A 72089-nucleotide genomic window follows, 5' to 3' on the forward strand; every position below is an offset into this window, starting at 1 on the left:
ATTGGAAGGATGTAGTAGATACCAATTGAAGGTAGATGGTAGTTCATTGATCATCCTAGCTTGACTCCAATAAGCACATGGTGAAAACACCTTCCTTGTGAGCGAGTCGAGCATCCAATGCATCTCCAAATGTTCCTAGAAGAACAACACAAACTAAACGGTACCCAAACTCATTGGGACCAAATAGTTAGAAACACCAATACATAGGACAAACTCCACATAAATATGTGCATAAAGATATGAAAATAAATATCATGCACATCTCATCCAATTTGAGACTTGGTGGCCTATATATTGGGTCAAAGAAAGAAAGCATGCCAAATAAAATACATGAAGTAAATATGCATGCTCAAAACTTTCAAGAACCAAAACCAAATGAAAGCGAAAAGCCAAGGAAAAAGGATACCAAATGGAGAAATCATCACTTGGAAGATATCATTAAAGATACATCAAGGAATGAGATATCCAATGGTACACACTAAAAGAAAGATATCAAACTCCCAAAAGAGAGAATGGTTCCAAACAAACCAAGCCCTCTACAAAGTTTCATGATGGCACAAGTACCAAAAGGAACGGCTTGCCTTCCACCAAAACACACTTGATAAGGATCACAACAAGAGTTTCCAAAAGAAAATAGGATAGCTCCCCCACGAGTTGTGCACTATAGAGAATTTGCATTTGAATACAAAATGCACAAGGTGGGATCACAACTTTCACTATATCTAGAAAACACTAGACAAGAACAAGAAATTAACAAGATCCACAAGTGGTATGGAAGACAACGGGAGTTGACACAATCCTTGGCAAGAGAAAAGAAAAATAAAAACAAAAGCCAATGTAAAGATGATCAATAAATTCTACCACACATAAGTGACTACCAATTGTCAAAAGACAAGAAGTATTTGGAAATAATTCTCGGTGGTAGATAACAAGGATATCCAGCATCATCTTCTCACCAAACACAAGCAAATTGCAACTTGTAGAGCTAACATGTCACCTAGGAACAAGATAATTAATAATATCAACTCTAAGTGACAATATCTCAAATGTACACATTTTCTAGGCTTGTAATATGCACATAGCATATTACTCCCCCATAATGTGATACCAAAGAAAACTTAACAAGAGGCAATAAGAGGAACCAACAAGAGATAATCAATGGAATTTTTAGAATTTGAACTTCTCATGAGAGGTATACCACCTAGCCACTAGATAATCTTGTAATATCAACACTAGATGGTATTCCTCATGTACACACATTTATAGGATTGTGAGGTGCCCAAACCACATCACTCCCCCAAAATGGGATGTTCCATTAATCTCTCACACGAGCCAACTAGGATACAAACAAGAAGCATAAAGGCTCAATGCACGACACACACGTACATGATGTGCAAACCAACACACACATACTTGATTGCTCAACACAAGCAAGTTGGAAGCACAACATATACAAACACATGCAAGGAACAAAACCAAAACATGCAAGTGGGCAAGTAACTTTCATGTAAACAATTTAAGTACAAGTTACCGCAAGGAGGCACATTGGATATAAGATAGAAACTTGATAATCTAATTGACTTGGCTTGAGACAATAAGAATGATGAAGTCCCCTTAATTCTTCATAATGTAGCCAAGTCTCCAATGCCCTCCAACAACACCTATTGATCAAGTTTGAGCTTGGTGGTCCCCAACCAAGTTGGGTCCTAAGAGGTTAGTCACAATAGGCTTGGCTACCCAAATGGTTCTTTTCTTGACACCACTTTGAGTACCAACAAACTTGGCAAACACATTGCCAACCTTATCCTTCCCAAGAGAATAGATATAATCAATAATAATTGGGTTGGATAAGTTACCACTAGTGCATGAAGAAGCAACGTGACCTTTCTCACGACATAAGTAGCAACGTCTACTCTTCACTTTCTTCTCACTTGATTTCTCAACAAGAGAAGCATTAACTTGAGTCTTCTTGGGAAGTGGACTTTCTTCAACTTGAGGTTGAGCATGAGATTGAACTTGTGGCCTCTTCCCTTGTTGCTTTACACTAATGGCTGCCTTCTTCAATGGGCAAGATCTAACATGATGCCCTTCAATTTTGCACTTGAAGCAAATAATCTTGGCCGAATTCTTGACTTGTTCTTGGCCCTTCTTCTTGATTCTCTTGGACTTCTTCTTCTTATTGGAGTTGAATCCAAGTCCACCTTTGTCATTGGGGGATTTTTGCACACTCAAGATATTGTTGAGTGTGTATTTCCCTTCATGACTCTTTTCCAAGTCTTTCTTCAAAGAAGTGACTTGGGCCTTGAGCTCTTTGATTTCCTATACATGGTTAGACTCAACACAAGTACTAGAGTAAGTATAAGCTTCATCGTTAGAGCAACAAGGCAAGGAAATAAAATCATCACAAGATGTACCAACATTGTGAGTATATGAATTACAAGGACTAGCACATGGCAATATACTATTTTGACTAGAAGTAGTGCTAGTATCCACATGAGGCTCACTAGATGTTACCTTAGCAATCATGGCCTCATGAGCTATATTTAGCACATTACGGGATACTAGAAGATCATCATGAGAGCTTGAGAGCTTTTCATGACTTTCTTCCAATTTCCCATAATTGCTAGATAGCACCTCAAGTTGAGCCCGTAGCTCAACATTCTCCTTCAAAATGGATTCTTCACAAGTAATAGAGTTAGTAGCACAAGCATCATCATTTACAACAATAGGAGAGGACAACTTGCCAACCTCTTTTAAATAAGAAGCTTCAAGTTGGGCATGAGACTCGGTGAGTTTGATGAGCTCACCCTTGATGACCCTTGAGCCATTTTCGAGGTGCTCAAAATCCTCAAGGAGTCTAGCATGAGAAACTTCAAGCTTAGCATTTTTAGTTTTGAAATCATTGGCCACCTCAAGAGCTCTATCATGAGATTCCCTCACTCTAGATAATTCTAGAGCAAAAGTCTCCTCAAGAGATTCGGAGGTGATTTGTTCATGTTCAAGAGCTTGATATAGCTCCATGATCTCATTTGCGTAATCACGCTCATGAGCTTCCATTTTCTCAATGGTGACCTCATGCTCCTCTAGATGAGATTCCAACTCCTCAATGTATTTCTTGCCATCAATGGCAATGGACATTATTTCCATGAAGTTGGAATGAGCAATTTTGTTTTTATGAAGAGCTTGAAAATCGTTTCCCCCTTAGTTTTTAAGGAGGCAACATTATCATTCTCTTCATCATTATCCTCATCATCATTAGCATCAACATCATCATCAAGAAACATATTGGGGTACAAAGTAGGAGATACCTTTGACGCCTTAGCCATAAGGCAAAAAGCAATATATGATGATGTAGGATCCCTTGAGGCACCATTAAACACCACATCTTGTTCCATGGAGTGTTCGGTTTCCTCTACATTGTTAGCACAACAATTCAAGGAAATATATGCGTTTTTATCATGGCAACAAGACATAGCAAGCATATCATCATGAGATTTAGTCAAGCAATTTCTACATTATATGCAAGGACTATCAACACAAGCATGTGAAACATTTGGAGTGCTCGAAGTGTTAAAGCCCAAAGAAGGAGCATTGCAATAATATAGTGATGAAGTATCATCCACAATAAGCATACTATCATCATTGCAATGACCAACACTACTCACCATAGCATTACCTTGTGGCAAACCACATGTAGGTGAAGTAGAAGAAGTTGAGAAGACTATACGGCTGGAGGTGGAGGGAGAGCAATCATCCCCACAAATCTTGGACACGCCATATTTATCTTGAAGCTTCGTCCACAACTCATGAGCATCCCGGAACGACATGAGTTGAAATATAACTACATTTCTCAAAGCATCGAAAAGCACATTAGAAGCTTGAGCATTGAGATAAGAGTTTTTCTCATCCTCTAAAGATAATCTTTGGGGATCCTTTGGAGGAGAAAACCCCATATCTACAATTCGCTCTAAATTTGGGTCCATGACCCTAAAAAGATTAAGCATGTGAATTACCCAAACATCAAAATTTGTGCCATCGAAACTAAGAGTGTCAGAGAATCATAATCCCCTAGTCGACATCTTTACTCTCTAGGCGGTAAAGCCTAATGAAGAAAACAAGGCTCTGATACCAATTGAAAGATTGTGGATTTCGCCTAGAGGGGGGGTGAATAGGCACTTTAAAATAATTAGGTTTCGACTTGAACAAATGCGGAATAAACCTAGCGGTTAATTTGTCAAGCACAAAACCTACAACAACTAGGCTCACCTATGTGCACCAACAACTTATGCTAAGCAAGATAAGTAACTATGTGATAGCAAGATATATGAAAAACAACAATATGGCTATCACAAAGTAAAGTGCATAAATAAAGGGCTCGGGTAAGAGATAACCGAGGCACGCGGAGACAACGATGTATCCCGAAGTTCACACCCTCGCGGAGGCTAATCTCCATTTGGAGCGGTGTGGAGGCACAATGCTCCCCAAGAAGCCACTAGGGCCACCGTAATCTCCTTACGCCCTCGCACAATGCAAGATGATGTGATTCCACTAAGGGACCCTTGAGGGCGATCACCGAACCAATACAAATGGCAACCCTTGGGGGCGGTCACCGAACCCGTACACTTTGGCAACCCTTGGGGCCGGTCACCGGTACCCGTCAAATTGCTCGGGGCGATCTCCATAACCTAATTGGAGACCCCGATGCTTGCCCGGAGCTTTACACCACAATGATTGAGCTCCTAACAACACCAACCGTCTAGAGAGCTAAGGCACCCAAGAGGAACAAGCTCTAGGGTGTCCAAACACCCAAGAGTAACAAGCTCAAGGGTACCAAGCACCCAAGAGTAATAAGCTTCTCAACTTGTAACTTTCACGTATCACGTGGAGAACTCAAACCGATGCACCAAATGCAATGGAAAGGGCACACGGAGTGCCCAAGTCCTTATCTCTCAAATCCCACCGAAGCAACTAATGCTAGGGAGGAAGATGAGAGGAAGAACAAGAAGGAGAACATCAAGAACTCCAAGATCTAGATCCAAGGGGTTCCCCTCACATAGAGGAGAAAGTGATTGGTGGAAATGTGGATCTGGATCTCCTCTCTCTTTTCCCTAAAAAACTAGAAAGAATCCATGGAGGGATTGAGAGATAGAAAGCTCGGAGAAGGTCAACATTGGGGGAAGAATATGAGCTCAAAGGATAAGGTTCAATGGGGAAGAAGACCCCCTTTTATAAGTGGGGAAAAATCCAACCGTTATGCTCACAGCCCGCACAGAGCGGTACTACCGCTCCAAGGAGCGGTACTACTGCTAGGGCAGTAGTACCCCTTTGAGAAACAATAGCGAGGAGGCAAAAGGCCAGTAGAACCGCTGGAGCGGTACTAGCGCTCGTCCTCACGGTACTATCGCAAATGGTAGCGGTACTACTGCTTGCGAGCGGTACTAAAAAAATACTTCCGTTCCTACCTCCGCTGAGCAAAACACGAGATTTTGGTCCGGAGCGGTACTACCACTCAGGAGCCGCGGTAGTACCACTCCGGAGCGGTAGTAAAAATTTACATCCGCTCTAGTCGCGGTAGTACCGCTGCAGCCTTTACTAAAACAGCCACAACTTTTGCAAACGGACTTCGAATTCAATGAAACCAAGTTTGTTGGAAAGCTCATGACATGGGCTAACACAATATAGATAGAAATATAAATAATAAGCAAATGAGAAAAGTCCCATAAGAAAATGGTGAGAACCCTTGCTTGGATAAGACCGGTAAAACCTCCAACACCGAAAACATCATAGAAGACGCATGCAAACTCCGTTTTCGATGAACTCAAGCTTGTCTTCAAGATGACCAGAAGCTCTAAGACTCGCAAAGAGAACCAAACAAGAACCAAGAAACATGATGCAAGGATGCAATGGTTTGAGCTCTCTACTAACGATACGATCAAGCTACCAACTTGAGAGCCCCCCTTGATAGTACGGCAAACGATCCTATAACCCGGTCTCCTAACTACCACCACGAGACCGGTAAAATAGAAAACCTATCAAGGGCAAACCTTTGCCTTGCACATGGTCCACTTGAGCTAGATGATGACGATCTTGACTCCCTCAAGTTGGACCACCTTTCTTGATTGCGTTGGCTCGATGAAGACTAGGTGATTGCTCCCCCATAGTCCACTATGGGTGAGCCACTCTTAGGCACATCTTCACAAGTCCATTGACACCACAATGGATGGCAAGATTCAAGCACTTGATCTCTTCATGATGCTCCACTTGAACTTGCATAGGACAATCTTGATGACGATCACCAGTTGATGTCATCCTTTCCATGGGTTGTATGATATCTTCCTCTTGACGCAAGCCCATGGACACGTACCTAACCCAAAATAGAACTCTCACATAGACCATGGGTTAGTACACAAAGCACAATGGACAATGCTTACCATACCATGGGATCACTTATCCCTCTTGGTACATCTTCTATGCTTTTTGAGTTGATCAACTTGATTCACTCTTGACTTAGTCTTGATCAACCTTGAATCTTTCCAATGCTCTTCATTTGGATGATGTCTTGAAGTTAAACATGAATGATCACACAATCTTCTTCTTCAAGACATGCTTGCAATAAGCTCAACACTCACATGACCAATCTTTGGATAATTCCTTAATAGCACCTTGGTCAACTCATAAACTCCTTGAAACCAACACATGGATTTCAAGAAAAGCCTATGGACAAATCCTTCAATTATAACTCAAGAAAACCATTAGTCCATAGAGATTGTCATCAATTACCAAAACCAAACATGGGGGAACCACATGTTATTTCAACCTTGATCTCCATCATTGCGTCGTGGTCGTCTCACCAACTATTGCTAACTCATAGCAATAAAGTAAAACAATCACATGGCGTTTGCATTTCATACAATAAAGAGACAACCATAAGGCTCCTGCTGGTTGCCTGATATCTTACAAAACATGATCATCTCATACAATAACGTATATCACATCATGTCTTAACCATATCACATCACAACATACCCTGCAAAAACAAGTTAGACATCCTCTACTTTGTTGTTGCAAGTTTTACGTGGCTGCTACGGGTTTCTAGCAAGAACCGTTCTTACCTACGGCAAAAACCGCAACGGTGATTCGTCAAGTTTGCTGTTTTAACCTTCTTCAAGGACCGACCATAGTCAAATTCGATTCAACTAAAGTAAGAGAAACAGACACCCGCCAGCCATGTTTATGCAAAACTAGTCACAGGTCAGTGGCTGGAACCGGTCTCATGTGCGTGGACATGTATGGTTGGTCCGGGCCGCTTCATCCCACAATACCGCTGAATTAAAATAAGACGTTGGTTGTAAGCAGTATGACTATCACTACCCATAACTCTTTGTGTTCTACTTGTGCATATCATCTACGCATAGACCTGGCCCATGATGCCACTGTTGGAAATCGATGCATGGAAAACAAAAAATTTCTACACACACGCAATGATCTATCCATGGAGATGCATAACAACGAGGGTGAGAGTATGTCTGCGTACCCTCGTAGACCGTAAGCGGAAGTGTTTCACAACACGGTTGATGTAGTCGAACTTTCTTAGCGCTCCAACCGATCTAGTACCGAACACTTTCGGTACCCTCCGAAACACTTCCGGTGTCCGAATACAACCGTCCTATATATCAATCATTACCTCTCGACCATTTAGAGACTCCTCGTCATGTCCGTGATCTCATCCGGGACTCCGAACAACATTCGGTCACCAAGTCACATAACTCATATAATACTATATCGTCAACGAACGTTAAGCGTGCGGACCCTAGTGTTCGAGAACTATGTAGACATGACCGAGACACCTCTCCGATCAATAACCAATAGCGGAACCTGGATGCCCATATTGACTCCTACATATTCTATGAAGATCTTTATCGGTCGAACCGTTATGACAACATACGTAATTCCCTTAGTCATTTTCTTGCAAGCTTATGATGTGTATTACCGAGAGGACCCAGAGATACCTCTCCAATACTCGGAGGGACAAATCCTAATCTCGATCTATGTGAACTCAACAAACACCTTCGGAGATACCTATAGAGCATCTTTATGGTCATCCAGTTACGTTGTGACATTTGATAGCACACAAGGTATTCGTCCGGTATCCGGGAGTTGCATAATCTCATAGTCGAAGGAATATGTATTTGACATGAAGAAAGCAATAGCAATAAAACCGAACGATCATTATGATAAGCTAATGGATGGGTCTTGTGCATCACATCATTCTCTTAATGATGTGATCCCGATATCAAATGACAACTCATGTCCATGGTTAGGAAACCTTAACCATCTTTGGTCAACGAGCTAGTCTAGTAGAGGCTTACTAGGGACATGGTATTTGTTTATGTATTCACACATGTATTTAAGTTACCGATCAATACAATTCTAGAATGAATAATAAACCTTTATCATGAATAAAGAAATATAAAATAACAACTTTATTATTGCCTCTAGGGCATATTTCCTTCACAAGCCGTGACCCGGCTCTGCTAGTCACCATCGTCGTTGCCACACACGTCGCAACGCCACGCCACCCCATCGCCGGTCGGGCACCCTCCAACTGCAATGTAGTGCACGCCCAGCCTGCATGAATCACAAATGGGACCAAGATCTTCAAGATGGCGCCCCCAAGAGGGAATACGATGTTGAATACGCCGCCGCCACCTGATCCAACCAGGATCATGACTTTCGCCCGAAGATCTTGACCTAAGAGCGAAGGATACCCAAATCACCTCGACGGCGCCTCCAAGGAAGAAAGCGACGCCCACGGGCGCCGCCGGCGGCGGCCGGCAAGAACCGGCCAAGCTTTTGCTCAGATCATCGACACCACCACTCCCACGCCAGCAACTCCACTGACCCGCGCACCCCTGCACAACAACAATGCCATGACCGTGCAGGGAGCACCACCATGCCTTTTTGTCGAACCAACCATGGCAAACCACCCTCCGGGCAGGAAAGGGCATACTGCCACCCCGCAACTTCTCGCCGGCCAGATTCGGCGGTCCAGAGCCCACGCAGAACGCAGACGCAACAACCCGAGCTGCCAGAGCTGTGACCCACCGAAGAACCGCTGTCGCCGAGGTGCCTAGACAGGAAGGACGAGCCTCCCACCACCAGCACACCGCGGCCACCACGTCACCCACGCAAACTCCAGCGGCCGACACGTCAACCACCTTCCCGGAGCCGCCGGCCCGGATGCCAGCCCTCGATGCCCGCCAGAGCTCAGTACTGCACCATGGAGACGCCAAGCACCACGTCATCGACGCACACCGCCCGCTGCAGTCAACTCCACCATGGAGCCGCCAAGCACCGGCCTGCCAACGCTTCACGCACCACTTGGCCGCAGCCACCGAGGGCGGAGAAGCTGTTGGGGATCGTAGCAGAAATTAAAAAATTTCTACGCATCACCAAGATCAATCTATGGAGTAACTAGCAACGAGAGAGAAGGGAGTGTATCTTCATACCCTTGAAGATTGTGAGTCGGAAGCGTTGCAAGAACGCGGTTGGAGGAGTCGTACACGTAGTGATTCAGATCGCGTCCGAATCCGCTCTAAGCACCGAACAACGGTGCCTCCGTGCTCAACATATGTGCAACCCGGTGACGTCTCCCGCGCCTTGATCCAGCAAGGAGGAGGGAGAGGTTGACGAAGAAGGCTCCAACAGCAGCACGACGGCGTGGTGGTGATGGAGTGGCAGTTCTCCGGCAGGGCTTCTCCAAGCTCTTGCGGAGGAGGAGAGGTGTTGGGGAGGGGAGGGGCTGCGCCTTGGATGTGTTGTTGCAGCCCTACCCTCACCCCTCTATTTATAGGGAGAAGGGGGAAGGGGGCCGACCCCCTCTAGATGAGATCTAGAGGGGGGGCGGCCAAGGGGAGGGGGATTGCCCCCTAAGCAAGGGGGCGCCCCCTTTAGGGTTCCCCCAACCCTAGGCGCATGGGCCCTAGGGGAGTGGCGCCCAGCCCTCTTAGGGGTTGGTTCCCTTACCTCTATAGCCCATGAGGCCCTCCGGGACAGGTGGCCCCTCCCGGTGGACCCCTGGAACCCCTACGGTGGCCCCGGTACAATACCGGTATGCCCCCGAATATTTTCGGTGACCCTATGACAACTTCCCATATATAAATCTTCACCTCCGGACCATTCCGGAACTCCTCGTGACATCCGAGATCTCATCCGGGACTCCGAACAACATTCGGTAATCATATACAAATCTTCCTTATAACCCTAGCGTCATCGAACCTTAAGTGTGTAGACCCTACGGGTTCGAGAATCACGCAGACATGACCGAGACAGCTCTCCGGCCAATAACCAACATCGGGATCTGGATACCCATGTTGGCTCCCACATGTTCCACGATGATCTCATCGGATGAACCACGATGTCGAGGATTCAAGTAATCCCGTATACAATTCCCTTTGTCAATCGGTACGTTACTTGCCCGAGATTCGATCGTCGGTATCCCAATACCTCGTTCAATCTCGTTACCGGTAAGTCACTTTACTCGTTCCGTAATGCATGATCCCGTGACTAACTACTTAGTCACATTGAGCTCATTATGATGATGCATTACCGAGTGGGCCTAGAGATACCTCTCCGTCACACGGAGTGACAAATCCCAGTCTCGATTCGTGCCAACCCAACAGTCACTTTCAGAGATACCTGTAGAGCACCTTTATAGTCACCCAGTTACGTTGTGACGTTTGGTACACCCAAAGCACTCCTACGGTATCCGGGAGTTACACAATCTCATGGTCTAAGGAAATGATACTTGACATTAGAAAAGCTCTAGCAAACAAACTACACGATCTTGTGCTATACTTAGGATTGAGTCTTGTCCATCACATCATTCCCCTAATGATGTGATCCCGTTATCAATGACATCCAATGTCCATAGTCAGGAAACCATGACCATCTGTTGATCAACGAGCTAGTCAACTAGAGGCTCACTAGGGACATGGTGTGGTCTACGTATTCACACATGTATTACGGTCTCCCATCAATACAATTATAGCATGAACAATAGACAATTATCGTGAACAAAGAAATATAATAATAACCATTTTATTATTGCCCCTAGGGCATATTTTCAACAGAAGCGAGATCTGGCCAAGCCCGGAACGGATCCAGCCAATACCCGCGCAGACGCCGCCCCGCAACCCCGCCGGCCGCCCCCGCCTCCAAGAAAACGCAGCCGCCGCGCGCGCTACGCCGCGGAAGAGGAGAAAACGCCCCACTGCCACCCTCCCTGGGGCACTCGCGGGCTTCGCCGGCGGGCCCTCCGCCGGCGGCGATACGCGGGAGTGGGGAAAGGATGGCTTTGCAGCGGCGGCACTAGGTTCCCCCGTGTCGCCTGAGCTAGGCGACTCGGGCGTCGGGAGCACGAGATATCCCGTTTAATTTTTTTTAATCTATACGCACTACGTTATGGAACATAGGAAGTATGGTAACAAAAACAAGTAGGCTTTTGTATAATCCTGATGATTACTTCAGGTTCGTACGTGGGGACGACGTAACGGAGAGCGCCCAAGTAAGATCCACTTGGTTGTAACGCGACAATCCTGGCCGTTGCCAATAATTGGACGGCATGGTAGCTGTGGCTGCCTGCCCTCGCCAGCAAAGCATCTTCTGTTCCTGTCCATTCTCTGCTAAACGGCTGCCCTGTCCAATGCTATGCTTTGGACAGTTGCGCAAGCTAGCTTCTTATATTCAACAATTGGAAGATTTAGTTGCTCAGCTGTATTAGAAGCTTTGGTTTAGTTATTACAAAACGGTCTGACAAGTTGGAACTTTTGAGTAGTTAGGTTGCTGCAGCATCCGACCCAACTCTACTTTTGTGCAAACGGTCTGACAAGTTGGAACTTTTGTGGTTTTTTCTTTGAGGAGGACGGAGTTTCTGTGGCGGCAAGATGGAAACGCCAGCCAGAACATGGGACATGCGCTAACAACAAAAATTGCGCAGGAAATGAGTGCCGAAGCTTTGGCTACGTGGTCGAGGTATATACGTACGTCATACACGTATGGTGTGGCCCACACATGTATACACACCGACAAATATACCTCGACCAGCGTCGTTATTCAGAATACAGGATACGAGGATCCAGTCCAGTGAGATCCAAGTCCAAATCTAAGCTGCTAGGGCGAGGACCAAACCGCAGATTTTACCCCGATACGTCGGCCACCGCCCAAAAACCCGTGCATTTTCCCGTGCTGAAAGTAGGAGTACCAGCACACCTGTGGAGCGCCCGCTGCATACGGCCACATGCACCCGCGCCGCGCGTGCCCAGGTTCCGCGGGAAACGGCCGTAACGGCCAGGTCTGGTCGGTCCTTGCCGTCCACGCCCAGTCGGCAGCAGGACGGGCGCGTCAAGGCAATCACAGCTGGGGACGCCACAATGAAAGCTCCACGGATCGCCCAACACCAGCCAATTGTCTAGTCGGTGAGCCAGTGCCTTTAATTCCATCGCCGATATTATATCGTTTAATTAAAGAAAAGTTGCAAGGAAAGAAAGAAACCGGCACCCATATCCCTCCTCCGTCCTCGCACTCCTCACCCATGTCACCGTCCACCATGACGCCGGCCGGTACACCACGTGCGCCGCCCGCTCCCGCCACGCGTAGTGTCTACGTGGAGCCGGCCGACTGTAAACTGTAAAGTGTTCTTGGTGGCGTCGCGGCGATGCCGTTGGTGCGCGCGGACGCGCACCGGCCGTCGTGCTCGCCGCGCTCGCTAGCTCACGGGATTCGCGAGCTCCGCCCGGGTTTGGGCCACCGCGCAAGCGCAATCGCGCTGGGATGCACTGAGCTGGCCGCGGGGTCGATCGAGCATCGAGGGTCCCTGGCCTGCTCCCCGCCATGCGCCATGTCGCCGTCACGTACCGCTCATGGGTTTCGTGCCCGGCCCAGTTTCGCAACGCTCGCTTGCGACACGCACTATGTGACCTCAGCCACTCCATCCGGATATGGACACCCGCTTTTTTCCTCACCTGCCCTCGGAAGCTTGGGTATTTCGGAAGTAGCCGCTACTTGTCAGAACCATGCTTGTCTAAAAAATGTTGTCGGAGCAATGCAAAGTGGACTAATTCGAGATGGACGAACTGCTACTAATTTGCACAGTTTTATTTTTGTGCACGCGAAACGTGCTAAAATTTTCATTTCGAAAGGAAACTTTGGCGTGAATATTAGCACGACGACGACGCTGCGAAGCTATGCATCGACCGCATATCACTTCACCCCAACCCCATACTGTCATGCCGAAGCCGGCACCGCACCACCACCCAACCTACTACGACCACATACAACAAGATCGTACTATGATGATATTGCCATCCGGGGCCTGGACCGGGGATGCAGGAACCCAGTTGCCCAATTCAGCGGAATCCGAGGCCCTCTTCCGTCAGAAACACGCCCGTCCCCCCATTGGCAGGCTGCTGCTCCTGAAAATACACTCTACCACGTCGCCCCGCGCCAGCTCCGGCTTTGTCCAGGCACCCCACGTCGACACAAATCCGATAGTCCAGCCAGCCACATTCATCCATCCGCTGCCCTTCTCTGCTCTTATTAGTACGCCCCCACCCTCTCCCTCTCCCACAGTCCCACGACACCAACAGCTGCGCCAACAGCAACAGCCCAGCTAAGCTCAGCTCGCCCACCACCAGACGTACCACGTACAGAGCTAGCAGCACCATCCATGGCCGCGGAGGAGCCCAAGAAGGTGGAGGTGGAGGCGGCGCCGGAGCCGGAGGCCGCACCGCCAGCCGTCCCTGCCGCGGAGCCCGAGGCCCCCGCCAAGGACGTCACCGAGGAGAAGGCCGTCATCCCCGCGCCCGCGCCGGCCGCCGAGGAGGAGAAGCCGCCCGCCGATGACTCCAAGGCCCTCGTCGTCGTCGAGAGTGAGTCGCCCGCCGCTTGCTTTCTGCTGTTTCTTGCTACTGTTTCAGTCAAATTTGCTCTTGTTTCGGCAAGGCCGGCCGGCTTGTGGTTGAATGATGGAAAGAGGGGTGGGCGTGCTAGGATCTAGTAGTAGGAGCGAGTAACTTTTTCTCGTGTTACTAGGAGATGAACAGTGGTGGCAGTACTAGGTTGAAGTACCCATGATCCTGGGATATTATTTTGCCTTGCCTTTTCTTTCCCTTCCTTTACTTACTTTTCCTGGCACGATTATTGCTCCCGTTGTTACACCTAGAGTATCATTAATTCGATAATTTTAGTTATATGTGCACAGGAATTGTTCGTTTTAGCTGCAATTGATATTTGGTTTGTGGTTTGGCCGGTTTGAGTCCCTTCCGCTTATGTGTTTTTTTTTTCCTGAATTGTCTGCTTGCGAGTATATTAGCACTTGGTTGGTGCCGCAAACAGCTCTGACAAATATCCCAAATGTCTGTCTGAATTTTTTTCCTGCTTTCTAAATGTTTTTGTTATGAAAAAAACAGTGGATTCAACCATGGTTGCAAATTAATTTGTTTCTAGTGCCGCAGAGTTTTGGACGAAACAAAAATAGAGATGCTGGCCATGTGTAGCTTCACTCAAAATACTCCCTCCGTCCAGAAATACTTGTCGGAAAAACGCATAAAAATGGATGTATCTAAAACTAAAATACGTCTAGATACATCCATTCCTCCGACAAGTATTTTCGAACTGAGGGAGTACTATGTATGTGTTTTGGGTTGGAGTTCAGAAAAGATAGTTACTGGAACTTTCCTGAATTCCTCACTCCCTCCCATATAGCTTTGTCCTCTTTCTGCCTCTGCTCTCCCTTCTCTCTTCCTCCCACCCTTATCCATCCTTCCTATTTTGGAGGAATCTCAGTTTCACTTTAACACCCTAGAAAGTGTCCAAAATGTTATGCTGGGGAAAAGGAACCAATCAGAAACAAAAGGCACATGAAGAACAACCTTTTCCGAGCTATGTGACTTCTGTGTCTGCATGTTCATTACATATTTCTTCAACCATGCAGATAGTGTTGTAGTACATTGGTAGTAATTAGTGTTTGGGTTTAGAACAGATAAAAACCAGTACGAGCGCACTCAGTAACAGATAAAACCAGTACACGCGCACTCACTAACTGTCATATCTTCTTTGCAAAGGAATAAAGCTATTTTGTATTTAAAATGACATATTGTAGTTTGGGACAGGCAGGCAGTTGCTTTCTGTTGCGGCTCTAAGTCATCATAGATTTTTATTTTTTTTTAGAAAAGGAGGATGACCCCCGGCCTCTGCATCTGGAAGATGCATACGGCCACTTTATTGATTATTCCTGAGGACCTTACAAAGTGTTACAACAATAAGCCTGAATCCACCAACTAGGCAACATATGCCGCTACTCCTATCCATATGATGAAGGGGTGCTAGCTGGGCCCCTACCCAGACCACTCACCTAAACCTAACATCGAAAGCCGGAATCCCTAGCCTAGCCACATACCGGGTCTGGGGCATAAACCGGTCTGACGCACTCACAGGTGTCGTCTCCACCATCTTCCACTGGTCCATCTCCAAGCAGATTGAGGTGCCATCCTTGGCAGGCCCTCCGCCATCAACGCCACCATGACGCCAAATGACGACCACCACCTACGGTAGAACATCACCAAGCAGATGGAGCGCTACCACAGGACGAAGATCAGCGGTAGAATAGATAAATCGCCGCACACATTGCCGCCGCCAAACACCTCACACGCACCACGAAGCGCCCACCGTGCTTCCGGGGACCCCAGGCGACGCCTTCAAGAAGGAGCGCGACGAAGGGACGACGCCGTCGCCCGCAAGGGGACCTAGAGCTTTCGCCCAAATGAAGAGCACAGTGAGAGACGGGATAGGACCTCGACAAGGCCTCCAAGAAGGGAACCGACGCCCACAAGGCGCCGCCATTGTCGTGGCCTCCGCCGACGGCCAAGGGTTTCCCCCGATCCCGCCCCCGTCCCAACCACCCGGCCAAAGACCTGGCCAGGGGAGCGCCCGCAGCCGGAGAAGGCATCGGACTTCATCGTAGCAGGCACGCCGGGTGACGGGGCACCCCGACCCACCGTAGTAGACGTCCACCGAGACCTCGCCGCCCGCACAGCCGAAGTCGCGGACCACCAGCTCCCACGGCCGTCGCCCGTCAAGAGGCCACGCCGTCCACGCCGTCCGAGGCCGCCGCCCCGGCATCCACCCACCGCGCACATCCCATCAAGACACGGAGAACGACCCACATCGCCGCCACCAGGGAGACCACGCCGCGAACACCCTAGCCGGGCGACGAAGCAGGGCCGCGCCGGCCAGATCCGGGCGGATCCGGCGATCCCCGGCCCACCAGCCGCCAGAGAGGAGCCAGCCCCGATCCAGGGCCGCTCCGGCCTGATCTGGCAGTTCGGCGGCCACCAGGAGTTGAGGAGGCGGGCGGCGGCGTCTGATGCGGGAAGGGGGCGTCTCCACGTCGAGGCGGGTGCGCGGGGAAGCCCCGCCGCCGCCTACTGCCGCGGGGGCGGCTGCCGGCGGCGGCGGGGGAGGAGGAGGAGAGGCGGGGGAAACCTGGGGGCGGCTAGGGTATCGCCCCCGAGTCGCCCGGAGCGGACGACGCGGGGGGTATGGAAACCTGTCATAGATGATAGATGATAGATGCACTACTATGCTATAAATGTTCAGTAGTTCAGTTGCTTGCATAGTTGGAAAAGATCGTTCAGTTTTCCTGGTGAAAGAACGTCTATAGGTTGATCCCATGGAAATTCAACATATGGTCGGACCGTATTACTGTTTTGAAATGGATAATCATGAAGCAAGTATACCTGTCTATGACAGTTCTCTGGTTTGGCACTCAATGACAGCATGCTCCCCTTCCCTCGAAAAAACCAAACACAATGCGAATAAATAGCAAAATTAGAAGAAACTGCAGGGCTAATTAGCAACGAGCTTTTAATCATAAAAATGTGCACCTGGTACTCCTCAGAATTATGACCATGCAGGAGTGTGAGTCAAGGATATTCATAAAACTGTGCATTGGATGCTGAAAGTTTAGTGTGTATGTCATTGCGTAGCCATTTCTTTATCCAGAAGGGATGTAGTGGCTTTCTATCTTGCTCTGTTTGCGTATGTGGTTGGAGAAGCTCAAAGTATAAGATACTCCCTCCGTCCGAAAAAGCTTGTCCAAAGCTTGTTCCTTAAATGGATGTATCTAGCACTAACTTAGTGCTAGATACATCAATTTGAGGGACAAACTTTTTCGGACGGAGGGAGTAAGTCTTAACACAAATCACCATTATATAAGATCTTAGTACCAAAGGACACGCTCAAAGTTAACTTCTGAAGTCCACGGATTATGTAATGCTCGTGACACAAATGGGTGCTAAAAATTGTTTAACATTATACAGACAGATCTTACTGCTTGATTACTCTCATATCAAATAGTGACGTTACAACTCTTGTTCATAAAGTACTTCTACGTTTTCTGCTTACCAGAGGTTGCAGATGAACCTGTTGCTGAGAAACCCACAGATGAGAAGGCTGCACACGGCGGCTCAAATGACAGAGGTAATTATTGAATAATTTGAATTCTCTTCTTATCATAGAGTACAACTAAGCTGACAAACTACCTGAAAACCCGCTATGCAGACCTCGCTCTTGCAAGGGTGGAAAGTGAGAAGAGGAACTCTTTAATTAAAGCATGGGAGGAGAATGAGAAGACGAAGGCTGAGAACAAGTATATTACTACTCCCTCCGTCCGAAAATACTTGTCATCAAAATGGATAAAAAGGGATGTATCTAGAACTAATATACATCTAGATACATCCCCTTTTATTCATTTTGATGACAAGTATTTCCGGACGGAGGGAGTATTTATACTTATCCATTCATAAACTAGTATATGCTTTTTTTAATGGTATGGTAGATTTATCACTAATCTGTTATATTGGATGTGCATGTACATATCTCAAAGCGGCCCTTCAGCCACTAGGAAACAGAGCCTGTATATGAAGCTTCATGTTAGTAATATGTGTAGTCTTACTCCCAAGACACTGGGACATGTCAACCCCGTCTAATTCAGACAATAATAAGAACACCTACAGCGCAACTGCCAACAGATATCATGAAAGAAGCTACTATGTCATTTTGAAGAAAATGAAGAACTTGTATACTTATAGCTAAATTATGTTGTTGAACACGTTCATTAAGTAGATGATGTAAAATTTCCTAATCTTGATTCACATCAATATCACAGGGCTACTAAAAAGGTGTCCGCTATTCTCTCATGGGAGAACACCAAGAAAGCAAACATAGAAGCTCAACTGAAGAAGATTGAGGTACTTTCATCATTACCATTCTTTGCATATTATTACATCAAAGGATGAAGCCCGTTACTGTACAGTTGTGAATATCCATCTGCAATTCTGAACATTGCGCTCTCTCTTCATGTGCCATCCCGCAAACTAAATCTTGTAACTGTGCACACATTCAGGAGCAATTGGAAAAGAAGAAGGCGGAATACGCCGAGAAGATGAAGAACAAGGCTGCAATGATCCACAAGGAGGCCGAAGAGAAGAGAGCGATGGTCGAGGCAAAGAAAGGGGAGGAGCTCCTCAAGGCCGAGGAGATGGCCGCCAAGTACCGCGCCACCGGCCACTCTCCCAAGAAAGTCATGGGATGCTTCGGGGCCTGAAGTAAAAACGTTCCTAGTTCACAAATGGAGCAAGAGTGAATGAAGTGTTCATCCGTGGTTGCTTGCTTGCTTCCTTCTTTCTTTCATCCCTCCCAAGTGTGTAGTGTGCCTTGTGTGTAAAGTCTGCCGTCTCTGTATATACACATTGCTCCCAGGACAGGTGCTCGGTTGTGTACATCTTTGATGCTTGACAAGCAACATTCTTATGTGTAGTTAAGAAAGTCACATTTGTTATTACTGTTGACGTTAAAGCAGTCGTTTTTTGGTCTCATTCTGGTGCTGATGTTGTTTTCTCTCACTGCTCTGATTGAATTGATTCCGTTTGCACCTAGGGCTCTATGGCTATCGTGTTGATTTCATCAGGAGGGAAAAATAGTTGTAGATTACATCAATTTGGGATAACTAAAAAGCGGTTTATTAAATGGGCAGTATTGTACATGAACAAGTACCGTCAACACAATCGATCGCATAACTGGGTAGATGATGCATTCCAATTTATACATTCTTTGAGATTTTTTTTTTAGAGAAAAGTCATCGGCCCGACTTTATAAATAAAGCCAACAAGCATAGTCACGACACAACCATTCAGACATCACAACAGAAAGGAGCATTTAAGAAGTACGATACATGACAACCAAGCCAGCCGAGGCACGTAGGTCAACCTAGAACCCAAAAGAGCAATAAACTAAGCCATCGCCCTAGATCGCCGCAGCAGGGAGGAAGCCGTAGATCTCATCATAGATAGCATGTCGTCGAACGCCTCAAGGTCCACTTCTTTAGTTAATAATCTCCACTGCTACAAAAAGACGTTGGCTTTAAATAGGCAGCTTACAGGGTTAGCCGGGAAGATATGTTCAATAGTAAAGTTGTTCCTAGTAGTCTACAGCGACCAACAAATCGCTGCCCAACCAACCCAGACTACCCTCTTAGACCGAACCGATAAAGAATTAAGGCACCGCCGCAAATCCTCGAAGGAAGATGGATTCCAGTTAACATGAAGCCAATGTCTAATACAGCTCCAAAGAAATTTGGCCAGCGAGCAATGAACGAAAATGTGCTCAGTGTTTTCAACAGCCCCACATAAAGCGCATCTATCATAACCCGGTCCGTTCCTCTTCCTAATCTGATTAGCCGCAGGTAATTTACGACGTAAAGCTTGCCACATGAAAATCTTGATCTTAGGAGGAATGCGGGTCAACCAGATATCCTTGAATTTCACTGTATGGGCGCCAGAGATAAGTTTGGCGTACGCATACTTGACTGAAAAACGACCAGAGGAGGAGTGAGGCCAAACTACCGAATCATCTTCCTCCTAGAGCAAGGGAAAGCAGGCAGTAAGACGTTGCCAGTCATCCAACTCCGCAGGAGAAAGGGATCGCCGGAAGTTAAGGTCCCAATTGTTAACCGAGAGCTCAAAGATAGATATCTCTGGAGCACCGCGAGGGTGGTGTCACCTACCCACCAATCTAACCAAAAGCGAGTGGACTTGCCATTCCTAACTACAAACTTAACGAGGGACTGAAAAATCAGGCGGACTTTAACAAGCTGGCGCCAAAACTGAGAACCACCCGAGGATGAGGCAAGCATGGGGCTCGAGGTAGGGAAATATTTAGCTTTGAGAAAAGATAGCCAGAGGGGGCGCTCCTCAAGAGACATAATTTTCCACCACCACTTTATCATGAGGCACTTGTTCATGACCACCGTATTAATGATACCTAAGCCCCCCATGTTCTTAGGCCTACAAATGAGATCCCATTTAACCATCCTGTATTTGCGTTTGTTGTCAGAAGCGTTCCAGTAAAAGGCCCCCCCGTGCTTATCGAAACCAGCATGAATCCCTCCAGACAGGAGATAAAAGCCCATTAGAAACATTGGGAGGGAGGATAGACATGCATTAGTAAGGGCAACCTTGCCCGCCTGAGAATTATAGCGACCTCTCCACGGCAGAACCATGTTCCCTACTTTGGTCACAATTGGAGCAAAATCCTTAGCCAATAGCTTAAGAGGGGATATGGGGAGGCCCAAGTATTTTTAAAGGGAACGAGCCAAGGGAACAATTCATAAGATGTGCCACTCTCTGGGCTTCAGAATCAGAGACCCCAGTCACAATAACTTTGCTCTTTGAAAAGTTGATTTTAAGGCTAGATAACGCTTCGAAGCACAGGAGGAGGAATTTCAGGTGTGTGAGGCTAGCCTCATCAAGTTCAACCATAATAATAGTGTCGTCCGCATATTGAAGATGAGTGATGCCGTTGGGAATCAGGTGAGAGCTAACAGGCAAGATGTGACCAGCCAGTGCTGCCCGAGTAAGGATGTGAGAGAGAGCATCCGCAACGAAGTTAAAGAACAGAGGGGAAGCCGGATCGCCTTGTCTAAGGCCTCTGCCGTTGGCAAAGAAATTGCTAATATGCCCATTGACCGATACAGTCGTATGGCCTCCCGATACCATCTACATCAAACGATGAACCACCGCACCCTCAAAGCCTTTAGCTAGAAGAACTTGGCGAAGGAAATCCCAGCTCACAGAGTCGTAAGCCTTCTCGAAGTCCAGTTTAAGAACCACTGCCTTGGTCCCCTTGGAACGCAAGTCATGGACGATCTCATGTAAGCAAATGATACCATCAAGAATGAATCTACTTTTTATAAAAGTAGATTGGAAAGGACTGATGACACGATGGGCGATCGAAGAAAGCCTGGTAGCCAACCCCTTGGCCGGAAGCTTCGCAAAATTGTTGATAAGGGCGATGCGCCTGAATTGGGTAATCAGATCGGCCCCTTTGATTTTAGGAATGAGAGTGAGCACCGCGTAGTTCAGTCTGGAAATGTCAACCGTGTCCAACCAGAAGCCTTGGATAATCGCCAAAATGAGGCCTTTTAACTACGGCCAGAATTGCCGGAAGAAAGGAATGGAGAAGCCATCAGGCCCAGAGGCCGCGTTAGAGTTGGCAGAGCGAATCGCTTCAAAAACCTCCTCTTCAGAAGGAGGGATCATCAATCCCTTGTTCTCATCGTTCGAAATCTGATCGAGGGGGGACCAGAAGGAGGAAGCCAGCCTAAACCCCACCTCATGTCTGGCGGAGAGGAGAGTGGAGAAGAAGTGGACCACGTGTTGCATAATCGCAGGTTGATCAAAGACTCTAACACCATCAATAAGGAGACTATCAATCCAGCAGCGTCGACGCCTACCATTCGCGATAGCAAAGTAGGACGTGGGAGAGTCGCCCTTTAAAGTCCAGTTAATAGTGCCTCTTTGCTTCCAATAAATCTCCTCCTGACGATGGATATCCAACAGGGCCTCTTCAAGGCCGTACCAGATATGCCACTCGGCGGGGGAGAGGCCAGTGCCGTCTGCACGAGTATCAAGCGCGCCGATTTGAGCAACCAGCCTAGCTTTGTCATGCCTTGACTCAGCAGAGTAATTTTTAGACCACCCACGGAGAAATTTACGGAGAAAATAGGAACACTGATGCCAGTCGTCCATCGGGCCAAAGGAGCAACGGTGAGAAGACAGGAAAGTCGAATTTTTTTGTGCCATCAAATTAGCAAAAACCCTCCACTAGGAGCCAGGAGGCATCAAACTGAAACCTTGGAAATGACAACACACGATTACCATCATCAAGAATAAGAGGTGAGTGGTCCGAACCCACTATGGCTAGGGATCTAAGGATGGCACGAGGAAACATCGAGTCCTATCTAGAACAAAAGAAAACTCGATCGAGGACATATCGGATGGGAGAGGTTTGGTGATTCGTCCATGTGAAACGGGCCCCAACCCTAGGGATTTCGCGGATCGCCGTGTCTCTGATAAAAGCATTAAAAGCGTTGGCCAACGGCCACGAGAAGTTAGAGGAGCTCTTGTCCGAAGGGTAGCGCATCAGGTTAAAGTCTCCCCCAATAAGTAAAGGCAGTTGACAGGCATCTAATTTATTCCGAAGTTCGTCCATGAAGATATAAGACAAAGAGTGGTCAGCCGGACCATAAACCACCATGATCTCTAGTAAAGAGTTGAGGGAACGGTGAGACACCACCATGCTAGCCCAATAAATCCCATGGTCAAAAGCTACAAAATCGAACATGTCTTTCTTGGTGCCAAGGAGAATGCCCCCCGAATGCCCAACAGAGGCCACAAAATTCCAATCAAATCTATCGATCCCAGAAACAGCAGAGAGCTCATTTGGGGAGAAGGAAGGTTTGAGAGTCTCAACTAGACCAATAATATCAATATTTTCAGTATGAACCATATCTTTTAGCTGGTCTCTGCGCCCCCTGGTGCTGAAACCCCTAATATTCCAGAATAGAGCCTTCATCTGAAAGAGAGGTTTTTAATGCGAAGGCTCGACCTGCTAGGAGCCATGCAAGATTTGGCACGTTTACCCGCCCCACACTTAGATACAGCCGCGGGAGCCTGACCCCTATCAGCTCCCACCCCATCCCCACCGGCCACAACCAGTGGGGAAGAAGAGTCCAACCTAGCCTCCTTGTCTTTAGCAATGTCAGCCTGGGCTAATTCGTTTGACCTAATTATACCAAGCAAGGAAGAAGGAGAACCCAAACTAGCATCAAAAGAAATACCAACATCTTCTAATATGCAAAGCAAATGATCATCGGATTGAGACTGAAGCACTACCCGAACCAGAGAAAGAACGGAGGGGATCGGAGGGGAGGGGCATGGACATGCACTTGAAGGAGGCAGATCCCGAGCCGCCGCACGCCGAGCGGCCCGATCAGCGACCCGCTCGCCACTGTTGGATACACGACCACTCTTGCGAGCCGTGGACGTCGGCGAGCGCAACGGCGCAGGGCGGGCACGGCAGGGAGACACCACAGCGGAGGAAGGACCCGAGGCCATGCCTAGATCAGCATCCAGCCTTCGGCATAGACCAGCCGCAGACTGTCTTGAATCACCATACACCCTGCTTTTGGCAGAGTACTTCTTCATAGATGACTTCTTCTTATTTTTGGAGGCCAGGGGACCGACCGGGGGCAAATCCTCGATGCCCGAAAGGGAAGGAGAGGCAGGGCATGCCGGGAGGTTAGATCACACCACCGAAAAAGGTGTTCCCTTCGCCCCACCAGAAGCCGCGGCCCCTCCCACAGAGTCCGGCAGCGAGTCTTTGGCCCCCCACCAGCCGGAGCATTCTCCTTCAGCATATCCTGATCCTCTGGGGAGATCCCATCCCACTCTGACTGGGTAAAGCGATGGTCATTGTTGTGCAAAGAGTCTTCAGGTAAGCCATCATCATCCTTGCTCTTGTCATCGTTGACAGAAGTGAGGGGCGGAGGGGGAGGCGGAGGTGACGCCTGGCCCGAGTCACCCTCCACCCGGACCCTGAGCCGGAAACCTCCAACTGAGGGGAAGACGTCGATAGCACCATGAATGCACAGAGGATCGACACACCACACCCGCAGGCGAACCGGCCCGAGGATAACCAACGATCCTTGATCAACCTCAATAGGCTTACCAATAAGCACCCCGAAAGCCATCAGAGAAGTCATGGAGCGCAGAGCAGGAGGGCCATCATCAACAAGGACCCATACATCAGACAAAGATGAGATCGCCTTAGAGCCATTGGACACAGCCTTGACCGACACAACCAATTGGTTAAGAGGGAGAGTGAAGCTAGTGCAGGAGGAAATCATCCGGAGGCTCTCCTTGGATGGGAAGGTCACAGCGAAATCAAAGTCCGAAAGCTGCCGGATTTTCCAGTCCCCCCCCTCATCCCACAACCGAAGCTCATCAAGAAGGATCTGAGGGGTAATGCGTTTGGACTGGACAAAGACAATGCTAGAGTTGGAGAGCGCAGGGATAGGAGCAACAGCAGGAACCGCCCGATCTAGGGCAAATAAAGCGCACCCAGGTAGGCCAAGACCATAATGAACAAAGGCAGGAGGCTTGGATCTGTTCTGATAGTCCACGGTTAGGTGCTTGTCTTCTCTACAGATGAGGCAAAAGGGAGGGTTTTGGCAACGAGATTGGAAATGGCCAAGGCGGTGACACGCGAAGCAAGTGAGAGTTGGGTTTGCGACCTGGGACTAAGGAGGAGCACGCCCAGATCCAAGAGGGGGAGGGGGAAGGATGCTATCACCAGCCGCGCCGAGCCCAGATCCGACGCCCAGCCCAGCAGCAGCCCCTACGGGACGACGCACCGGTGCCCCCGACGCACCCCGAGGGACGAAGCGCGAAGGACCACCACCAGCAACCGCCGAAGCATGCTGCGGGCCACCACCCAGGGGAGCAGCACCACGCGGAGGGGGCGGCGGCGTCGGGCCAGAGGAGCCAGCACGGCTACCCGCAGCCGCCACCTCCCAAGGATCGGCTGGAGCCGAAGCAGATCCAGGCAACACCGAGGGATCTGCCTGCCCGGACCCAGAGACAGGCAAGGGAGAGCCGACCGCCGCCACCGCCGAACCTGCCACCGGAGCGCGCGGCGCCTGGAGCTTGGAATGCAGCGCAACCTCATATTCCAGATCTGCCGCCGCCTCGCCCGAGCCGTCACGCCCCTGCTTCTGGCCAGAGACGGCCTCGCTAGAGGACCCATGCAAGCGATCCATCAGGACCGCCGCTGCAAATGAACGGGAGAGGGGAGGAGGAGGAGCAGATCTATGGAAGAAGCGGATGGGGGAGCAGAGATAGCACAGGTCAGAGGAGGAGGTAGGGAACTCTAGAAATGGGGGGGGGGGGCGATCCCTTCCAAATCCATATATACCCGGACCGCGCCAAACTCGGGCCGACAGATTGGGCTGATGGGGAGGGAAGGGGGGGCTGGGACTGGGCCTTCCGCGGCCCAGAAACCAGGGAAGGGAGGGAAGGGAAAATGGACACACAACTCAGAGAGGGCACATACCAAGGCCCACCAGGCAGAACACGGGCCCGCAGCCCAGAGACGGCCTCACCCGCAGCCCCCAACGCCAGATCTAGGGCAGACGGCAACACCGCCGCCGCCGACGGCACCGGGGCCAACCCACCGGAGGAGGCATAGGTGGAGGAGGGCACCGGAGGGGGGAAGGAGAGGGAGGCACATCCACCGAACCCTCGTCCCCACCAGAGCCCAAGAACTTCGGATCAGGAGACCAGGACGGAGCACGGCGACGCCTACGGGAAACATGGTGCCAGCCATCCGCCGTCACCACAACGCCGGGGAGCCGCCCGCGGCCACCAAGCGCGAACTTCCGACGGTGATCCGGGGCAGAAACGATAGGGGGACCGCCCACCGGCACCGGAGGAGGAGGGGAGAGGCAAGCCTCGGAGTCTGACCCCAAGTCCTCCGAACCGAGCGCCCAGAACCTATTGGCCCGGGAGGGAGCGAGGAGGGCGGCGCAGGGCGAGGGAGCCGGAGCGAAAGCCGGAGAGGGGAGCGATGTTGGGGAACGTAGTAATTTCAAAAAAAATTCCTACGCACATGCAAGATCATGGTGATGCATAGCAACGAGAGGGGAGAGTGTTGTCCACGTACCCTCGTAGACCGATAGCGGAAGCATTATAACAACACGGTTGATGTAGTCGTACGTCTTCACGGCCCGACCGATCAAGCACCGAAACTACGACACCTCCGAGTTCTAGCACACGTTCAGCTCGATGACGATCCCCGGACTCCGATCCAGCAAAGTGTCGGGGAAGAGTTCTGTCAGCACGACGGCGTGGTGACGATCTTGATGTTCTACCGTCGCAGGGCTTCGCCTAAGCACTGCTACAGTATTATCGAGGTGGACTATGGTGGAGGGGGGCACCGCACACGGCTAAGAGATCCAAGGATCAATTGTTGTGTATATGGGGTTCCCCCCTCCTCCGTATATAAAGGAGTGGAGGAGGGGGCCGGCCAAGGGGGGTGGCGCGCCCAAGGGGGGGAGTCCAATTCCCACCGGGAGTAGGACTCCCCCTTTTCCTATTAGGAGTAGGAGAGGGAAGGAAGAGGAAGGAGGGAGGAAGGAAAGGGGGGGGCCCTCTCAATTCGGATTGGGCTTGGGGGGGGGGGGCGCCCCCTCCCTTTGCTCCTTTCCCCTCCTTTCCACTAAGGCCCAATAAGGCCCATATACCTCCCGGGGGGTTCCGATAACCTCCCGGTGATCCGGTATTATCCCAATCTCACCCGGAACCTTTTCGGTGTCCAAATATAGTCGTCCAATATATCGATCTTTATGTCTCGACCATTTCGAGACTCCTCGTCAAGTCCGTGATCATATCCGGGACTCCGAACAACCTTTGGTACATCAAAATGTATAAACTCATAATGAAATTGTCATCGTAACGTTAAGCGTGCGGACCCTACGGGTTCGAGAACAATGTAGACATGACCGAGACACGTCTTCGGTCAATAACCAATAGCGGAACCTGGATGCTCATATTGGCTCCCACATATTCTACGAAGATCTTTATCGGTCAGACCGCATAACAACATACGTTGTTCCCTTTGTCATCGGTATGTTACTTGCCCGAGATTCGATCGTCGGTATCTCAATACCTAGTTCAATCTCGTTATCGGCAAGTCTCTTTACTCGTTCCGTAATACATCATCTCACAACTAACTCATTAGTTGCAATGCTTGCATGGCTTAAGTGATGTGCATTACCGAGAGGGCCCAGAGATACCTCTCCGACAATCGGAGTGACAAATCCTAATCTCGAAATACGCCAACCCAACATATACCTTTGGAGACACCTGTAGAGCTCCTTTATAGTCACCCAGTTATGTTGTGACGTTTGGTAGCACACAAAGTGTTCCTCCGGTAAACGGGAGTTGCATAATGTCATAGTCATAGGAACATGTATAAGTCATGAAGAAAGCAATAGCAATATACTAAACGATCGTGTGCTAAGCTAACGGAATGGGTCATGTCAATCACATCATTCTCCTAATGATGTGATCCCGTTAATCAAATGACAACACATGTCTATGGTTAGGAAACATAACCATCTTTGATCAACAAGCTAGTCAAGTAGAGGCATACTAGTGACACTCTGTGTGTCTATGTATTCACACATGTATTATGTTTCCGGTTAATACAATTCTAGCATGAATAATAAACATTTATCATGATATAAGGAAATAAATAATAACTTTATTATTGCCTCTAGGGCATATTTCCTTCAAGCGACACCAAGGCAGAGCGAGAAGGAGTCGACTGGGAGGAGGGGGGAGGGCGCGCATGGCGACGGAGCCGCCAGGGAGGGAGAGGAGGAGGAGGAGGGGAGCGCCGCCAGGGGAGGGGAGGGAGAGAGGAGAGCCATCTACTCGTCCTGACTTGACGAAATATTGCCCTCCTCTCCAAATGGCTTTGGCCACATTATTTGAGATTAGTATCTGATTCACAATCAGTTGAGCTTCTTCGTCCCCCCTTTGTGCTTCATGACTCCTGGGCGAACCCTCCTTAGTGCGGGACATGGAACTCTAGATGGAGGAGTTCTGTCTTCGTCATCAGTGACCCAGTAGTCAGCATAACATTTGTTTTGGTACTCCTCACGAATTCTCTTCTGCATCTCAAGGAAATTTTTTTCTACGCCATCGATTACAGCATCTATCTTGTCGAAGTAGTCCAGCAGTTGTTCCGGAGGCACCGAGTAACAATCGAGGATCCTCTTGTCGTGCAAGAGGAACTCAGGCGGGAACTTGGGGATGGGCATGGTCTTGATCGAGAGGATCTGATCGACGCCCTCCTTTGCGAGCCTCACCCTCCTAAACTTCTTCTTCTCCTCTTTCTTCAGCCACTGCTCTAGAGACATTGCGTCCTTCTCCTTCTGCTTTTTCAACTGCTGCTCTCGGGCCACCGCGTCGGCTTTGGTGGCCGACGTGGGAGTGGCGGCGGTCTTGGCCATTGTAGCAGAGGAATCCTTATTGTACGCGGCGGATCTTTCTATGGCCGCCGTCGGTTCCGTCCGGGCGGCGGATCTTTCTATGGCCGCCGTCGGTTTCGTCCGGGCGGCGGATCTTTCTATGACCGCCTTCGGTCCGTCCGGGCGGCGTTTTTCTCGCCGCTTAGAGGGCGGAAATTGCCGCTGCCAGGGCCGCCTCCGCCGCCGGGGAGCACTTGTCACTCATGACAACCGCCAGCGCAGCGTTTACTCGTCTTGCGGCTGCTGCTTTATCAAGCGGCACCTCGCCTTTGCTGGACGACCTCGCCATAGTCCTTGGATTCCCTGTTGGTTTAGGCAGCTCCGCAGTTTATAACAGAGCGGCCAGCCTACGTCGAAGAGGTTCCGAGCCCGAGCTGGATTTGAGCCGGACTCCTGACCAAGCCCACCAATGGTCCGATCTGAGACTGCAGAGTAATAATCTCCATCTTCAATACTATTAAACAATCAAACAAAAACTTTCTTACATGCACCCCATACAATGTACACGGAATCATTATCACCGCATGATTAGACTCCTAAACTCAATCTAATGGCTAGCCTTAATTTAATCAATTCTCTATCTGCACTTAACAATTTATATTGACTGACCGTGTTCCACCATAGAGGATAAATCCACGCTCGATCAATTAGAAAACTATAATCACCATCGCGTATTATTAGGAAACTAATCATAATCGTGTCTTATTAGGAAACTAATCGGATATTGGAAGAGATTGACACGTCCATCACCTCAACCTCTTGGACCCGGTCCTTATCTCCGAACAAAACTCAGCACCACCGACCTCCACTTGGCATGGCGACGAGGAGCCGAGGACTCTGCCTCTCGCTTTCTCCCTCGCCGCCCACCACACGCTTCCCCGCCCAGCGCGATCTACCCTGCGTTCCTGCTTCGTTCCTGTCGTCGACTGAGCCACAGGAGGGCCGCCAGCTCCCAAACCTTCAGGGGACGCCGCTGGAGTGCCGGTGATTCGTGAACCGCCGAGGGTGGCACACCGATCGCCGCTTCCGACGATACATGAGCCATCCCATCTGGCAAGAACGCAGGGCGCAGCCGCCGCCGCCGCTTCTCAGGGTGACACTGCTGTCGAGGCTCATCGCCCATTTGTGCTCCTGTGCGCCGACGCCCAAAATTGGCTCCCAGTGGCATCCCCGTTCGAGGTCATCTACATCTCATCTGCTGCAGTGTAAGAATTCATCAACCCTCTCATCTCCCCAAGCCCTACTGTCAGTGTCAAAACCGGCGGATCTCGGGTAGGGGGTCCCGAACTGTGCGTCTAAGGCTAATGGTAACAGGAGGCTGGGGACATAATGTTTACCCAGGTTTGGGCCCTCTCGATGGAGGTAATACCCTACTTCCTGCTTGATTGATCTTGATGATATGAGTATTACAAGAGTTGATCTACCACGAGATCGTAGAGGCTAACCCTAAAATCTAGCCTATGATTATGATTGTTCTTGTCCTACGGACTAAACCCTCCGGTTTTTATAGACACCGGAGGGGGCTAGGGTTACACAGAGTCGGTTGCAGAGAAGGGAATCTACACATCCGAATCGCCAAGCTTGCCTTCCATGCAAAGGAGAGTCCCACCCGAACACGGGACGAAGTCTTCTATCTTGTATCTTCATAGCCCAACAGTCCGACCCATGTATATAGTCTGGCTATCCGAGGACCCCTTAATCCAGGACTCCCTCAGTAGCCCCTGAACCCGACTTTAATGATGACGAGTCCGACGCGCAGATTGTCTTCAGCATTGCAAGGTGGGTTCCTTCTCCGTATACTTCAAAGTAGATCTTGAACACAAGAATCGTGTCCGGCTCTGCAAAACAAATTCCACATACCACCGTAGAGAGTATAATATTCCATGAGTCTAATTTGCTGACAACTTTTTAATAGCGTGACATCACGCTGCGGCCCGGTCATTATTCGAACCGTTTTCCCAACCTGCTACTACAGGTTGCGCAAGGCGGTTTTATTGGCATGTCTTGTCGAAGCAGAGATCGTGTGCCCTTATCACGGGATTCTCGTCAATACAGGCATGGGTAACCCAACCGTGCCATTTAGCATGGTGCTTGGGGAATAAGCGAGTTTTTAGGTCAAGTGGGGAGGCGCATGATTTTGCCACCTTTATAAAGAGATAAGGATTCCCCTTTTTCACCCATGCCTTCTTCTTCCTCTGCCTACTCTCTCTCTCTCTCTCTCTCTCTCTCTCTTGATCTCCAGCGCCCAAGCATTTGCCTTCTTCGCCCACAAAAGCATTCCAAAAATGTCCGGATCCGGAGCCGGAGGCAAGTGGATGGCCTCCACTGTCCAGGAGAAGGATATAAAGAAACTTCGGGGGGCCAGGTACCTGGCCAAGAAGATCGACCACCGTCTTCAGACGGCGGGGCAGATCATCCCTACTCCGAAACCCCACGAGAGGGTTGTATTCCTCCCTCACTTCGTCCGCGGGCTGGGGTTTCCCCTCCACCCATTTGTTCGCGGCCTCATGTATTACTACGGGATCGATTTCCATGATCTTTCCCCCAATTCCTTCCTCAACATCTCGACATTCATCGTCGTGTGCGAGGCCTTCCTCCGCATCTCTCCACAGTTTGGATTGTGGCTGATGATTTTCCATGTGAAGCCCAAGGTGGTGAGCGACGAGCACGCCGAGTGTGGAGATGCCATGGTGAGCAAGATGCCCAATGTCACATGGCCATCAGGTACCTTCAATGATTCCGCCAAAGGGTGGCAACCATAGTGGTTCTATGTCACTGAGCCACGCGACGCAAAATGGGCCGCGGCTCCCAAATTCCGATCCGGAGCCCCATTGCGGCTTACGTCCTGGCCCGAGAAGGGCCTGGACTGGTCTTCGTCAGACGAGCTGGCGGTGCTCCAGGCGCATATCAAGGGCATGGAAGACAAGAACATCAAACTTGTCGACGTAGTCGAGGTGATGTTAGTTTGTCGGATTCTCCCATGCCAACGCAGGGCTTGCAATTTATGGGAATTTGACCCGGCCAAGCACCAGACCCTACTGGAGTTCTTCGGCTCAACGCACGAAGACATCTGGAAGGTGTTCTTTAAGTCTGGCAAATCGTGGCCGTACTCAGCCGAGGACCGAGGGTACAAATTGTCCCGTCCCGCAAGTTCGGTAAGTTTTCGTATGTTGGCAAGATGTATCATTACAAAAAATACACTTCCGTGAAGATACGTGTTTGTCACAGTAGGTCGCACTTTTTGTCATGCATGCACATACATGATGATTTTATGACAGAATCAAGATAGTCATACCTGTGATGTCGTAGAAGTGTTCCATGACATTACCAAAATTATCATCACGGAAGTGTCCACTTCCATGATGATAAATCGCGCGTCACAGAAGTGCTTTCGTCAAGGGTGACCGACACGCGGCATCCACCGTAACGGAACGCTGTTAAGCTATCGGGTCGGGTTTTGGATCCGATAACCCGTTAACAACCTGGACCAATGGGGATTTTCCACGTGTAAAATCATCATTGGCTGGAGGAGACATGTGTCAGGTCCGCGTTGGCACAGGTGTCACTCATCCAATGGGCGAGACACGCCTATGATATGTTGACACGTGGACCGACCCATCAAGTTTAAATGGTCCAGCCCACAAGATTTTGTGGAACATAATGGGCAGGCCCAGCTAAAGGCCCACAAGATTTTGTGGAACATAATGGGCAGGCCTAGCTAAAGGCCCACGAGATTTTGCGGACCATAATGGGCTGGCCCAGCTAAAGGCCCACAAGATTTTGCAGGCCATAATGGGCCGACCCAGGTAAAGGCCCACAAGATTTTTGTGTGCCATTATGGACCGGCCCAGGTAAAGCCCCACAAGATTCTTGCGGATAATAATGGGACGGCCCAGCTAAAGGCCCACGAGATTTCGTGAACATTAATGGGCCGTCCCAGCTATAGGCCCACAAGATTTTGAGGACCCTAGTAGGCTGACCCATTAACTGGCTGCCATGTTTTGGGCCAAATGACGGCCCATATTTGATCCGGTCCATTAATGGCCTGCCACGTTCCGGGCCTAATAATGGCCCATATGAGATCCGGCCCGTTAAAAGCCTACCATGTTATGGGCCAAATTACGGCCCAGATCAGGTCCGACCCTTTAAGAGGCTTTGGGCTCAATTATGGCCCATATCAGATTTGGCCCGTCAACTGGACGCTATACTTTTGGGCCCACTTGCTAAAGGCCCATTTAGTAATTCAGACTGATATTAGTTTCGTCTTGTTAAGGGCCTGTTTAACATTTCGGCCCTATATTAATTTTGGCCTGTTAAAAGCTCGTCATATAGTTGGGCCTAACTATGGTCCGGTTTGCATCCGGCCTGCTCGCAGCCGATATCTGATTGGGCCAAACAAGGACCGGGACAATTTTGTCCTGTTAAAAGCCCGTGATTTGATTCGCATAATCATGGGTCGGGGTCCATCTCGGGCTGCTGCCGGCTCGTGAGCTGTTCGGCATGTTTCAGGCCCAACCTACTTCTCAGCCTCCTAAAAGCCCATTGAGTTTTCTTGCGAAAAGAGGGTCGAGGGTTACTCGGCCTATTAAAGGCCCGAATCTACTAGTGGGCCAGTTTACTTTTGACCGTTTAACGGACCAAGATGACGGGGCCCATGATGCGGATCATACATCGTTATTACATGATGGCCCGATTATGTATTGTAATTTTATGGTATGGCCGGTTTACTGCGAAGACAGGATATATATACAGTAAAATAACTGCAACATCGTGAATAAGGAAAAACCTAGACTATACAATAAAGAAATTAGGGCATATTACATCCATTGGGCATCAAAGTTCGCCACTATGATAATAAATCCCAAGCAGACAGCAGATTGCATACACTGGGCATCAAAGATCGCCACCAGTGCAAATAAACACGCCGACAAAATAATATACAAAACCGATAGCACTTCAATAGAGTTCAAGAAAGGTTAGCCCTGCTGGGGAGTTGCAGCGCAAGCAGCTGAGCAAGATGATGAGACTGCGCTTGTTCAACACTTATATCTTCCTCACTCTGAAAGATAAAGAAGTAGACAGATGACAAGTTTTGCACATAAAAGTATCAGAGCTGACAATTCATCACATTTCTTATTGACAAATAAAGTGACAGAGTTTAAAATTGCATTAACACAATATGGTATTGTTCAGGTCAAGACATGGCGGGAAATGACATTGTGAAAGAGTTGGCAGCTTCACGACACCACTGGATTACAGATCAAGAACTCATAAGTATCAATGGTTAGTGTGCTGTCAATTTATCCCATTTCAGATTGGCAAATAAAGAGACAGTTTAAATAATAGTAGAATGATATGACATTGTTCATAGTTAAGACATTGCAGAATATGACATTGTGCTGTAGTGGGTAGGTTCACCACACCACTGGATTACGAATGAAGAATAGAAGCATACATGGTATGAAGAAGGAACTTGGTTGTACAACTGAAAACTTAAATTGAGAAGGACAAACTTTTGTTTATGAACTACATAATAAACTTTAAACATGCAATTTGATGAAAACACCAAAAATAAACAGCTGTTGCAGTCATGGCTAACCAAATATATACAACAAAGTTTGAAGGCTTGAGAAGGACAAACTTACATTATTGGTGAAGACATGCTCTATAAAGGCCTTGTCCATGCTGATGGGGGGGGGGGGCAATTCAAGAAGTTTGCCACAGAATCTTCTTCATAAGCATTGCCTTTATTCTGCATTTTGTTAAGAGTAAATATAGATGTGATAATGTACGAAAAAATGGAGAATATTGAAGATAAGATGAAGAGTGATGCTACATGACCAAGTAGCTATAAATGTAAGTGCAGCGATACAGGCAAAAGGTACAACCAAGAGCAATGCATAGCTAAACTTCTTCAGTATCAACCTTATGGTAAGAGTAAATATGATCTGATGTGTAGAAAATGGAGGGCAAAGGAAAATAAGCTGCAGAGTGATGGTACATGAACAACTACCTGTCATTATAAGTACACTGATAAAGGACAACATGTACTTACAAGAACAATGCAGAGCTAAAAAATAATTGGCATTGGATATATTCTACACTAATGTAACCATTCATACAGATCAGATAATTTGGAGCGAGCAATTGATAAGCAAGCTATCATGCATACTACTGTCACATAATGAACCAGGTATGTATGCAAGTACAGTGATACAGGACAACAGGTACTAACAAGAGCAAAGCAGCGGGCAACATATTTGCGATATCCTATCGCTCTTTTCAAACCGGAATTCTTCTTCGAGCAGATTTCCTGCAAAAAAGATCCATAAGGCACATGCGGAAAAGTAGAAGTTCAAATTGTCATGTGATTTCATAGACAGTACCTCATCCTAGGAACGAGACCAGTGCATAACAAGGTTTTTCCATTCAATGTATTCTAAATTTAGCATAGGAGACTTCACCGGAAATTCATTTATGGACTTGCCATCAAAGTGTGATTTCCTCAGGTAACACCAATACTGCTGCAATGCTTCCTTGAAAAGCGCAAGCAAGCTTTGCTCGTCATGACTATCCAGATTGATCCTCGCCTACTTACAACAATGTAATGTAAATCATTGATGTGTTCAATCAGCAAAAAACAGGAAAATAATAACCATGAATAATAGCACTTACACGTAAGTTGGACAGGAAGATGTGAAAATGGTGTTTGTCTTCACTATAATCTTCCCATGATGGGAATATATGCACGTTGTCCCTAACAACATTGAAAGAATTGTCTTTTAAACTGGGAATAAATGGAATGGGGTTCCAATCTGCAAGAATTGGCCGTCTCTGCAGTTGGGATAGGTCTTCGGCTGGTGGACTTGCTGTACTTTTTGCTGGAGTGGGATTTTTCTGTGGTACGGCTGGTGCTATGGCAAATGAAATCGGTATAACTTTTGCTGGAGTGCATGTCCTGTGTGGTGGGGCTAGTGGTGTGGCCAGTGAAGTATGGGTACAGTCTGCTGGAGTCGGTCCTACGTTTTGTGTCACTGGTTGTACAACCAATATAAGTGGGGTGCTGTCTGATTTCTCCGGCACCACCATGTTTTTCAAGGACTTTGCTGGTGCTCCTTCAGGTTCGGCAATCACCCTCTTCCTTTTTGATGTCTGATGCACAAGAACAACATTTGAGTGGAAAAACGTGGTATGATGACAGATGGAATATGTATTGATAATGGATGGGCATGGCATCTCGACATATATGATGAGTAAACTAAGGAGATGGCGGTGCAACAAAGTAGAAGAAATGCAAGACAACATATGCAAGATACCCGCAATCAATAAAACCTTGCCAAATTAGAACATGCGCCTTGATGGGTGAATAGGACAGGCCATCTGCCTTTGACTCCTCGAGGTTAGAATAGTCATTAGGATCATATTCTGAATAAGAATCAACTGGTGGGGAGCGTATGAGTTTCATTGCATCCAGAATGGCACTCAATGCCTTGGTGCCAATTTTGTAAGTCATTGCGGTGTTTAGCTTCAAGAGTGGACTACTGCTAGTGTGACACAAAGCAGCTACACAGATCATAGTGTAGATATAATGGGGAAAACCGTAAGCATCAGAGTAAAATCAGCAAAGTGGAACTTGCTGGAATATATGTGCTAGTACTGCTGGTACGGCTAGAAAGGCTTCGGATACCAGTTCTCTTCAACTGAAGGTGCGGTACTGTTAATATCAGTGTAACTCTCAAAGGCGACACAGCTCCCCGCATTTCCTTGCTATTCTTATAGGATTCAAGTGGGCAGGTCACTACAAATCCTATTCCTATGTTTACAAAATCCTACGAATCAAAGAGGCTCAACGTGTCCATCACAACCGACCGTATAGACCTCTACACTGCAAATGTCCCTGCTCATCTTCAGTACAAGGAACATACTGTACTACTATCATACTCCCTCCGTTCCAAAATATAAGTCTTGGTAGAGATTTCCACTATGGATCACATACAGATGTATCCAGATGCAATTTAGAGTGTATAGAGTGTAGATTCACTCATTTTGCTCCATATATAGTCCATGGTGGAATCTATACAAAGACTTGTATTTAGGATCGGAGAGAGTACATATTAAAGAAGAACGGAAGAGGAACATGGTAAAGAAGAGCAAGCAGATTTTGGATAATAAAATGTTGGTTGCGTAGTGCCCACACATGATGAACTAGAGCACATTAAGAATGCAATCTCTCGACCATTTCAGGTGGTTGGATGAAGATCCTACGTCTCCTAACCCTTCTTCTTCCTCGTCTCTGATTCTTCCCATACAGAACACCGCACGGGCCGCCGGCCGGACCACCCCCCCACCGCCCGTGTTCCTCCGCCCCCACCCCCACCCCCGCCCCAACCCCACCCGTGTCGAGTTTTCTTTGTTCGGCGAGGCCCCACAACCACCCGAGCCCCTTCATTCGCACCGGCGAACTCCGGCGAGCTCTGAAAAATCGACTGACCCAATTTTGAAATTTAGTCTACTGTGATTTAACTAGTGGAATATAAAAGGGGAAAACCATAAGCATTGGGAGTATAGTGTTGAGCATGCCATGGCGGATCTGAAGGTGCAAACCGGACAAAGACAACTTCGCAACCAAGACAAGAAATCAGAGCAAAGCAGTGGCGATCTACTTTCTTGCTGCGATAAATAAGTTGAGCAGATACGAAAGAGTACCGCCTCTGGTGCAACGCCGTGTATGCATCTGCTGATAATTTGACGGTACTGCGGTTGCGATGGCTGTCGGCAGCGTGGAAGCAGATCTAGGAGGGTAGACGGTGGCGGCGGGGCACGATGGACGAGACGGTCGTAGGAGCGGCGTCGGCAAGGTGGACGACGGCGGGTATGAAGCGAGAGGGCGGAATGCAAGGATCCCGGTCCAAAGCCGTGGATGAGAGAGGTCGATCTCTTGTAATGGACGGCGTTGTCGGCATATCAGCTCCGGCATGGTGGAGGAGGATGGCGGTGGATGGGGTGGCGGACGGCGGTGGACGGAGGAGGGTAGGGTGGAGAGGGTATTTTGGCACCCACGGAGTACGAATGGGGAAAAGGGAGGTAGAGAGGAAGGGGGGAACCATGTATTCAGGGCGCTTGTCTCAAATGCAAGGAAATTTACAAACTTAGCCCCCGTTTCAAATTTCTACTACATCACAACAATATTAGTCGGTTGGGGATAGGACGGTAATCTCGCATACACCGAATATTTGCCGACGAGAGTTTGTTTTTGGCGCCCACCGTGTATGAATATGAATCGAGAAGGGAGTCGATTTCGGCTGAGGACACACTGTGTTTTGGCGCCCACCGTGTATGAATCCGGGTGAGAGGTGGTTACGTCACGTTTGGGTGAAATTACAAAGCTACCCCTATCGAAACCTATAGAAATCCAGCAGATAGGCTTTGCGTTGCAGGGATAGGCAGTAGTAATTTCCATCTCGCAGATTTTGGTTTCGGGCGGTTACTGTGACTTTCCCCGCTTCGTTCAAATTTTGCAGAGTGCACGTTTACCGTGGCAACTCAATTCGAATCCCGTTTGTAATCTATTTTTTTCGGGCGGGATCCATTTTTAATTGTAATTACATTCTATATACATCATTTTTTTATATATACTTTCAAAAGCACAACAAAGAATTCTGCTCCTTTATATGTATAATATGATTTACAAATACAATGATCTCAAAATCTTAAGGTTGAATTTGAAAAAAATTAACCAAATTATGTTCTACTAAAATGTATGGATAAGTAATATCTACATATTAAATAACATAGATGTGCGTGAATTCATATGAGTATGCATGTTTGATAGATCAATCTTGGTTCGAGTATGGATTACATGTATCATCATCTCGAATTCAAATATTTGAATCCCTTTTTTGTTCACTCCTTTCACGCCCATCTCTCTCGCATGCATGCTCCTTCAGGTAGCTATCACTCTCTTTTCTCTAGCTCACTCGCACGCTCACTTCATGTTTCTCCTATTCTCGCAAACATGGTCTCTCGACGTCTCCCTTGAGAAGTCTCACACTCTCCCTATCAATATACATTACACGGTTTTCATTATCTCTCACGTCTCTACTATTCTCTGGTATCACTCGGTACCTAAGCTTTCTTTTTCACCGCCACACACACAGTCTCCACTCGTCTTTCACTTTGTCTCTCTCTCTCTATGGGATTCTCTCTCACACCCTATATGTCTCTACATATGACTCATACTACTAAAATTACTCTCTCTCTCTCTCTCTCTCTCTCTCCTGTAGACACAACATTTGTTGCGGTCTCCTTTTTGTCTCCATCCCAGACTGAGATTATTCATTTGTTTACCAATCAGACAACCCTCCCCCCTCTCTCTCACAGACACGCACACACAACTCCTGCTTCCACTCCCCTTCCCGACTACCGTCTCTCTCTCTCACACACAAAACTCTTGCTTTCGCACCCCGACTCGTATTTCCCTCACAAACATTTATCGACTAGCTAGCCTCTAGATAGTTTTATACACCCGCACACTCATGCTTCCACTATCGCATACATGTCTCTCTCCCGCTCCTTGTATCTATGTAGATTTTTCTTCCCTTCTTGAGACACGCCCTCTCGATCATGCACACACACACTATCACCTCATTTTAAGCTGATACCTATCGCACACACACTCCTTGTGTCTTTATCACACATGCACTCCGTCCTCCTCCACACTCTCCCTCTCCCTCTCTCACACACATGGGCTTTTTGCAACAACTAGCAAGATGCCCATGCGTTGCACGGAACATCAAGATGCATTTGTATGAGTAGTTTATTTTGTGGGGGAAAGGATGAATGAGGGAAGGTCTTATTTGCAAATGTGGAGAGGGGTGTGGGTATCTTTTTGCAAAATTGCCATAGTTTCCTTCCTATCCGTCAGATATAGATCGGACGGCCTATATTGCAGGATGGCAGGCACACGATCATCACCGACAATGCTTTTTATAAGAGTAGGGATAAAAATAGAGTTGATGATGATGGTGGGCCTGCCATCCTGCAATGTAGGTTGTCCGATTTATATCTGACAGATTGGAAGGAAAATATGGCAATTTACCCGCACTCTTCACCACATTTGCAGATAAGGCCTTCCCTCATTCATCCTTTTCTCCCACAAGATCTTGATGTTCCGTGCAACGCACGGGCATCTTGCTAGTAAGAATAGAAATTAGACATATACCACTTCTCGAATCTTGAAACCAACAACATTCCTCCCTTATCTCATCAAAACCGCCAAAGTAATATATTTTGAGTGAAACATAACATATTTTTAGTGATATACGTATTTCAAAACTAGACTTTTTTTCTATCAAATCGGTGAATATGTATTAATCTACTTTGATCATGTGGCAACGCATTGGCACATTGCTAGTAGTTATTATAATTTTTTGGACCCCAGACAAACGGTGGAGTACATATACGAAGAGAAGAGGCGAATGCACGCAGTCAGCCTCTCGCTGTCTCGCACACATGAGTGTTACGTACCCTAAAACCCTAGGTGCATGATTGCTGCATTCGCGGGTACCGGGTACGTGGTGGAGCACCTTTGTAGGAATAGTCAGCTCGCGTGATTATTTGATCCGTAGGAGTTGATGGTGGGGACCACAGGTGAATGACTTGGAGCGCGGTGGCTTGCTAGTTGCCATAGATCGAGTAGCCACGTTTAAAATATCGTTTTTTAGCGGGGTTAAGAGTTCCGATTTTCAATGGCGCGTTATAAGTAGTAAGTAGTTTTTAGAACGATTGGTATGGAGCGAAAATGGAATTCATAGTACTACGTACTCCTTGGCGTATGGTTGTATGGGTTTATGTTGCGAGATGTTGAACCTGGTAGTTCTAGGGAAAATACTATGGTTTAGATTTAGATGCTGGTTTTCAGTAATGAAAATCGGAAGGGGAAACCCTTCTTTGATTAAAAAAAACTACTACCTCCATTCTGGTTTACTAGTCCCCATCATACTTTGGGTCAAAGTTTGTCCACGAATTTTACTTGTAAAATGTGAATGGAAAACGAGATTTTGTTATACCCAAACAAAAAAGGACTGGAGGGAGTGATTGCTCTGACACGAACGCGACCTCTCATAGCGCAGGCATTGAACCGACGCGCCGGCCAAGAGGAGCGCACTCGCCGCAGGCCCGACTGAGCATGCCTCCTCGCCACGTGCAACCAGCTTAGACTGCCCCGCCTGCCTTCATTGAATCCGCACGTGTGCTGGCAACACGTCCTTCCGTGAGCCAGCAGACATTTTAGAACACAAAAAATGACTAAAATATAATTAATTTACGCATGGTCTTGACTTGTTGTGCTAGCACTGCTAGCAGGAACAAGTAGAGGTTTTTCTTTATTTATAACTCTCCTCACAATTTTTTTGGCTTTGAAGTGAATCATGGTTGTGGACATTATGTATGAATGTGCAGATATCTATGAACATGAGTTTGATGTGGAAGTTGAACTTGGAATGCCGGGCTTGCGCGTGAACTATACCATGTCCAATGCTTCGTCTGTTATTGTTTGGAAAGTAATTGCTGTTATTACATGACCCGAAAAATATATTTTGTGCCACATCAGTAGATGCACGGACATCACAACAAGCATGCTGACTGGATAAACATTTGAACCTAGCTATTATGAAGGAAATTTTGTATTGACGACAGTTTTAGATAGCAGGAGACGCCTAGCCTGCTCTGCCTCTGCTAGCTTATTTCTGGCTTCTTCCATCTCTTCTTTGGCTTGGGTGAAAAGAGCATCTGATTGCTCTTTTTGCTTCTTCAGGAACTCAGCTACATTCTCAAGGGCTGCTGCACGCTTTCTTTTAGCCTTTACTAATGCCACGAGGACACGAACAGCTGACGACTCCACCTGGCTTGTGTGTAATGCAGCATCATCCGGGAATTTGCACCTTGTGTTTAATCCAGCATCATTAGGGAACTGGCACCTTGTGTGTAATCCAGCCTCATTTTGGAAACATGATCTCAAGGTTGACCATACTTCCCTCCTCGCAGGAACTGCATCCTGACATGAAGTTACTTCTTTTTTAGATCAATACTCAGAGTAACCAAGATCCATTTAGTAGAAGCCAGATAAACAGAACTCGGAGAAGTGAATTCAAAAGAAAAATAATATAAAAATAGACTACAAGGTGAGAACACCCACTTCCTACATCAAGCTAAAAACGAAAGCATTAGGACGATTAAGACTCTTCTTATTACACATCAAAGAACAGCAGGCTTAAGAGAAACAGAAACTACAACATATACGCATCGAAGAACACAAGGCTAAACGAAAGTAATTGAAAGGGTGTTACTTACAAAATCTCGTTTTACAGGTTCGGTGCAGCTCCTCTTTAACTTGCCACGCTCCTTGAAGATTTCCCCAATATCCCGTGTTTGGTCTTCATTGCTCCTCTGCATGTTCGCACTCGTGGTTTTAAAATCTCAACATGGCAAGAAAAATATACTACTAGTAATACTCGCGCATCTTGTGGGCAACATTAAAGACTCGTCTGCCATGTTAGAGCATCTCCAATAGCTTGTCTATATGGATGTCTATACTCGTTTTTCATGACGTGAGCCCAAAACAGGCGTCCAACAGCTTGTCTATATGGTCGTCCAAATATACACATCCTCTATATCGACCTCGACAATGTCCACACCAGGACAATGTGAAGGTGTTGTCTAAACTCAGTTGCAGTCATGATTTCTTCCTCTCCCCAGCGACGGCCCACCTGTCATGGTCCCTGTATCTAGACATTCTAATGCAAAACTGAACGTGTATATGAGGGAATCTTTTTAGACCATTGTCTATATGAATATATAGACATCCAAATATACACATGCTATTGGAGATGCTCTTAGAGCATCTCCAATAGAATCGCAACACGCGGCGCTTTAAAAAAGTGTTTACAGTGCTGAGATCAAGAAGTAGAGACTAGAGAGTAGAGGATAGTTCTCAGCATAGGTAGATAAAAAAAGATAATTCAACTACTCCTCGTTGCCCGACTCCTCCTCGGTGATGTCCTCCCCCGACGTCTGACAGTAGGCGTGAAGATACCGATCATCATTGGATTCCCAGGGCGACGCTGCTCCTAGCCTCATGTTGAATTGAGCATACGCTTTTCGCCTACGCTTGTCCTCGCGATAGGCGGCTCGCTCCGCCCTCCTCTTATCCCTCTCTGCCCTCCTTTGCATGTAGAACTCGCGCTCGTTGATGATGTCCTGCGGGAAGTGTTGGCGCCACAGCGCCATGGCTTCCTCGTCCATCTCGGCGATGTCGAGATGGTGCTCCCGCCTCCGGTTGTCGCGACGATCCTCGTCGGTGCTAAGCCGCGGCAGAGGCGCGAGCTCCTGCGCCCGCTCCCGCATCGGCACGTTGGGGAAGTTCAATGTTCTATGAGGCCACCGGAGGCGCCGTGCCGCCGTGTCATACACGCGGGCGGCCTTGTTGGCGGTGTCGAAATTGCCGAGGCCGAGGCGCATCCTGCAGAACCGGATCTTGGCGGAGAAGCTGCCGGAGGGGCGCGTGCGGACACCGCGGTATCCCCAAGTTTCCCGGTGATGCAGCGGCATCGTCGCGCGGCGGTGGCGGCGAGGCGAGAAAGAGCGGGGAGAGAGCGGTGGCAAGGCACAGAGCGGTGGGAGGGCGTTGGATTTTATAAAGCGCGCCGGACGCCGCGCGCCAAAACTAGCGCACCCCTGGCCACTTTTCTCGCGCGCGCGCGATCCTTTCCTGACGTCTCTGCTATCTCTACTCTCTTCTCTACTGTTATATTTTTTTAATATTTTATATTTTGTATTTAATATTTATCTCTACTTCTCTACTGTCTACTTTTTTTCTCTATACTTTTTTTCTTATAAAAAAACAAAGTTGGTGATGATGGTGTGCCTGCCATCCTGCAATATAGGCCGTCCGATTTATATCTGACAGATAGGAAGGAAACAAATGGGAATTTTGCATAAAGATACCCATACCCCTCTCTAGATTTGCAAATAAGGCCTTCCCTCGTTCATCCTTTTCTCCCACAAGATAAATTACTCATACAAATGCATCTTGATGCATGCAACGCATGGGCATCTTGCTAGTTCTAAAAAACTTTCCATCATTTGCCACACTACTGGTTGCAGATGAAAAACCTACCCAAGCACAACGTGATACAGGAGCGATGCACAATTACAAGCTGATATTCTGTTGGACAATGGAGGCTATAACCAATTACTTTTACGGGAACAATAGCACCCAGGAAATTTGAAGGGTAGGTATGAACAAAATTGGAACTGCACATGTACTGCTAAGTGATTCAGTACACACATTACCAATCGAGGAGGAGAACAATGACCGTGGCGGCCTCTATGAGTCATGGTCAGCAACGGGAGTCAGTTCATTGTCCACAACGGTGGTACTTCTGCGCTTGGCGTCGGCTTCCGGGAAGAAGATCCGACACTGTGGAAGATGATGCCGGGGAAGAGGCTCCATGTACGACGACGACGGTGGACCGGCTCCAGTGCGGCGAGGTCGTCGATGAGGCAGATGCGCTGCGGTGGACGAGTGCGCCAATCTAAAGGGGAGGAGCATGAAGGCTGCGTTGCCGTGGAGAAGTCTATTTTGCCGCGGGGATAGAAAATGGGGAGTATTCAGGTGTACTACTCTGGGTGCCGGGGTGGGGTTGGCTAGGTAGGGTGAACCTGAAGTTATGAAAACAGTCCCCTACCAAGCGTCATATGTAGGCCTGTTCCGAAGGCTATGATGGTAACTTCCCACTGCTCGAATCAGGGTCGCGTGAGATTTTCCCGCCGACCTCAAAATTTTGTGACACTGAACTCCCCGTGTGGCGTGTTGAGTGATTCGGCTAAGCAACTAGCGAGTAGTAGTAGTAAACTCTGCATATTAGGTTTGACCGAAGTCATACTTCCTAAAGTTTGACCAAGTTTATAGAAAAATATAAACATTTACCATAACAAATATGTATGATGTGAAAGTACATTCAATAATGAATCTAATGGTATTTATTTGTTATTGTATATGTTAATATTTTTGGTTATAAGCTTTCTGAGAGTTTACAAAACTTGACTTTGACCAATGCTAATACGCGGACTTAAATAAAAACGGAGGGAGTACACATTTGTTTTCTTAGTTTGTAGTAAACTAATCATTTGTTGAAATTCTGAAATAAATATATTAGGCTATTGACTTCGAATGTAATGGTCTATACAATTCAATAGTTACAATCATTGTCGAATCCCAAGATGTATACAAGGTCTATAGTACTTCGCAACATGCTCAAACTCACATAATCCCATTCAAATGAGAATCTAAATGCATTTCATAGTTATTACTTTGTAGGATGCAACAAAACCAACCATAACTCTACATGAGCCATTATAGAAGCAACATTTTGACATATCCCAATGTGTGAATGAAACATGCAGAGAGAGCTTTTGAAGATGGAGCAAATAGGGCGGGAAAGATTGTATGTATGTGGACGAGAGAGTAGGAGACAAACCTAACGAGACAGAGTGATAGAGAGAGAAAGAGAGAGGAAGAAGTTAGGTTTGTGAGAAAGATGGAGACATGTAATATACGTGAGATGCGTGTGCATCCGAATTCTGTATACGTGGAAGGAGAAGAGACAACATGTTTGATGAGAGAGCTGGAAAAACATGGATGAGAGGGGAAGGATCTCGTGGGTTGAGGGATTGATAGTTTTGTGCGGGGGAGAGAGGGATTGGTAATTTTGTGCGAGAGAGAGAGAGAGAGGGTGGGGCGAGGAGTCAGTCAGCCATCGTCACATCACCCTGCTTCCAAATGGCCCCGCATTCTCTAGCACGGTGTGGTCGCCGTCTTCGATCTGATCGATGCCCTCTTTGAAGATTGAGGTGTTGTGCATGTTGGGGTGCAAATAAGCACAAGCGAGAGTGGTCGCCATATAACCTTGGATGGGGATGAATTGTGTGCTCAGGGGAGGGTGTGTGTGTGTGTTGTGCTGTGTGTGTGTCTCTCTCTCTATGTGTGTGTGTCAGATATTGAGAGAAAACAAACCTAAGGAGAGAAATGGGTATTCATGAAGAGATTGTGCGGGCCTTGAGGTGGGCAGGGGCCGGGTGAGGGTGTCAAAATGTGCGCGTTGATGCATGTGTTGCATGCGATCGTGCGAGGGACGAACGAATCGAGAGAGATGGTTGTTGTGTTACGAATGCTCCTCTCTCTCTCTCTGTCACACACACACACAAGTAAACTAGAAGACCGTTCTCTCATGTATACACAACGTATCGGCATCTGCCTATGTCTCATTCATGCATGATCATTTGCACATTCACACCTCTCTATGTCTGTATCACACGCACACCGTCTCCACATTGCCATTCCGCCACAACACACATATGGACATATACACACGTTCTCTCTCAGTCACACACACAAAATCAGTATTAAAAAAACTAGGGCGCACCTAAAACGTCCAAATCCAAATAAACACGAACTGGAGCTAAATTCAAATATATGGAAATATTGCAGTGTCAAGAACTTTTCCAGGAAAAAAAGTTGAGTAATATTCGGGGATTGTTGTCACACACACAAAAAGGTTCGGTGGATGTCCTTCGAGTGCGGCACGGTGACGCACCGTTCGATCAACCGCGCGGCCGCGGTTCACACGCTTGCACAGGATTCCGTATCGTGGCTGTGGTACTAACTAATAAAAGCGCTGCCTAAGTCTAATGTTTACGTGTACTAGTACGGGTTTCTTTGAAGTTTGACCAACCTTATATAAAACTAAAGTAAGCTCCCACACGCGCACTCATCAATATGCCGCCACTGCCGCTGCGCATGCTGGCGCCCGCCTGCTCCGGTCTACAATTTCTCGCCCATCACCGCCATGCCGCAACCATCCCTGTGCCATGAAGCCAAAGGCTCGCCCACTCACGTCATCTGCAGTCCCTCCTCGCGATGCCGCCGCGCTGCCAAGCACGCGAGCAGCTGGTGGAGCCGCGTCTATGCACGCGGCGTACGTAGAGGAGGACGAGCATGTGCTCCAGCACGCCGGCGAGGAGGAACTAGTGTGTCATTGTCGTCTCCACCCACGCAGAGGGGGCGCACATGGTGTTTGTCGTGGCGGAAGCCGGTCGCGCGCGTGTCGAGCCCGCAAACTATGTGCGGACGCGGAATCTACCTTCGAGACCTTAAATGCCACGTGGATCCTGCAATCTGAAGGAGCAATTTGGGCCAGTCGACTCTTGTGAGCCGTTTGATGCAACATGGATGGCTGGAAGGGCTTCTTCCACCTCTTCTGTTGCCTTCTTCCTTCGCTCCGTCGAACTTCTTTCACAAATCGACTGACCCAAATTATACTACTAGTACGAACTTATTAAGTACATTAGGAACATGAAGATACGAGCAGTAGTACCAACTGCAAGAAGAACAGTAGTAAGATATAGTACTAGTACTAGTGTACGTACTAAAGAGTTCAAATAATGAGAAAGAACATAAACATAGTTCTGCTGGGGCCTCAGCACAACACACCCTTGAAAATAAACTAAGCAACTAGTCCACTTGACACTTTAGTAGAACCAGCATGAGCGACGGCACTGCCACCTACTCGGAGTCTGAGTCCACGTCCTCGACTTCGTCCTCGTCCCTCTTCCTCTTCCTCTTCGCTGATACTTCTTTGCTTCAACCGGACACTGGGCTCTGCTTCTTCATCCAACCCTTGTAGATATTTAAACAAAGGTATGCATCCATTGCTGCGTACAGGATGTGATCTTCATCTAATGTCTTCGACTCCCATGCATGATGAAACTTGTGATGAGGTTTCTTCAGTTTAGCGTACGAAGGATCAATCATGGCTGCTGCCAGAGTCAGCATTGAAGGTTGAAAGGAGGACACCAGGCTTGCCTTCTGGATATTGAAGGGGTGGCCTACAACGATACCTATCCGATGCAGGGCAGCCCTGTCGTTCTTAAAGTCTACAGTAACGAATTTCACTCTTTTGTCCTTGAGGAAGTTCTTAAAATCCTGGCACTCAAGGTCGGCATGGCATATGTGGTAGACCAAGCAAACGTTATCTACGCAAACCTGGATCACGGCGGGCTTCTTCCTCTCTTCGTCCTTTAGATCCTTCTCTCATCCCAGGACTGTGGTGTAGTCAACATCTAACCCAGCGACCCACTCATCCGTTGAACTGTTGAACATGCATAGGAAGCGAGCAAGCCATGCTTTCACCGTCGCGGATCCATGTGTGTATATGACGATAAACTCATCGCCGGTGATGGCTCTAACCTGGTACTCAGCGGCGACCATGGAGATTTGGGAGGCCATGGATTTTGGAGGAGGGTTAGGAGAAGTTGAATTGTTGTAAGGTAGAAGACCGGGACGAGTAAGGCGTGTGAACGGCGTGGGGTTGCTGGCTTGCCCGGTGGATAAATGGCTGCAAGCCCCCAAAGAGTTCTCGAGAACTATGCGGGACCCACTAGATGTCATGTCTACTAGACCCATATCGTAGGCCTGACGGTATAGCTTCTGCCTGTTCGCACGCCATGCAGGCGCGTGGATGTAACTTCACTTAATTCCGTCAACCGTCGTGCCTCCCACGACCTTTGCCTCCCACGCGTGGTTGCGCCCTTTGAGACTTCGACCGGCTATAAATGAGCAATTTGTTTTGCCTACTCCACATGCATGATACTCCCTCTGGTCCTTTTTACTCCCGTCAAACATTTGCGAAGTGTTTGACCAAATTTATACTATAAATATCAATATCTACAATACTGATGATAATGAGTATTGATTGATTGAAAGTATAGTGGGGGTTTTTACGCCCAAACTAGGGATGTCGTGTTCTCCACAGGGACTAGGCAACGACAGTCGTGCTCAGCTAAAGCTAGATCAGACGAAAAGGTTTTTTTGGTAATGCAATACAAAAGAAAATGAAACAAGTTTTCCCACTCAAAGTAGGACAAGATCACCTACCTCTTAACAACACAAGCAAATAACAAGACAGGACGAAGAATAACTTGCAAGTCAATGTTTTTAGGATTTTCATTACTACACACAGTGGATAGAACGACTAACAAATGAGAAAACAAATACAGTAGCAAACATTTAAGATTAGGGACATAAGCATATTTGAGATACAAGGAAAGAGCACATCACGAGCACTACATATATAGACTAGAAACTGAGACAACATAAAAAACACATGTACTGGAGCTATCAACCATCCTTCAAGTTCAACACATAATTACCAAGAGGTGATCTGAAGTTTTACAAACTAATAACTGATGAATAGGGCACAAATATTGCACTAGTACAAAATATAGTTGATCAAGTCACAACACTAACAGTTCACAAAATTACACACACACACACACACACATGAATGGTCACACACACTGGACTCACTAACACACACACACACACACACACACACACACACACACTCACACACAGAGAGCAGCGGGTGAAAGGAAAGAGGTTCAACAGGGGTGCAAGGAGAGAAGGTGCAACATAGGGATTCAGAGAAGAGCAGCAGCAAGACGTTGAGAAGAGGAGCAGCAGGGGTGAAGCAGGAGGGAGGAGCAGTTCAGAGCGAGGGAAGAAGATGAGCAGCAGCAGGTACAGGAGAAGAAGGATCAGTGGCAGATCGACACAAGAAGAAGAAGCAGCAAGCAGCGGAAGGAGGGAGAAGGGGTAGCAAGGGAGATGAGGTGCTGGTCGCGCGGGGGACCAGACGCCCGTCTAGCGGGTCGCGCGAGTGGCAGCGCTGGTGTGTGGCGCTGGAGATGGTGGTGGTGGACGGTGCAGCGGCGGGTGATGGAGATGGCGAGGATGGGTGGCTGGGTGGCGCAGGTTGGCGCACCGCTGCGCCGGCCTGGCCGCGGCGGCGGCCGGTGGTGGAGAAGGTGGGGTGAGGGGAATCGAGATGCCAGGCCTCGTGGGGGTCGAAGGAGATGGCTAGGGATTTGACCCCTCTCGATCAGATCTGCCACTTTGCAATTTTTGCCCTCCTACTTCCCTTCTTTCTTCCCAAGTTGGTCCTCCCATCTTGAGCTTGGCCCCTTGAAGCTTTAATCTGCTATCAACTCAGGTCCCTCCTTTCTTTTCGGTTTATAGTGCCTTTGCGCACTTTTCTGCAAAAGAAACAAGTAACAAGTAAATGATCCTTTTACATGATTTTCGTTCAAATATGCAACAGTTCATACCAAAAATTGATGGTCAGATCACAGTAAATGCTAAATTTGTGTGCCAAATTATGAATAGAAAATGCTATTATTAAGTTCCCCCACACTTAAATCTTTACTTGTCCTCAAGTAAAGGCATATGACAAGAGCTAGACAGTGAACAGTGAGCTGACTAGAGAATGCCAAGTGAAGTAGATCTCTAAACAATGCATGCTTTGGACTTAGCTAGTGCAAATCAATGGTCAAGAGTGCTACAAAGCATTAGGATACTAGTAGACTCAATCATTTTAAACTTTTACAATGATAAAAGTGGATCAACAAGTTCAAATGATGATTATGCCAAAGGTTCCTAAAGAGAGCATGATCCCGAGCACAAAAAAAGAACACAAACTTGTGATCAAATCACTTATTTACAGAAATAAAGCAATGATAATATTTTATCGATCTCACCAAAGGAACATACCACCGATCCCGAGAACATGGTATACACCTGGATCGACCAATTATTAGTTTAGTTTTTTTTGTTTGTCTCCCCAAAGGAACATACCACCGATCCCGAGAACATGGTATACACCTGGTTCGACAATTACATTTTTTTATTATTAATTACTGCCCAAGCTAACCCGATTTCACATGCCACCGATCCCAGGAACATGACATGCTACTGTAGGTAGTCAGACTTATTTATTCATTATTACTTATCTTAAATGAACAACGCATAAGCACAAAAATAGGAATCATCACTTCTCCACGTCTGGTTCACATGCTACCGATCCAGGGAACATAGCATACTAATCCATAGTGGTTAGGTGATTGCTCCCAATGGGAACACATTAGGCAAAAACTCAACATCTGGCACTTAATGATCTAGGTGTATCGAGGTAAAAGCAGAAAATGATTAAGTTTTCTAGTGTACTAGGGATTTGAGCACTCAAAACTAGTAGTTCTCACTAATTTCAGCAAAGCATGCATGGTGTAGATCACTAGTTTACAAGGCATTCAAAAATCAAGTTCACAAATTCACATCAAGCACAATGCCAAAGGTGAAATTCAGCTTGACAACAAGTAATAACTGGCTCAAGCAACCCAACTAGCAATTGAATTCAGCATGTATTTATGATATTCAGAATGGGTCATGAAACAGCTCACCGGGCTTAATGAAGTAGCACTCGCTCGATCACCTCACCAACTGCAGCTCCTCTCCTTTTGCTTCTCTATCCTCATGCCTGCTCCAGCTTCTCCCTTCCTCGTGTGTGCCCCCTTGATTCTCCTCATCCCCATGCTCTGAGTCCACCAGGGTCCCAAGGAATGTCACCTCGAACTTGGTCAGCATGTAATGGATCATGCACAAGCAAAAACCTGAAAGCACTCTCAACAAAAGAGACAATGCAAGTGGTAGGGATAACACCCTCCAAGTCATCAATCGAATATCCAATTACATAAGCATAGCTATAAAGCACATGTTTAGGATGGTAGAAATCAGCAAGGTCAACACTAACATGAGGATGATATTTATCATTAAGCTCAAGACTAGCATGGGAATGATATGTTTCATAAAGCATAGGTCTAGCACGAGGAAAGTAACTATGTTCATCACTAATGTGAGTAATGCCACTAACAGGGTATATATGACCATATCCAAGCAAATACTTTTTCAAATCTACTTTAACAAATGGCATCATGCAATGCAAGGTAGTAGCAAACAATTCATATGGGGACATGCCATTGAGAGGATTAGATAAACCTGCAATGTCACACTCTTGTATGATGATAGGCAATTGAATATCTGGTTCTTCATCTTCAACTACAACAGCTTCTTCTACTTCTTCAGGAGTAGTAGATGATGAATCTTCAACTTGATCACTTGGTTGTTCGAGGTCTGGATCATCTTGTTCCTCGTCTTCGAGTATTTCTTCTTCAAGTTGAGATCTCTCATCCTTTGGATCTTCTATGGTGCTACTACCAGCAACACCTAATTGAGTCTGAAGTGTCCCCATCTGTGAATATGCACTAACATGATCTGGTAGGGGTGCTGAGATCACTACCTCGCTGTCTTTCTGAGCAATATTCTCCTCATCACCATCACTGCTAAGTTTCAACAATGACACTGATGACTTCCACCAGTCATGCAGCTCAGCAACACGTGGGATCTTCTCAGGATATTGAAGTATCAACTCTTCTAAATTTGACTCAACCTCTTGTATCTCTCTCCTTGGAATGTCTCCGACTTGCTTAGATGTATGTGCAAGAGTTGGAATGTCATCTTCACTATTCTTCTCTGAGATACTCTCTTTAACTGAGATAGAGGCAACCACCGGTGGAGCTAATGATTTCTTCTTGACAAATATCCCAGATATAGTTGTAACACAAGTGTGGGCAATTGGTGCCACAACTAAATTCCACCAGTCACATAGTTGACTAACACAAGTGAATTTCTCCATATCTTGTTGTCTCAACTTAGCATCAATCAGAGTAGGTTCCTCATAAACATCTTCTTGAAACTTTGACTCAGTCTAGATAGTTTCATTGCCATGAGGTATTGGATCTGCTACTGTGGTTTCCATCTGATCTACAATGGTTGCATCATCTTGAAAAATATCATAATCATCAAGGGTACTTGAAGTAAGATCAATCTTTCTACATGGAGGATCTAATTCAGCTCTGAAATGTTGTTGTCCCCGGAATGGAACATGCTGGTTTCAAATATTAGGCACCATGGATGATTTCTGTTCACTTATGGAACACACAGCTTCTGATTGCAGATGGCTTGCAACCTTCGGATTTGAACTAGGCCTTTCATAACCCCATTGCATTTGGTGGAAGGCAATGCTCTCAATGAGAATAATTGCACCCTCAACGGTCTTGTTCATGATTGTTCCACCAGCTGTCATATCAATAAGATCTCTTGAAGCATGTGTCAGCCCTCTATAGAATATCTGGAGCACTAACCAATCCTTTTGCCCATGATTAGGACATTTTCTAAGCAAATACTTATATCTCTCCCAAGCTGCATACAAGCTCTCACTTCCATCTTGCGCAAAACTGAGGATCTGGTCACGAATTGCAGCTTGCTTGTAAAGTGGAAAATATCTGTGCAGGAAAGCTTGCGAAATATCACCCCAAGTGTATGATCTTGATGGCAAAGAATAGTACCAGTCCTTAGCAGCATCTCTGAGAGAGAATGTGAACAGCATACACTTGATAGCATCTTGGGAAACGCCATGGTACTGGACAGTATTGGCATACTCCAGGACATTACAAATGTGCTCATGAGGGTCTTCATTGGGTAATCCTCTAAACTGATTCTGCAAGACAAGAGCAATAAGTCCAGGCCTCAACTCAAAATTTTCGGCCTCAATAGATGGCCAAATTGGCCCTGTCATCGTGCCCAAACTACTTGGCAACCAAAGATCACGTACTAAAGCCATATGTTCAAGTGCAACTGTCAATCAGCCTACAAATAGTAAGATATCCTACACACGCTAACAAACATCAAGCTCTGGTGAGAGGGTTAGTATCCTAATAAGCCGAAGCAACAAAAAGTAAAAAGGTAAAATAAACACAAAAATAAATTTGACTAGAAATTTAAACAAGAACTATACTAAGCCTAGTCTATAGCTTCACACAATCGCTCGATGCTAGTCCCCGGCAATGGTGCCAAAATGATCGATTGAAAGTATAGTGGGGTTTTTACGCCCAAACTCGGGATGTCGTGTTCTCCACAGGGACTAGGCAACAACAGTCGTGCTTAGCTAAAGCTAGATCAGACTAATGGTTTTTTTGGTAATGCAATACAAAAGAAAATGAAACAAGTTTTCCCACTCAAAGTAGGACAAGATCACCTACCTCTTAACAACACAAGCAAATAACAAGACAGGACGAAGAATAACTTGCAAGTCAATGTTTTTAGGATTTTCATTACTACACACAGTGGATAGAATGACTAACAAATGAGAAAACAAATACACTAGCAAACATTTAAGATTAGGGACAGAAGCATATTTGAGATACAAGGAAAGAGCACATCACGAGCACTACATATATATACTAGAAACTGAGACAACATAAAAAACACATGTACTGGAGCTATCAACCATCCTTCAAGTTCAACACATAATTACCAAGAGGTGATCTGAAGTTTTACAAACCAATAACTGACGAACAAGGCACAAATATTGCACTAGTACAAAATATAGTTGATCAAGTCACAACACTAACAGTTCACAAAATTACACACACACACACGAATGGTCACACACACTGTACTCACTAACACACACACACACACACTCACACACAGAGAGCAGCGGGTGAAGGGAAAGAGGTTCAACAGGGGTGCAAGGAGAGAAGGTGCAGCAGAGGGATTCAGAGAAGAGCAGCAGCAAGATGTTGAGAAGAGGAGCAGCAGGGGTGAAGCAGGAGGGAGGAGCAGTTCAGAGCGAGGGAAGAAGATGAGCAACAGCAGGTACAGGAGAAGAAGGAGCAGTGGCAGATCGACGCAAGAAGAAGAAGCAGCAAGCAGCGGAAGGAGGGAGAAGGGGTAGCAAGGGAGATGAGGTGTTGGTCCCGCGGGGGACCAGACGCCCGTCTGGCGGGTCGCGCGAGTGGTGGCGCTGGTGTGTGGCGCTGGAGATGGTGGTGGTGGACGGTGCAGCGGCGGGTGATGGATATGGCGAGGATGGGTGGCTGGGGGGCGCTGGTTGGCGCACCGCTGCGCCGGCCTGGCCGCGGTGGCGGCCGGTGGTGGAGAAGGTGGGTGAGGGGAATCGAGATGCCAGGCCTCGTGGGGGTCGAAGGAGATGGCTAGGGATTTGACCCCTCTCGATCAGATCTGCCACTTTGCAATTTTTGCCCTCCTACTTCCCTTCTTTCTTCCCAAGTTGGTCCTCCCATCTTGAGCTTGGCCCCTTGAAGCTTTAATCTGCTATCAACTCAGGTCCCTCCTTTCTTTTAGGTTTATAGTGCCTTTGCGCACTTTTCTACAAAAGAAACAAGTAACAAGTAAATGATCCTTTTACATGATTTTCGTTCAAATATGCAACAGTTCATACCAAAAATTGATGGTTAGATCACAGTAAATGCTAAATTTGTGTGCCAAATTATGAATAGGAAATGCTCTTATCAAGTATAAGAACTACGTTTTATAATGAGTGTAAAAATATTGATTTGACATTGTGAATGTTGATACGTTTTTCTATAAGTCTGGTGAAAGTAGAGGTACATTGACTTCAGACAAAACTTAAATGCACAATGCAGACTAGTTCCTCCGTCCAGGTGCGTGCCATGTCCTATCTTGTCATCACAACAAGGTTAGCTATTAGAGTACTACTACCTCCCTTCTACTTTAAAGGTCTCGATTCAAAAATTTCACCTACTCTTAGCAAGATAGTAGAGGCGGTGGAATAGTTTTTGAAGTCTACAAAAGTACTCAACTAATGCTGTCGTTCTTCATAAAAAAATGTGTTTACCAATGCATGCATGAACACTAGTTACTCTAACCCCCCTCTCTTCTTTAATTCTTTGCCACACCAGCATGTTTGCTATTCCCGTGTGCATGATACCAGCTAAGATACCACCATTATGTCCAGCCTTAATCATCGCGTGCAATAATTTAGTGCACCTTGAAATATGAACATGTGTGGGGCGTGTATGTTTTTAATGACTTGAGACTATACCTAGCCCGACATGCAAGATGACTTATTATGCACCGTTCCACATACCTGCAAGAAGCCCGTTCGTCTCCAAATCTTTTCCTCTCCATGTGTGGAAACAATATGCCTACCAAACTCTCCTTCTCCCTCTGGCGGTCCCACCACTCCACCCCGTGTGAAAAATCTGCATGCATGACTCTCCTCCCCCCACGCTCGTCCAATCCGTTGTGACCAGCAATATTTCCACCCCTTCCATCCCCCGTAATTTACTCCAACAAATATGCCCACATATCTATTACGTTAATCACGCAACATATCTTCCGGGACGCTGCTTCAGTTACTTAACTGCAGGTGCATTGGGTCACTGACATATGGGCCCAACAAGGGTCTGCCCACATGTGAGTGATGCAGCTGGACCTGTAGTTAAGTCAGTGCAGCTCAGTCCATATCTTACGTAGGTGTGCCATTGCTCGCTATAAATACTGCGCCTCCCACGACATTCAGAAAAACGCTCACATTCATCGTTATCTCCTCCCCTCCCTCTCACGTTGACCACCATGGCATCGCCCCTCCCAAGCCCTAAGCACCCTCGCTGCACCGCCCGGACGGTCACGTGTCGCCGTTCCGTTCCTTGCCACCACTAGTCGAGGAGGACGTGTCGGCGTTCCACTCCTCACCGCGAGGCGTCGAGGTGGACGCGTCGGTGTTACCAATCTCGCCAGCACGTGCGTCGGCTCCCCGCTACGAGGATAATGCCGCGCCGCCCACCGAGCCCCCCAGCCTTGAGGAGCTTTGGAAAGAAATGGATGTCGCCATGTGGGAGGCTTTGCTGCCGGCAGAGCACGCCATAATAGAGGTGGAGAAGAAGGTTGAGGAAGAGAAGCGCGCCGTGGGGCAAGCTGCCTGGCAGCTCTATGTCGTGTCCGAGAGAGTCAGGCAATTGGCTCTTTGGCAGAAGGCTTGTGCAAGGGCCATGAGGGTGGCGGAGGACGCCCGTGCCAAAGCCTTGAGTGCAGTCAGGCCCAAGCGCCTCATCTACGCTTGGCGGTACGTGTACCGGGTGCATGCTTCCAGCGAGGAGGACTACCTGCTGGCGCTGGATCACCACACCGGTGAGATCGTGCTCGCCCGCCAGCAAGCCGCCAACCAGCACCTCGCGAGTTGTGAGGCCGAGGAAGAGGCGTTGTGTCGGCGCGCTGGGAAACGGCCGCGCACCAGGGCACTCGTGGCTTGCTGCCAGTGCTCCTGCGAGCACCGTGGCTTTTAGTAGGGAGTATAATTTAGTTTTGTAAGGTGATCTCATTAGTTTTGGGATGCAAATGATAAATCCCGAACGTTCGGGAATTATTAGCGTCCTTAATTAAGTATGTAAGAGGGAAAGTTTGGAAACCTTGTGTATCCGTATGGATTTTGTAAGTAGGTGCATACAACACAAACTTTAGTACTATATACTATCGCACTACACGTCTCTCTCTATATATGCTTGCAGACTGTGCTACTCCCTCCGTCCAGGTGAATACGTCATCTTTGGTTGTGCACCGTGACCAAGTAGGAGCGAAGACTTTATACACATAGACGTAGGGAGTACTACTATTACTTATGTACATGCAAATGCACGTTTTAACATTACGATACGGTTTTTGTAAAAGTAGAAAAACAACACTAGTCAAGCTTGTCAAATGATTCAATGCAAAACAAATGGAAAAAATGCTCGTTTGGTTGTTTACTTTTAGCTTCCTTCTCTGTGGTTATTTCTCTGTTGTACTTTGTACGGAGTATCTCACTGGTCGGAAAGGCATGCAAATTCCCAAACCGCTTCCTACACCCTGTATCGAATTTTTTGCCTAGCAAGTTGTGCCGTGCAATTGGAATTCCAACTGGAGTAGTACTACTAGTAGGAGTACCAGGGGCCAGTTTGTTTAGGCTTCTAGATTAGTAGTGTAATCCCTTTACTACTAGCTCCGTCTTGGTTTATTGGTCCCCATCGTAATCCATGTCAAATTTTGATCATAAATTTAACTAATGAAATGTTTGTGATGTCACATACTAACATTTAATCAGTTAAATCTTTGGTCAAAATTTACCACAAATTACAATGGTGACGAATAAACCAGGACAGTGATACTCCCTCCATTTTTGTATACAAGGCCACTATAAAAATACATTTTGCATCTATACAAGGCTACCAACAGTAATCGAGACAAATATTAATGATGTTTCCTCGTACTAGTAACCCATGACTTAATTACTAGCATGCATGTAGTGGATGATAATGACAAACTCATCTACTTCCTCTCTCACGGCCACTCAATTTCTTCTAAACGAGAAAATAAATTGACTTGTAAAGCACACATTGTTTTTTGTCTTGGTACCTGTAATTTGAGTTTGTGACCTTGTATATAAAAATGAAGGGAGTACTAGTAGTACTAGTAGTTTAGAAGCCCAAATAAATGAGTGAGGCGCCTTAATGTTACTCTCCACTGTGACTAGTCTTATGGGAAAAGCTGGGGAAGAGATGGCTTATTTTTTAAGCCGCAAAAAGAACGGGCCCTAGGAGTAGTAGCTAGGAATACTAGGATTAGTAGCAAGGGATCGAGTGTGCGATATGAACTGGAGAAAGTAAATGCAGAGAGATGAAATGCAAAAAATACGGAGGGATGTGATGGTTGCTTGTCCGTTTATTTTACCAGGCCACTTATTACTGGTAGTGGTTGGGTTTTGTATATGACGACTTAACTGACGCGCCACAAGCGGGGAGAGACTCCCGTGCAACGCCGCCCTCTACACGTGTACTACATTGGTCGTGGTTTATTAGTCCCCCATTGAATTTGACTGAACATTTAACTGACAAAATGTTAGTGCATGTCAACAAAAACTATATCATTGGATCCGTATTTGAACATAGTTTTGAATGATATAATTTTAGGTGACATGCATCAGCATTTATCGTACTATATATAATGTTAGTTCAATTTTTGGTCGTACTAATCTATAGTAGTAAGGTGCCCGTGCGTTGCACCCAAGAGTGAAATGCATTGATCGGGGGTATCGATAGGTTTCTTCGGATATTATTTCATCTCTAGAGCTCACAAACATCCGGGTGAAATAGATAAAAAGGTATCTTTTGCAAACAAAAGCGTTCAAGTGTTCAACCTGCATCCAAAACTTGTGAAGAAATAACACTTATTGTGCTTTGCAAGAAATGATCTTTAAGAATTAGTTTTTGAGTATCCAATGTTATACATGTTGGCTACAGATGACATGGCACTTTCTTATAGTCAATAGTTGTCTATACTATTAAGTAATATTAATCATGCCCTTATACACCTAGACGGAGGGATTAAATCAGGATGACTTGCAAGGGGGCAGAGGAGATGTAAGAAATGGTTCATCGTAAGTCTTTCACCAGTACTGTAGTAAAAATTCATACATGGAAGATTCTAGACTAAACCATAAATGGATACACTTTTATTCATGTGCAATACTCCAATAGAGCAAGATCATGCATGGAAGTCTCCACATGCTTAGACAACGGATTTCATTGAGCAAAGACTAATGATCAACATTTAACTTGGTAATGCATATGTCCAGGTGAACCTGCTTGGAGTCCCCGTGCACCGCGTTGCGGGGTAAATCATACCATGCGCCTTCCATGTCCACATCGGCGGGAAGGTCCCAGCTCTGCACAGTCCTAGTCAGCATGATGGAGCCCCACATACCTCTGAGGGGTAGTAACAGTGAGCACGCACCCGTACATCAGCCTCATGTCAGTGTCAGTGTCAGCGGCATTGCCCCTGACGCACACTACAGAGACGGGGCGGCAGCCTGCATGGGCCTCGCCGCTGCCCACGATCAAGAGGAAGACGCCGTCGTCCTCCTCCGAGACTAGCAGGCGGCTGTGATCCTCTAGCGACTCCGGCATGGTGAACGGGTAGCACGTCTCGAACTTGATGTTCTCCGCCAAGGGCCAGTAGTGACCGCTGCACGCATCCGTGAGGTGATGCACCATGTATGCCGGTGAGCCCCAAAATGGCATCGGGCACTCATAGTAGTAGACGAAGGGCTCCTTGGAGGCATCGACCAGGCCGCCCATGAAACGGGAGTGGCTGTAGGGGACGTTGCGCCAGTTGAATATATGAGCAAGTTACTACGAGATTTAATCCGAATAAGCAAAAAATAAATCATGACAGCTATAACAGAGATGAAACTAACCTTGTGGACTAGCATAGTAGTAGGATATAGAGTAGAAACATGAATTCTACCATGATTTCGAACAGGAAGGACAGAAACACATACGGTGAAACGGGAGCAGCACCGTTGGTGTTGAGGTTGTCGCCCATGTCATTGAGGAAGAGGTTCCCGAGGTCGGGGAAGAAGTCGTCGTCGGTGAAGTCGTGGCTGCACGCCTGGCTAAACACGCCTCCTCGCCTCCATCATCACCAACTGAGTCTTTTATAGGAGTAGGAGTAGAGAAAAAACCGAGTTGGTGATGATGGTGTGCCGTGCAATGCACGGGCACCTTGCTATTTTTTGCATATAATTCCAAACGCCACGTAGACACGGTCTTTGAGCATGGTTCGTAGTCGTTCCACGCTCGGGCATTAAAGTTTGTAACTATTTTAGATTTGAATATACTACTCCTCCGGTGCTAGTAGTAGAGCAGAGTCCTACTCTACTACTCTACTCAAGCAAGTTAGGGCATAGTACTATAGTAGGTACTGTAGGGAGTACCAGTACTGTGATCACTCAAGCAAGTTGTCTGGCATCGATATGACCCTACGCTGCTGGTATGTGTCTCGTAAGTCAAGCGGCGTGCTGTAGTCATCATCACCTGTCCACTTCCCGCAGCACATATTCGCTTCTCCATCTTTGTCCGCACATAATCTCGTCCAATCTTCCATCCCCGCTAAGGCGCCTCCCCCCTCGTCCGAAACCCAAGCACTAACAATGGCAGAACCGAGCAGCGTCTGCCGAAAGAGTGGCTGGAATTCGCTCCCCACATAGGTAATCAAGCTCATTGTTTCGCGTGTGGACAATCTCAGTACCATGCCGCTCGCCGCGTGCTCGTTGGGGCTGTACCATTTACTCAAAGCCCTCAGGCCGGAGCTTTTTAAGCCAGCTCCTTGCTTGCTGATGTCGCCTGATCTTCAGAAACGGCATGTCACGTGGCATAACGATCGTAGGGTGGCGAGCATCAACCCCCTTGACTGCGATCCGATCCCGGTCACCCTCAACTACATTAACGGTATGTACTGGGTCGGCATGAACACATCTTGGATGGTGCTCGTCGACGGTCACGGCAGCTGGATGCCGGTGGAGGTCTACACCCGGCGATTGACCCCCTTCCTTCAATTAACACTGCACTGCTTTGGCACCGCGGCCTTGAATACTCGAAACCTTACAGTAGCCAACATGATACCAAGTTTGATTTGCTCAAGGTTGAATCTGCCAAGTGCCCACAAGATCTACGAATTATAAAGACTTCAGGCTAATTGCATTCTTCAACCGCGGTCTCGCCTATCTGACAGGTCACTGCGGTAAGTGGATAAATTTGCACGTCCATCGCAGGATCATACATCCTCCATGGTTCTCTGATTCCATTGAACACAAGGGCTTCATTTACGCTGTCGACTCCTTCTATGGCTGGACGTACTGCTGGCCTACTCCAGTCATCGCTACAATCGGCTGTTATAGCACTATGTTACTTTCCTATGATATCATGATGGCTTGCTTATATTACTGTCAACATTTACTGAAAAAATATTCATGCACATACCATGCTGTTCTTAAGATTGACTAAATCAAGAGCCCTTTTTTTTATTTTACTCCAACTTGATATGATGTTGTAGGCCGCCTGGTGTCCCTACCCTTCCTAATCCCAGAACCTTTCAAAGAAAAGCGGCATGGCAGTTGCAGGTGGTTCCTGGCTCGATCAGACAATGGCGAACGATTGATGATCGTTCGCATGTACCGGACGTGTTGTTTCGCAGAATACAATCACAGTCACTTCAAGGTCTTTGAGCAGGATCCCAGCTTCTCTGGGCCTTCAGGAATTTTTGACTGGAGGCTGGTAAGTAACCTTGGTACACGCTCTCTGTTTGTCAGACTGAATTATTCGATTAACCAGGAGATAACCGACGACAAGGATCATGATGGCAGTGCAGTTTCGTTCATCAGGCAAAACTGTGTGTACACAGCGTACCATGCGTCTCTGCATGTACCATACCCTGATATGTGCCGCCACGCTCTGCAGCCCAAAGTAGGAGAGAGGGTCGCAAGTATCAGACTTCGACCTGCTGGCTGGAGTTTCCCCCGTCAGGCACCCATCTGGTTCAAGCCGTCAGCCAATCTCCATAGCTTAATAAATAGTAACATCTAACTGAGCCAGTTAATTAGATGCGTACACTTGGTGTAGTAGGATCTTTATTTAGTTTGATGCATACACTTGTTCTTTTTTGGTAGCCCTTTTTTAATAATGGCTGAGGTTTGGTTTGGAAGAGAGAGCCGCGTCTTCACTCTTCTGACCTCCTTACTGCTTCTGTTGCACCCCCAGCCCTGGTTGCTGCTGCTGCTGTTTTCAATGTACAATCAATAGTATATTTCGTCTGTTGGTTGAATAAATGTGTTGTTAGAATGACAAACACAATGTTTTGGAAGTTGTTGCACGGTTCGATCCTTAGTGCCCCGTACCGTACATAACGCATACTATTTTTCATACGGACACATTTTCCACTTGTTGATAACATGCAGCCCACTGATGAAGGCCCAATAGAGGAGCCCATAATTAACTAGAAAGGAGGCTCTCACATGAATCCAGCCCAGGTACATGCTCATGGTCCCCTAAACATAAATAAGTAAATAAATAAATAAAGTTAAATGCTCATGCACCAGTCCTTTAAATTCATGATTTAATAGGAGGATATTATTTCCTATGATAGTGTCGTTACATTCAGTTGATATTATTCTTAGGCAAAGATAGCGACCAGTCTTCTTTCTCCCAACATTTTCTTCCTGCAGCCAGCGGACCCATGCAAATCGTAGTCAACATCGTAAATAGTTCTGGTCCATTTTTATTTTTCAATAAGAATGTCCAACCCAGCCCAACACATTGGCGACAACACTTTATCCTCCGCCTTGGTGCGCTCGCCGTGGTGCCGCCGTCCGGCCCTGTCAACATAGTTTTGTTTGAAATGGTCCATGTCAACATAGTGAATCGGGAGAGAACTGTAGTTGTGAGTATGATAGTACGGACCCACCAGGTCCACTCCCGAACACAAGCAAGCGTCTCTTTTACTACTCAGATGCACCCCTCGTTTTTCACTCTAATCCACCCTGCTGATCACCGGGACCCACATTATTTTTAAGGTATAGTCAATTAATGACAGAATTGCACAACCTTTTTTTGGAGTAGTAATTCAGAGGAGCAGGCTATAAACTAGGTTGTGCACTCTCTGTGGCCCGTCTAACAACATGACCAGCCCAGCAGGTTTTCTTTGGGAAAATAGGTAGCCCAATATTTCTTTTTGAAGAATACCCAAGCTAGGCCTATTTGTTTTCTTCGACTTACTGGGCTGCAAATCTTTCAAGACGAGGAGGGATGCATTCTGGCCTTGCCAAAGAGTATAGTCAGTGTCTGTAAAAAGTAATATCAAAGGGGTTGAAAATTCCAAAAAAATTTATAGCAAATGGGATATTAGTGTCTTTTTTTTGTTTTTGTTCTTCACTGATATTTTATAGTATTTCATTGGATTTAACATGACATAGTACTAATTTGTTTTTAATTTTGTTTTAGTATGGCTACTAATTTTTGGATTAAGAATTGTTCCCCAGCCAAAATTTGCAAATTTTCAAAATTTCGCACATATTTAGTTAATTTTTTTAAACCCTGGTACTGACCAAAAAATGGGCAGCAATTCTAAAAATGGAAAACGGGCTGCAATAATTTCCATATGAATTAGAAAAAGAGTAAAAAATATAAAAGTAATAGCAAATGGGCTATACACGACACAGATTTCGAGGCTGACTTGTTTACACAAGGCTTTGTCAGTCAACACATGATTCTAGCAGCAGTGACAGTTGGATGTCCATCCAACGGCCGACGTACTTCTTCAATCTCTGGTCTTCCTTCTCCAGCGGCCTAAACTAGCACCGGCGGGACTGCCTGCTCCCTCCTCTTGTGGACCGCTGTGATGCCGCACAGGTTTCCCCGGTCCACCCTACTCCCTTCGCTGGCCTGGCCGCACACAATCAACTGCCTCCTTATTACGCGAAAAAATGATTCCTCCCACTGACATCTGGGGCGCACTGGTTGGGAGGCTGACCTGTGGGCCTACTAAGTTGACGCGTACGCAGGGCTTCTCAACTTAGTGAACAAACGATTGTAGTAGTAGTAACCGTTGGATTTGAATCGAACGGTCATCTTGCTTCTTCAAGTGCTGCTCTTCTTGCACGAGCCGCCCAAACCAGCGCCGACGAGACCGCCTGCTCCTGCCTCCACTGGCCGGTTATGCTGCCGTTGAGGCCTCACCGCCCCCTACTACTCCCACCGCTAGCCTGGCCCTGCGGCGATGGCAGCCTCACACCATAGCCGAACCAGTGAACCCTCCTACTCCTCTACGCGTGGGCATCCACTGCCGCGTCTTCCTCGGCTCCGCGTCGTCCCCTTCCTTCCTAGGCCTCGCCGTCTTCCACCGCCCTGGTTCTCTCGGAGCGGCGTGGTCAACATGGTCAAGGAACGACTTCCATCGGAAGAGTACTGTATGTGGAGAGGCTGGCAGCTGGGTCCACGACAGCCGCAAGGAAGTGCCTCCTTATTACGCGCAAAATAATTATTCCTCCACCTAACAGCAGGGACCCACCGGACGGGCCACTAGTATTTTGCGAAAAAAACATTTCCCCCTGACTGCTAGGACACATCGGATGGGCCACCATTTTTTGTGAAAAAAACGTTCCCCCCGCTGTCAGCTCGGACCCACCGGAAGTGCCTCCTTATTACGCACAAAAAAAATGAATACTCCCCCGGCTAGCTGGGACCCACCTTGGTGGGAGGCTAACTTCTGGGCCTACTAAGTTGACGGGGACGGAGGGCTTTGTCAACTTAGTCAATATGAATGATTCTAGCTCCAGTGACCGTACGATGTCCATCCAACGGCCGTAGTGCTTCTTCAACCTCTGGTCTTCGTGCTCCAGCCGCCCAAAGCAGCATCGGTCGTGCCGCATGCTCCTGCCTCCCATGGCCGGCTGTGATGCCGCAGAGGCCTCACCGCCCCTACTACTCCCACCACTGGCCAGGCCATCCCTCTACTCACCCACACCCCCTGTTATTCTGCGGCGATGGCAGCCTCACACCGCAGCCGAACCAGTGAACCCTCGTACTCCTCTTCGTGTGGGCATCCACTGCTGCGTCTTCCCTGGCTCCGCGTCGTCCTCTTCCTAGGCCTCGCCATCATCCACCACCGTGGTGCTCTCGGTGCGGCGTGGTCAATGTGGTCAATGACCGACTTCCATCGGAAAAGTACTATACGTGGAGAGGCTGACAGCTCGGTCCATGACAGCCGCAAGGAAGTGCCTCCTTATTACGCACAAAATAATTATTCCTCCACCTGACAGCCAGGACCCACCGGACGGGCCACCGTATTTCATGAAAAAAATGTTTCCCCCTGACTGCTGGGACCCACCAGCTACATCTTCGCACGCAAGGAAGTGCGTCCGGGCAAAAAAACGATTTGCCCCCCTGACTGTTGGGACCGACCAGCTACATCTTCGCACACAAGGAAGTGCGTCCGAAAAAAACGATTCGCCCTCTTGACTGCTGGGACCCACCAGCTACATCTTCGCATGCAAGGAAGTGCCTGACAGTTGGGACCCACCTGGTCGAAGCGTACATAGCGTTGTCATTCTGGTCGCGAACGTGTATGTAGATACTGGTGGATGTAGAGGCGCGCACGTGTCATAGTAGAGGCGTGCACGTGTCGTAGTAGAGGCGCGCACGTGTCGTAGTAGAGGCACGCACGTAGCATGTAAACGTACATAGAGCGGCCAGTGTGCAAGAAAGAAAATATGGCCACGTATGTGTACATACGGGCAGGGTCTCGAACGCCTACTCGTGCATACGTATGGCCAGGGCTAGTGTACATGGCTGGGTCAGAATGGAGAAACAGCGTCGTTGTCATGTTTATGGGGAGCCAACCGGCTGGGTCGAAACGGAATGCATCGTCGTGTTCATCGGGAGGGCTTGGACGGAATAGGCGATGGAAACGAGGCCCAGCGTAACGCAGAAGGGAGGAAACGGCCTTGTGTTCGACCGACCACGTTCGAAACGGGATCATGTTCGTCGGGAGGGGTCTGGCGTACCACAAAACGGAGTAAACGAACCTCCTACGGTCGAAACGGGGGTCCTGTTGATTGGGAGGGGTGTGGCGTACCGCAAAACGGACGAAACGGACTTGTGTTGGAGTGCTACGGTCGAAATGAGGGTCCTGTTCATTGGGAGGCGTGTGGCGTACCGCAAAACGGGACTCCACGGGATACTGTTCATCTCCACCGTCGACCTCCTCCAGCCTCCACGGGCTACCGCCGACTTCCTCTAGCCTCCACGAGCTCCTGTTCATCCAGCCTCCACCGCGTGCTACTCCACCGACTACTGTTCAACCACCCCTCCATCGTCTACTATTCATTTAGCCCTCCATGGGGTCGTCCTATTCATCCAGCCCTCGACACCACGGGGTCCTGTTCATCCAGCCCCAACCGGCTCGATCGAGGCAACGCCATGGGGTCCTGTTCATCCACCCCCACCGCTCACTGTTCATCTAACCCCCCCCCCCCGCAACGCTCACTGTTCATCCAGAGAGGCAGCATCGATCGGCTTCGGTTAGCAGCAGTAGCAAAGGAATCGCTCGATCGGGTTTAGTTAACAGCCATCGATCGATCGCTCGGGTTCAGTAACGCGTAGCCTGCAGTGCCATCGCTCGGGTTCTGTTAGAGACCAACGCCTCGCTCGGGTTCAGTTAGAGCTAACGCCTCGCACACACGCGCGTATGTGTACGAGAGAAACACGCATCGCTCGGCCCCCGACCACCCACCGTAACCGGGAACTCCCCAAAATTTTCCTCGCCCTCGCTTCTACCATGGTTTTTTCTGTCATGGACGGCCCAAAGAATGTCATGCAGCTGCATCTCCGGCCCGCCCAGGATGAAAAGCCCATTTTCTACCATGATTTTTTGTCATAGAAGTAGGAGCCCACCACATCTATGATGATACCGGGTTTTGTCACAATTATCGTCATAGAAGTGTCATATGTATGACAGAAAAAAAATTCGTTCGGCCCAAAATGTCACGGATGTGTCTTTTTTTGTAGTGTATGCTTTATGTGCGTACTCTGTGGGAAATGCCTAATATATTTTCCAACAATTCTCCTAGGGCTGGACGAAGAAGGCAGAGCGGATCTACTGCCCGGCCCCGCTACCAGAAGAACAAGCCGGCCCACTTCTGATGAAGATGCTTGTCTCGGCGCCTTACAAGTCGCCGAAGAATAAGGCCAAGAAGGAGGCCAAAGAGACCAGGGGCGGCCTTCGTCGCAAGGGTACTTCAGACATAGTCTCCGAAGACTCTGAGGCTCGCTCCTCCTTCGAAGAGGATGAGGAAGAGGAGGAGGAAAACTAATTCCCCCCGGCGAGGGGGAGAAGGAAGAGGACGGCCTCCACACACTTGGAGGATGAATCATCTAAAAAGGGGAAAGCCTCCTTTCCGGACAAATTCACCACCGCCATCGACAGCAGCCCGGAGTGGGATCCCAGGGTCCAGCCCCTTGTTAAATCGTGAGTACATAAAACCCAGAAACATTCGTATTTCCAGACTCACTATGGCATAGTGTTAACGTATTGAGTCACTCATTTTGTAGTCTGGCCAGGTCCCACGTCGAGCAATCCTTATCGGAGGATTCACTGGGCTCAGACGCGATGGACAGCAGGACTCCCCCGACGGCCTCCTCCCCCAAACACGTGGACGACACCGAGGTGTCATCCCAAAGGGGGCCAGGCCAAGGAGGAGCTGGGGAGACCGTCAAGGCGGCGCCAGAGGGTCAAACCTCGGCAACCAGACACATGGGGAAGGAGACCCCCATGGACACTCACGGCAGGGGCTATCTCGAATTCGGCCCCCAGCCGGACACAGTTCCGGAGGCCAACACGACTCCAGAATCAGGCAGGCAATCTTCTTCAACAGAAGGGGGTGCGCCTGTTCCACCAGCGACCTCTGCCCAGCCAGAGGTGCCGGATACCTTATCGGCAGCGCTGAAGAAGACTTCCATCGTTGAAGAACACCATGCCCTTATGGGTGCGGTGATTGAGAAGATTCAGTCTGCCAAAAGCGGGCTGACTGAAGCCTGCACCAGCCTTATAATGGGATTTGAGGTAAGTGGTGAGGTTTAAAGAGTGTAATAGTATAGATAGTAGCACCTGATACACTGTTCAGTGTTCGGAAAGAAAAGCCAGACAGAGGATCAAATATATGCTCGTAGGAGACTTACCATGCAATACTTTTTTTGTCTAAGCAGGCGTCTTTATTGACTACCACGTCTCATACTGCGGAAGTCTCCGGACTGAAGCAGAGTCTGGAGTGGGCCAAAAAAGAGCTCGGCCAAGTGAAGAAGTAGTTGGAGAATAGCCAAGGTATGCAAAAAAACCTTGTTTGCATTCAGTACGAATGAATGATTGAATGTGACGAAAAAAATGTCGTGATGTGTATTAGGAGCGACGACGAAAGTCGAGGCTCTTAAGAAGGCAGTGGCCAAGGCCGAGAAGAAGGCGGCCAAGGAGCAAGCCATTCGTGAAAAGCACGAGGCCAGGGTCGTTGAAGTTCAACAAGAGCTCCAAGAGGCCGTGAGGAGGTGCGAGACCTTGGAGCATAGTTTGACGGAGAAAGAATGCGAACTCATCAAGGCTCGTCAAGTTGCACACGATGCCCGGGGTGAATCTCAAGGCGCCCTCTAGGAAATCCAGGAGGCCAGAAAGATCGCGGCGGGTAAGGCTTTTTTTATGCAAAGCAAGTATTTGAAGGAAAGATTCCTTTTACTAACCCGAATTCGGAGTTCTCCAGGGGCGTTTGCGGATCTGCCGCACAGCGTATCTGATGCCGCACAATTCTACCGAGCCAAAGAAGGGAGCTCTATGGAGAAGCTGTTCTGGTCGCAATATCTAGCGCCAGAACATCCAGTGCCCTTTATCGATCAACTGAAACAGCTGGTCAAGCTGCATAGGGCAGCCGAACTAGCCATGAAGGATTTGATTATCCGGCTATGACCCGCCAAGGCAATTCCCAGCAGCTACTTCGGGCTCGTGAAGCGGCTCATTAGTGCCTGCCCTTGGCTTGACGCCATCAAGCGGTCGGTCTGTATTGAAGGTGCACAAATGGCTTTTGCCTGCGCCATGGGCGAAGATGGATGCTGCAAAGCTGATGACCGAAGGACCGCCTGCGGGGAAGGAGCACCGCAAGCCCGAGTTGTATTATGACAGTGTCCTGGAGGGACCCCGCCTTGTGGCGGAGCAATGTGCCAAGGATATTATATTCCCGTGAATACATTCATGTTATCATGTGTTGTAATGTGGAACAAGGTCGTTTATGTAATATAATGCTTGTTATTTTTTAAAAATTTACCTCCTATGCGGCCGTTATTTATATTAATTCTGAGAGTCGGCCAGTCGTCGACTTCTGCCCCCACGTAGGAAGTATGGGGGTGTTCGGGATAAATCTAAACACTCTTTACCCCAATTTTGGGTCCTTGAAGGAGGTGTTCAGCGCAACGAACCAGGCAATCAGACTATAAGGCTTTATCACCCTCACTTAGCCACAGGAGATTGACAAAAGAAAAGTAGGCCCAACCCCTAGTGTTCGGAAGACCGGACTAGGGGCTCTGTAAGCACCTGATCGGGAAACAAAAACCGGTCTATCGCACGCTGCATTAGTTATCGCATAATGCGGAAGAAATCTTTAAAGATTTTGTAACCTCTCGAACAGCTGACCAGCTCTCACCGCATCATGACAGTCAGTTTTCGGCTTTCTCTACTAAGGTGCTCGTCCGGAAGAACTGGGACACAATCACAGTAGTTCTCCCTTTACTACCCTAGCCGATATAGCGGAATGTAGGGTAGCAAGCACAGGAGCCGGGCAACCCAACTATTGACCCAAGACATGATTCGGAGCCGATGCATATAATGCTATAAATTCGGGGTGTTGAACAACCATGAAGGTGTTCGGACTTTCTTGTCGTATTATGGGTACAACGAAGCCCCCTGACATATTAAGACGTGCCAGAGTGTACGGTTGCTACTTGACAAAAAATATCAAGAAGGAAGAACAACAAGTGAACAACATATAAAGTCACAGATTGTAATTGAATAATACGTGAAAGCATATGAGTACAAGTAGTGCGATAAAAAGAAATATGACTTCGGAGCCTGCTGAGACCAAGGGGAGCTGTGTGCGGATCCGGAGAATAGTAGGATGATCGTCAAGGGGAATATCTAGGGATTCCCTTGCGTGTTCGAGCTGTTTCCCTCCTTGGTATGTCCGTCCCTTCATAGGGTGTGGTCGCCAGGTCGCCAGTGATGGCCTAGACAAAAGTTAACCTGAAAAGAAAATGCAAAAAATGTTTGTGTGTCCCAGAGCGGTTAAGCCATATTGTGGGATATAACCTAGCTGTGCCTCCTTCTATCGCCAAAGTGGTTAGTTGAGCTCTTAACGGCTGGGCTATCCTGCCGCGGGGTAGTCCGGACTCTTTTGACAGTGTCCGAGAGCTTGGCCGTCGAATGAATGTTCGATTGAAGGAGGCCGCTTTGTGCTTCTGCTGCTAGGGCGGCGGTGTGCTCTTCGGTACGGAGGGAGCGTTCAGTGTTTCCATTGACTGTTATGACACCATGTGGGCCGGGCATCTTAAGCTTAAGATAAGTGTAGTGTGGCACCGCATTGAATCAAGCAAATGCGGTTCGTCCGAGCAGTGCGTGATAGCTGCTACAAAAAGGGACGATATCAAAGATTAACTCTTCGTTACGGAAATTATCCGAGGATCCGAAGACCTCTTCCAGAGTGATTGAGCCTGCACAGCAGGCCTCAACACCTGGTATGATACATTTAAAGGTGGTTTTAGTGGGTTTGATCCTTGAAGGATCGATACCCATCTTGCGCATTGTATCCTGATAAAGCAGGTTTAGGCTGCTGCCTCCGTCCCTAAGGACTCGCATGAGGTGGAATCCGTCAATTATTGGGTCAAGGACTATGTGGCACCCCGGCTCAGAGCGACCGGTTTACCTTGCATTGCCAGCCCAGAGACCTTGTCTTCTGGCAACACACAACAACATGGTACAGAAAACAACCACTTTATTCATGCTAGCGGAGCATAGCTCATATTACAACAGTTAGCGAGGCCAAGCAGCACACACGGTGTGGCTAAACAATATTTACATTATTTAGTGAACATAAAGGAGGCCTAGATCATGACAACTACTCGGCAGCGGAACAACGTCGTAGCGGGACTCCATAGCACAAGGACACCGACGTGGACACGGTCTAAACTCGGAGAGCACTCCTTTCCAACGGGACTTTCCTGAAATCTGGCATGACACGCCAGGTCAGTACATTGAATGTACTTGCAAGCTCATAATAAGCATAAACAAGATGACAGACAATATCATGATATTTAACCAATTAAACAAGAAAGCAACCATTTATCCCACATGATGTAATTATGCTCAACAAGCACTCCTTTTTCTGACTGGCTTACCAGATGTGACCAATAAACACGATAATACCAAAACACACTCGTGATCCTTACGGCGATCACAACCCGACCAACTCGTGGCCCGTGATCCTTACGGCGATCACAACCTGACCAACTCGTGGCCCGTGATCCTTACGGAGATCACAACCCGACCAACTCGTGGCCCGTGATCCTTACGACCATCACAACTCGACCAACTCGTGGCCCGTGATCCTTACGACGATCACAACCCGACCAACTCATGGCCCGTGATCCTTACGGCGATCACAACCCGACCAACTTGTGGCCAACTCAACACGATGGCCTCACTGCCATCCTCAGTGCAATTTAGTGTGCATATTTATTAAGTGTTGACCCATGGTGTACCCTACTTTCGAGCGTGTCCGTAACCGTGGACTCGGCTATCGATAGATTGAAAACACTCTGCAGAGGTTAGTACACTGTACCCACACTACGGAACCCATGGCCTCACACTCCCATTCGGGTGGACCATTGGCGTTCCGATGAAACCATTTCATTGTCATGACACTCTCCCGGCCTTCCCGACTCAGACCCCAACGGGCTAGTCCTGGGTGGCCCCGTGTCTACCTCCAGACACCTCGACCACCGTCGTGGCCACGATCCACTCTGGGACCCGGTACCAAAATTAACTTAAATACGGGCTCCCAAGGTTATGCCTGCCTACCAGGCCAGGGTACACCACGCCCATAACCTTCCCTATATGGAGGTATCGACCAAAGGCACGACAATGAAACGCGTTAAGGTCGTCCCATACCGGCAAATGTGGTTGCACTTGGAAAGACTCGTTTCAGCGGCACCACGACCCGGTCAACAACATGTTCAAGTTGAATTATTAATCAGGTTCAACTTAATGTGAATAAAAATAACCGGTGTCATCGTGCCTTACTATGCATCACTTAACATATGCATCACATAATCATGCAAACAACTGCACCAACAACGCTCCCAC

At 47.7% G+C, this 72089-nt stretch overlaps 1 protein-coding gene across 1 annotated transcript; it reads left to right on the forward strand.

Moving 5' to 3' along the window:
- Positions 1-13538: 13538 nt before the first annotated feature.
- Positions 13539-18935, forward strand: LOC123046022 (remorin). Its single transcript, XM_044469302.1, has 5 exons — positions 13539-13928; positions 17467-17538; positions 17620-17707; positions 18227-18308; positions 18464-18935. The coding sequence occupies exons 1-5, from the start codon at positions 13727-13729 to the stop codon at positions 18662-18664; spliced, it is 645 nt and encodes a 214-aa protein (XP_044325237.1). The 5' UTR covers positions 13539-13726; the 3' UTR covers positions 18665-18935.
- The last annotated feature ends 53154 nt before the right edge of the window (positions 18936-72089 follow it).

The sequence above is a fragment of the Triticum aestivum genome, chromosome 2B (genome assembly GCF_018294505.1).
Source record: "Triticum aestivum cultivar Chinese Spring chromosome 2B, IWGSC CS RefSeq v2.1, whole genome shotgun sequence".
Classification (NCBI taxonomy): domain Eukaryota; kingdom Viridiplantae; phylum Streptophyta; class Magnoliopsida; order Poales; family Poaceae; genus Triticum; species Triticum aestivum.

Excerpts from the sequence above, each read along its gene's own strand:
- LOC123046022 (XM_044469302.1), top strand. The coding sequence starts at position 13,727 with ATGGCCGCGGAGGAGCCCAAGAAGGTGGAGGTGGAGGCGGCGCCGGAG. Across the intron at positions 17,539-17,619 it reads CGGCGGCTCAAATGACAGAG|ACCTCGCTCTTGCAAGGGTG; the intron begins GTAATTATTGAA and ends CCCGCTATGCAG. Across the intron at positions 18,309-18,463 it reads CTCAACTGAAGAAGATTGAG|GAGCAATTGGAAAAGAAGAA; the intron begins GTACTTTCATCA and ends GCACACATTCAG.